This window comes from Leptodactylus fuscus, chromosome 2, assembly GCF_031893055.1.
Source record: "Leptodactylus fuscus isolate aLepFus1 chromosome 2, aLepFus1.hap2, whole genome shotgun sequence".
Taxonomy (NCBI): Eukaryota; Metazoa; Chordata; class Amphibia; order Anura; family Leptodactylidae; genus Leptodactylus; species Leptodactylus fuscus.
This window is the reverse complement of record NC_134266.1, coordinates 199,109,854-199,175,985: the sequence shown is the minus strand read 5'-3', so window position 1 is coordinate 199,175,985 and position 66,132 is coordinate 199,109,854. Positions and strand designations below refer to the sequence as shown.

General features: G+C 42.0%; 1 pseudogene; it reads left to right on the top strand.

Annotated features, from left to right (window-relative positions):
* The first annotated feature begins 9,333 nt into the window (after positions 1–9,333).
* Positions 9,334–35,302, top strand: LOC142194109 (SLC35A4 upstream open reading frame protein-like; annotated as a pseudogene).
* The last annotated feature ends 30,830 nt before the right edge of the window (positions 35,303–66,132 follow it).

The window sequence follows — 66,132 nt, the reverse complement described above, 5'->3', positions numbered from 1 at the left end:
TTTTTCAATGCCCCCGGTGTCGTAGTTCCTGTCCCACCTCCCCTGCGCTGTTATTGGTGCAAAAAAGGCGCCAGGGAAGGTGGGAGGGGAATTGAATTTTGGCGCACTTTACCACGCGGTGTTCGATTCGATTCGAACATGGCGAACACCCTGATATCCGATCGAACATGTGTTCGATAGAACACTGTTCGCTCATCTCTAGTTATTAAATATTTTACCAATTTTTTTTGCTTAAATTTTTTTTTTCCCTATTTTCCTCCTCTAAAACCTTAGTGCGTCTTATGGTCCGAAAAATACGGTAAGTATACTATAAAAATGATTAAAAAAACTTGCAAGTTGCAGCATCTGTATCTACTAGGCAGTTTCAGTGCCATGCAGAAACCCTGCAGGCTGACAATCAATGGGAAACATTTATCTCCTGTTTACTTTTATCAACCATTTCTAGATTTAGTGTTCCCTAAAATGTAAACTCTAATTGTTAGTACTTAATGGCCTTTTTGTTTGTTTATGCATTTTTCAGCCATTACTGTAACTACCGGAAGACAGGTATTATGTAGAAATAGAGCAATGCATGACATGAATTCTAGGGCATCTTACAGTTAGAGATGAGCGAACAGTGTTCTATCGAACACATGTTCGATCGGATATCAGGCTGTTCGATGTGTTCGATTCGAATCGAACATCACGTGGCAAACTCCAAAAAAATTCGATTCCCCTCCCACCTTCCCTGGCGCTTTTTTTGCACCAATAACAGCGCAGGGGAGGTGGGACAGGAACTACGACACCGGAGGCATCGAAAAAAATCGGAAAAAGTCATTGGCTGCCGAAATCAGGTGACCTCCATTTTAGACGAATAGTGGATTTCAAATCCGGGTCATATGAGAATGTGAACTTTGTGACTATGAGACAGGGATAGCTGTACAGGCAGGGATAGCTAGGGATAACCTTTATTTAGGGGGGAATGTTATTAAAAATAACTTTGGGGCTCTATCGGGTATGTAATTGTGATTTTTGTGACATAAACTTTTTCCAATAAGAATGCATTGGACAGCGCTGATTGGCCAGAGTACGGAACTCGACCAATCAGCGCTGGCTCTGCTGGAGGAGGCGGAGTCTAAGATCGCTCCACACCAGTCTCCATTCAGGTCCAACCTTAGACTCCGCCTCCTCCGGCAGAGCCAGCGCTGATTGGCCGAAGGCTGGCCAATGCATTCCTATGCGAATGCAGAGACTTAGCAGTGCTGAGCCAGTTCTGCTCAACTACACATCTGATGCAAACTCGGCTCTGCTACATCTGATGCACACTCGGCTCTGCTACATCAGATGTAGCAATCTGATGTAGCAGAGCCGAGGGTGCACTAGAACCCCTGTGCAAACTCAGCTCACGCTAATAGAATGCATTGGCCAGCGCTGATTGGCCAATGCATTCTATTAGCCCGATGAAGTAGAGCTGAATGTGTGTGCTAAGCACACACATTCAGCTCTACTTCATCGGGCTAATAGAATGCATTGGCCAGCGCTGATTGGCCAGAGTACGGAATTCGACCAATCAGCACTGGCTCTGCTGGAGGAGGCGGAGTCTAAGATCGCTCCACACCAGACTCCATTCAGGTCCGACCTTAGACTCCACCTCCTCCGGCAGAGCCAGCGCTGATTGGCCAAAGGCTGGCCAATGCATTCCTATTCGAATGCAGAGACTTAGCAGTGCTGAGCCAGTTCTGCTCAACTACACATCTGATGTAGCAGAGCCGAGTTTGCATCAGATGTGTAGTTGAGCAGAACTGGCTCAGCACTGCTAAGTCTCTGCATTCGCATAGGAATGCATTGGCCAGCCTTTGGCCAATCAGCGCTGGCTCTGCCGGAGGAGGCAGAGTCTAAGGTCGGACCTGAATGGAGACTGGTGTGGAGCGATCTTAGACTCCGCCTCCTCCAGCAGAGCCAGTGCTGATTGGTCGAATTCCGTACTCTGGCCAATCAGCGCTGGCCAATGCATTTCTATGGGGAAAAGTTAGCTTGCGAAAATCGCAAGCTGACAAGGATTTCCATGAAATAAAGTGACTTTTATGCCCCCAGACATGCTTCCCCTGCTGTCCCAGTGTCATTCCAGGGTGTTGGTATCATTTCCTGGGGTGTCATAGTGGACTTGGTGACCCTCCAGACACGGATTTGGGTTTCCCCCTTAACGAGTATATGTTCCCCATAGACTATAATGGGGTTCGAAACCCGTTCGAACACACGAACAGTGAGCGGCTGTTCGAATCGAATTTCGAACCTCGAACATTTTAGTGTTCGCTCATCTCTACTTACAGTTAAACCCAAAGGTTAGGTACGGCTTTCCCTTCTGTACTTACATTGTTTCATTTAACAGCTATTAAATAGTCTTATTGTAGAGCGCTGTGAATTATTTATGTGATATTAGTTATGCTGTTGCACATCTGCTAATATTATCATAGCAGCACAGATGTGTCTGTAATGTGCATATCTCTAACTAGAATTTTAGGACTTTACTTAGTCACAATCCTGCTTACAGGTAAGGTTTTACAGAAGCACTGGCGGTCATAGAGAAATAAAAGGTTTCTAAAATAGACATCTTCTCTTGTTATGGCACGACTTTATTTTCTTGACAGTAATGTTCCCTCTTCACATATGTTAAAAGTGTTGAGCTGGCAGCTGGAACGGTTATTTTAGTAACATTTGTATTGCAGTCAGTTGCTGTAAAGCAAAGTCATTGCTCTTAAGGGTATTTTTTTTTTCAAAGGAAGTTAGAAAAACACTAATTATAAACAAATGTTAAAACTTGCAACATATTAAGCAATATAGTCTGTGGACCTTAATGGCACACCGTGTTGTATCAGACTTAGCACAGATGCTACATTAAAATACAATTTTCCATTAAATATTATCTTTTTAGGCAAAAATTTGTACCACAAAATAATTTCATTTAAACACCTTTGACACAACAGTTGTATAGTTGTACCTCTTATCTTCAACCTTCCTTGTTTGCGCTATTGGCTCCTTTCAGTTCTGCCAATCTTAAATTACAAGTTCAGCCCTTATTGGAAATAGTATAGAGAGCTTCTCCCATGTAAAGGGAGTCTACCGCCACCCAAATCACCCATCTAACCCATCTAACTCATGTATCAGCTGTGGAAGGGCAGTTAGTGACATAGTGATGTTGAGCAAACCTTTCTTATGTCAAAGTGTAATCTTGCTGTGAAAATCAACTTTGAATTCATAGAGAGTGAAACTTCCTTCAGTAGACGCTTCTATAAGGGTGATTCTCCGAAGGAAAAAAATACAAACTGTATAGAATACACAATATACAGAAGACTCAACCCCCCCACCCCCAAATAATGATAAAAGAGCCAGAAATTATGCATTTTATGTTTCCATGTATTACACAGAATCAGGTAAAACATCAACATATCACACAGAACATACGTAAACTGGGGCTAATAAAATAGCCATTGTACTATATACAAGTCACTACAAGCCACAAATGTACCTTTTCATTTTCCCCTGGTGAAGTGCACATTTCCTAGTCCAAGATAACCCCATCATTCTTGGCCCCCAGCATGGCTATCCTCTCATTCTTAGCTGCCTAGGCACACTTTTTTTGGTCGGCAGTTAATTCGGCCAGAGGGAATTGAGAACAATTTGTATCTTCAGCAAGTGACTTTCCCAGTCAGTACTAAAGTTGACATATAATGGGGCTTAAGAACCCTATCCATCAACCTCTGGAAGTTTGCTGGAGCTCGATGTAAACCAAAAGGCATAGTCACATACATACTGAAAGAGACTATCTAGGGCAGTGATGGTGAACATTTTAGAGACCATGTGACCAAAGTGCATCCCAAAACCCTCTAAATTATTGCAAAGTGCCAACATGGCAATTTAATCTTAATATTGTGCGGATCCACAATTGCGGACAGTTAAAAAATACAGTCATGTGAATGGGGCTTTACCGAGCTCTTAATCATACAAACAACTTTGTACTGAAAGGTAGACATCTGCATTTAATACTTTTGAACAATTAATGTTCACTATTTACATTGCACAGATCTGTTTTATAGTGACCGTGCAATGTTATTACAGCCTGTACTAATATCACATTCTGCTATAAAACAAATACTGTGTGATATACATAGTGAAGGACCCCCCACACAGTACAATCTGACTCACAGTGGCTCCCATGCAGTACTATCTGCTCCATAGTGGTCCACAGGCTGTACAATATGCTCCACAGTGGCCCACACTCAGTACAATGTGCTTAAAAGTGGCCCCCAGACAGTATTATATGCTCCACAGTGAGCCCCCAGACAGTATTATATGCTCCAGAGTGGTCCCCCACACAGTATTATATGCTCCACAGTGGGCCCCACACAATATTTTATGCTCCACAGTAGGCCCCCCACACAGTATTATATTCTCCACAGTAGGCCCTCCATAGAGTATTACATGCACCACAGTAGGCCCCCACACAGTATTATATGTTCCACAGTAGGTTTCCCACACAGTATTATCTGCAGCTTACCTAGTATGCAGTCCTACAAAGAGTGTCCTTCTTCTTCTCACTGCAGGTGCTGCCTCCAGTTCTTCCAAAGACCCCCCCCCCCGGTTTTTAGTAAAAATCGGTAAAAAGGATATGCTAGTGAGGCTCACAGAACACCCTGGGCATTCACAAAGACCAGCGAGCACCCCCCACGTCATACCTCAGTAGTGCCCCTCCGTGGCTTGGGCTCCATCATGCCCTCCTCCACACTTGCTGTACTGCTTTCATCTCCTGTTGTCTTGCTCCTGGCGCTTCAAATCCCGTGCATGCACAGTAACGCTCCATTCTGAGTGCTTCTGCGCATAACCGAGCGCCATTTTCTTGTAGCTACCTATAGAACTCAGCATACTGCTCAGTATGCTGTTCTATAGCAAGCTACACCATAATGGTGCTTGGACGCACAGTACTTTTCAGGCATATGCTATTCAGGCATATGCTTAGCTCAAAATACGTTTTCTGAATGATAGAGCCCCTTTAAAGGTTACTTACCAGAATACATTTTACAATAACTATTTAGAGTACGTAGGCATTGTAAAATATGGTAATATAATACAGTATGTCCGTAATGGAATACGATTACTTAAAGCCAAAGGCCCAAAGTATGTTAATGTATTAGGTCTCCTTTAAGCTAAAGTGCACAACAGAGGTTATCATGCCCTTGGTTAGGGACACAGAATGAAGATCCCATTATGGACTATTCTATACAAATTTGTAGAATAACTTATTATATAAATATAATCTATGTAGAATGTAAAACCATATCCTATCTGAATAATAAGCATTTAACATAGTTTTACTGAAATGCACCATTCTCCATTATTATTCAATTGGCCGATAAATGGTAATATAAATGATGCAATGCAATATTAAAGTGGCCGAATATTGAAGTGATAAAGCACCATGAATAATTAATGTTCCCTGATATACTGGCCCTGAAGTATTCTTCCTTTCAAGGTTAATCTCATTCTAACATAGCAGAGTTGTGACCAGAATGCCACCAGCCCGAGAATGTGATTTGACTACTCTACTTGGTGTGACTTGCCTCCAGTAGACAATTACTATGCAAATTGTGCTTCTGTCTTCAGGTTTTCTTGTCTTTTTGATGCAGCATATTTCCCATATGTGAGAGAATGAGAGAGCGTTTGCTACTTTAGGTGATACAGAAAGCGGAATGTATTTATTTTAGTACAATTGTGCATTTCGTTACTCAGTAAAATAAAAAAAAAAAATCTTTGTATAATTCAGTTTATGAGAGTTTCTTACCCAAAACTAATATTACAAAGCTACTTTATGATTCCTAACAAATCAAGAGGAAGAGTTATCTGTACCTGCATCATTGTGTAAGCCGAGTAATGTACTGGATGGCAGCATGTTGGGCTGAAGAGGAAGAGCCCGGAGTGAGAAGAATATTAATTCATATCGACCATAGGCAATTATTTATTGAATGAACCCAAGAGATAACAACCAATTAATAAAATAAAATAAATAAATTGTCAGTCAGTATGCTGTCAGCGGGTGGACTAACGGATGTCAGGGGACCCATGCAACTGCTTGGGCTGGGAAGGTAAATCTGCAACTGGCTGCTAGTATGTAAATATCCCAAAGGTAACCCTTCAACCACAGACAGTATTATAACATGGCTAACTGGCAGGTCTAGCTTTACTATAATCTGAGCAAGTCCAACAAGTTCTACACACTGTAAGTTAACAAAACTATTTGTGTCACCTAGTATATATATATATATATATATATATATATATATATATATATATATATATAGATTGTGGGGAATCGCTCAGATAGATGCTTGTAGCAGTGCAGGAAGCAGGGACACAAACACTGGTTTGCACACAAGTTCAGGCTTTATTCACATGTAACTCATACACTGCTTTTGCAAAGTCACAGGATAAACAAAACAAAATCCTTCTCGGCTGAGAAAACTAACTTAAACGTAAGGAAACCTTTCCCTGACTATACAGGAGACTGGCTACCAGTCTCCCATCTTGGCAACAACAATGGGTGGCACAATACCTGCTTTGGAGGTCCGGTCTGGACAGTGGCACCACACTGCTAGTCTTCACACTCAGACTGTTATTAGGGCCTGATTAGTCAGCTGACCTCCCTGGTGTGAGTCTTTACCAAACACCCTTTAGCTGCCTGGCTGGGACATACCTGTCTTCCCAGACCACACCCTTCACTCTCTCACTATATATATATATATACACTCACCGGCCACTTTATTAGGTACACCATGCTAGTAACGGGTTGGACCACCTTTTGCCTTCAGAACTGCCTCAATTCTTCGTGGCATAGATTCAACAAGGAGCTGGAAGCATTCCTCAGAGATTTTGGTCCATATTGACATGATGGCATCACACAGTTGCAGTCGCAGATTTGTCGGCTGCACATCCATGATGCGAATCTCCCGTTCCACCATATCCCAAAGATGCTCTATTGGATTGAGATCTGGTGACTGTGGAGGCCATTGGAGTACAGTGAACTCATTGTCATGTTCAAGAAACCAGTCTGAGATGATTCCAGCTTTATGACATGGCGCATTATCCTGCTGAAAGTAGCCATCAGATGTTGGGTACTTTGTGCTCATAAAGGGATGGACATGGTCAGCAACAATACTCAGGTAGGCTTTGGCGTTGCAACGATGCTCAATTGGTACCAAGGGGCCCAAAGAGTGCCAAGAAAATATTCCCCACACCATGACACCACTACCACCAGCCTGAACCGTTGATACAAGGCAGGATGGATCCATGCTTTCATGTTGTTGACGCCAAATTCTGACCCTACCATCCGAATGTCGCAGCAGAAATCGAGACTCATCAGACCAGGCAACGTTTTTCCAATCTTCAATTGTCCAATTTCGATGAGCTTGTGCAAATTGTAGCCTCAGTTTCCTGTTCTTAGCTGAAAGGAGTGGCACCCGGTGTGGTCTTCTGCTGCTGTAGCCCATCTGCCTCAAAGTTCGACGTACTGTGCGTTCAGAGATGCTCTTCTGGCTACCTTGGTTGTAACGGGTGGCTATTTGAGTCACTGTTGCCTTTCTATCAGCTGGAACCAGTCTGGCCATTCTCCTCTGACCTCTGGCATCAACAACGCATTTCCGCCCACAGAACTGCCGCTCACTGGATGTTTTTTCTTTTTCGGACCATTCTCTGTAAACCCTAGAGATGGTTGTGCGTGAAAATCCCAGTAGATCAGCAGTTTCTGACATACTCAGACCAGCCCTTCTGGCACCAACAACCATGCCACGTTCAAAGGCACTCAAATCACCTTTCTTCCCCATACTGATACTCGGTTTGAACTGCAGGAGATTGTCTTGACCATGTCTACATGCCTAAATGCACTGAGTTGCCGCCATGTGATTGGCTGATTAGAAATTAAGTGTTAACGAGCAGTTGGACAGGTGTACCTAATAAAGTGGCCGGTGAGTGTATATATATATATATATATATATATATATATATATATATATGTATGTCTGTATAGGCTATGATATACGAATTTACTGTACATGCTACAGTTGTAGGTTATGCCTCTATGTATGTAACACCTTCACCCCGGAATCAGTTGACTTACCTAGTAGACATGGATCATAGATAAAACCTGTTAATTCCTATCAATGCCAGAGCCAGACACTATAGCATCAATCTAGTAATCATGTTTTGGCCTTGGCACAAAAGATGTAGGAAGAATGCGTGTTGTGGCAGATAAAAATACCACCCACAGGATTTAGTATGGAAAACTTAAGTTATAATAAGAAATACCTGCTACTAGAATTTAGAATTATCTATAACATTAATATGACTGATGATATGACCTAAGTAAGAAAAGCAGATGAGTTTCGATACCATTACTAGAAGGTGCCCTCCATAGTTGGCATTTAGTGTATGGTCATCAGGAAGGGATGAGGGTTCTAAGAAAGTGGCACAATGCAACAAGACTATTTTTTTTACCCTTCCCTGATATTTGGTTTTGGCCCTAGATACACTGTATTCTAATTCTATACCCCATATACATGAATACAGCAATTTTTTCAGCCTGGACTGTATTTTCACCTGTCTCTGATTTTACATCAAGCTAGACAAGTTTTTCTTTTCTTTTTTTTTGTAAGAAAAAAAAGAAAGTATGGCTAATAAGAAAGCTGTTATGGAAGTATACAGTAAGCATACAGAGATCTTCAGAAAAGAACAACTTTTGCTAATGCTGGATCTAACCCTGGTCACTGACTAATCCCAAATGTAGCAACACTGTAAAATGAATTATTCCATTTTAGCAAATGTGTCTGTTGTCTTCATAAAGAGACTCGGCAACGAATACCCATTAGATATTTTTACTTCTTTTTTTTTTTTGCTAAGACATACAGTTTTAGAAATGAATCTACAGTCATTACTGCCGGAACTATGGAAGCAAGCTCATCATTTTTATGTTAATAACGTTAGCACTGGACAACAAGGCAATAAGCGGCCTTGATGAAGAATGACTTGTGCTTGCCTGGGCTGGTTGCAGGGAGTATCGCTTTGCTTCTCTTTTGCTTTGTAAGATTTTTGTCTTTCCTGAAGCCTAATTCATCCCACTTATTGTATATTTCAGTAGAGATGTAAAGAGCGCCTGTTACACTAATGCATACTCTAAACTAATTGCAGTGTGTACGGCGTTCTATTTAGGGAAGCACCAAGAAAAATGATTGCGTTGCATGTGTTCAGCAAGCCTGTTACTTGAAATCTATATTCATTTCCTGGCTACATAGTTTACAAATTAGAAAGATAATGTGCAGATTTATTCATTCTGGTGTATCGTATGCCAGTCTTAATAAAGGACCCAACTGGCACAAAGACCTAGACATGTATGAAGATGCTGCAGCCTTCATGTATCAGTATCTACAGCAAATAGGAAATGGTGTAGATTTCCATTACAACCAACCACAGAAAACTAGTGTGAGTTATAATGAATATGTCGGACCAAGGTGCCCACACCCTGCCCTGATCCATGCCCCGCCCCTATCCGTGCTTCACCCATATTTACACAATGGGACGATCGAGCCTGCTGCACATTTTTGGTCCATGAAAGGGAATTGCATCTAATGTGCTCCACAATATTTTCCCTCTACATGACAAAATTGGTGTAGAGGGATTGATAAATTCCCCCACAATACAAAGAATGTAATTTTCTTGCTATAGCTGTGATAGTATTTAGAAAGGAACATAAAACTTGCAATGTGTATTGACATTGATATGCGCCATTACTCTCCCTGGTTCACTGTTGTCTGGTTCCTTTAAAAAGGCTGTGCAGTAAACGGGGATGCCTGCACTTCTTGTTTTTCCTCGGGGCACTCCTTGTAGGAGAGGGGACCTCTCGATACTGAGCCGTGTGGATGTTGTGCAGGAGGCCCTGATGGTGATGCAGGCAATGACTCAGGAGTCCAGGCAGTTCTAGGGGTAAACTAAATAACTAGGGTTGAGCGATCGGCATCAGAAAAGATCGGATTCCGATCGGCGATCGAGTAAATTTCACGATCGCGATCGGAATTCCAACCCAATCTTTTCCAGCGGGATCAAGATCGGAGGTTATCTCAAGATCGGCACAACCCCAAAAGTGACTTTTCCCATAGAAAAGCATTGACTAGGGTTGAGGATCGGGATCGGAAAAGATTGGATTCCGATCGGCAATCGAGTAAATTTCACGATCGAGATCGGGATCGAGATCGGCTGGAAAATGATCGGAAATTGGATTTTAAAATCGATCTTGAAATCTCAAGATGGCTCAACCCTACAAATAACTTTTTTTGAATAACGCCAACAGATGCTCCAGCAGCTTTGCAGGATGGTTACAGCATACAGTTCAGTGCACAAAGTCCAAGACTTAAAGAGGACCTTTCACCATATCCGGGCACAGGCAGTGTTATACACTGCCAGAAAGCTGACAGTGCGCTGAGTTCAGCGCACTGTCGGCTTTCCCGATCTGTGCCCGGTGTGAAGAGCTTACGGCCCGGTACCGTAGCTCTTCTATGGTCAGAAGGGCGTTTCTGACCATTAGCCAGAGACGTCCTTCTGCCTCGCGGCGCCTATCACGCTGTGCTGTGGAGCGGGGAGGAACGCCCCCTCCCTCTGCTCACACAGCTCGTCCATGTAAGGATTGGAGTCAGGGTCAGGCAGTGCAAAGTGACACAGCTGGGAAAGCAACACTGTGCAACTAATGACAAAAGGGGTCGTAGGCCCTGCGGCTATGACTATGCTGTAGTATCTGAGATGAGGCAGACCAATGCACTTCCTAATTGAAGTGCGCCTACCACGACTCCTTACGCTTCTATCCCGGCGGCTAGGATAAGGGAAGAGGAGGCCCTGAAAGTCCTAGGGACTGGAGTCACGGGGGTCACACCTAAACAGAAAGCACAGTGTAACTGCAATGCAAAACAAAAGACTAAACAGCATGGAACCAGGGAGGACCACAAGTCCCAGCAAGACACAGAAGAGAAGGCGAGGTCAGACGAGCAAGAGGTCAAGCCAGGAGATGTAACAAAATGGTACCGAATCAAAAGACAAGGGATAGCCAAAAATACAAGCCAGGTATATAACCAAGGAACAGACCGAATACAAACAGACAGGGAAACAGACTGAGCAGGGGGACCAGGAAACCCAAAGTGAATGGCTGGCAAGAATCCATGCCTGGGTGGGGTTTAACCCCTTAAGGACCAGGCCATTTTTTGGTTTCGCATTTTCGTTTTTCCCTCCTCACATTTCAAGAGCCATAACTTTTTTCATTTTTCAGTTCACAGAGTCACATGATGGCTTATTGTTTGCGGGACAAATTGTACTTTGTAATGGCACCATTCAATATGCTGTGCAATGTACTGGGAAGCTGGAAAAAAATTCAGAATGAGGTGCAATTGGAGAAAAAATGCATTTGCGCCATTTTCTTATGGGTTTAATTTTTACAGCGTTCACTGTTTGGTACAAATGACATGTTACCTGTGTTCTACGTGTCAGTACGAACGCGGTGATACCAAATTTATATAGTATTTGAAATGTTTTGATACTTTTAAAAAAAATGATAAACTTTGCAAAATAGAAAACAAAATTTGTGTCATCATGTTCTAACACCTGTAACTTTTTCATATTTCCATGTATGGAGCTGGTTGTGGTGTCTTTTTATGCGGGACAAGATGACGTTTCTATTGATACCATTTGGGGAAAGATCTGATGGTTTGATCACTTTTTATTCAATTTTTTATAAGAGGCAAAGTGTTGAAAAAAATGCTTTTTGGCTGTTTTTATTTTTTTTGCCGCTACGTTGTTCGCAGTACGGGATAAATGTTTTAATATTCTAATAGTTCGGGCATTTTGGAGCGCGGGGATACCTAATATGTTTATGTTTAATGTTCTTTAATTACTTTTATAGCTAATCTAGGGAAAGGGGGGTGATTTGAACTTTTATATTTTTTTTATTTTTTTTAATACTTTTAAAAACTTTTTTTTTCTTCTGTTACATTTATGATCAGACCCCTTAGGTACCTTGAAACCTAGGGGGTCTGATCGCCCATACTATTCACTGCAATACTACAGTATTGCAGTGAATAGGAAAATCGCAGCACTTCTATTAGACGATGCCTCTGGCCTCTGGCATCGTCTAATAGATCTTGTGCAGAGACAAGCCTGGAAGCCTTCAATAGGCTTCCGGCTGTCATAGCAACCGATCACCGCCCTCATGTGACGTTCAGGAGGGCGGCGATCGGCGAAACATGGCAGCGCCCATGCCGCCTGCGCTGTTTACACACTGCGGTCACGTTTGACCGCAGTGTGTAAAGGGTTAACAGCAGCGATCGGCTCGGGCACCGACCGCTGCTGTTATTGGCAGGTCCTGGCTGTATGATACAGCCGGCATCTGCCGTGTATGGAGCGAGCTCAGCGTGTGAGCTCGCTCCACACATCCCCATGCGACCCATGACGTACAGTTACGTCAAGGGTCGCTAAGGGGTTAAATAGCAGCAGAGAACACACCTGATGGCTAATGACATGGAGACTGAAGGCAAGGAAAAGATTAACCCTTAATGACCTAAGCACACCCAATAGAACTCTTAAAACGTCTCCCAGGGAGACGCCGCGCAGCAAGGAGACCGCGGCGACTCCGTATCCTGACAGTCCATAGACGAGTATTATCAGGAGAGGGAGGGGGGAGTTCCTCCCGGCTCCACAGCACAGCGTGATAGGCGCCGCGAGGCAGAAGGACGTCTCTGGCTAATGGTCAGAAACGCCCTTCTGACCATAGAAGAGCTACGGTACCGGGCCGTAAGCTCTTCACACCGGGCACAGATCGGGAAAGCCGACAGTGCGCCGAGCTTTCTGGCAGCATATAACACTGCCTGTGCCCGAATATGGTTAAAGGTCCTCTTTAAAGACTTTAACCACGGTAATATAGACACTGTGCAGTACTTGACATACTGTTCTCCTCTCCTCCTCTCGTACCACTCCCTAACTCAGCAGATAGGGGACTGTAAGGGGCTGTGGGTCCTAAGCTTCCAAGGTACCCCTGTAGCTCCTAATGGCATGGACAACAATGTCTCTCAGAAACTCCCAAAGTTCTCTCACTAGCTCTGGGGTAGCCTCCGGTTGTACCTTTGAATAAGATGAATTTTATCTTTAGCTTCTAGGATGAGTTCTCCTGCTGTCTTACTCAGCAAGGTGTCTGATGCTGGAGCTAAACTACTATACTACTGAACCACTGGACTTTACTACTAACTGCTGACCCCCTAAATTGCTGGACTAGCTTTCCTACAGCTGCTAGAGAATATAAACCCTTTCCTTAAACCCCGCCATACAACGTGTGATTGGTCATGAGGTAGTATGCATCCTTCAAACAACAAGAAGGTGCAAAGATAAGTGCGTATGTACAGTAATATGGTGGATACAATGTGCTTCACCATTGACACATACACAGACAAGACACACAAGACAACCCCGGGGTATATGTAACAAACACAAAACATATAGCAGCATTGCTCTGGGATACTGCACTTACAGCAGGCAGGCAAAGCTATAATACATATTATATTATTTACCTTGTTCTCCATTCTAATACCTACTGTGCAGTATGTTAATTCCATGGCTACTGTATGTTAATAGCATAACTTGCTTACAGTAAGTGACTACTACATTTATTGTAGTGATTTAAAACTCACTCTCATACATGTCAGTAGACAGTGAGTTGGAGACTGCACCTTGGTGTAAGGCGAGGGTCGAGAGGTTGGACTCAAGGGACACACTTAAAAAAGCCAGCAGCATGAAATCACGCATTTATAGGGTGGACTGATTTATTTATATTACTATTTTAATCTGAAATAGGTCAGGATTGTCATCATAGAATATATGCAGTACTAGGTTCACACGCCATTCTGTACCTGCAGGGCTCATACCCAAGGGTGGATTAAGAGTAAGACTACCACAGGCCCTGGGCTGTATAACAATTGTGGGCCCTACAATGATTATTTTTAAGACTAGGGATAAAACTTTGGCTGCAACTCTTGTTGCACAATCAAAGATTGCTGTGCTGTCCTGCAACTCTGTCACTAATCTGAATGGATTCATATTTCATAGTCGCAAAAATATGAAACACTGTAGAATTATTTTTTTCAACTGCAAATCACATTTTTATCATCCTTGAGGTCACAATGCAACTCTATTCACTCACATTAGTGATAGAGTCAAAGGCGCCATCACATTCTTCAGGTCTGTGACAGAAGTTGCAGCCAAAGTCACCTTATAGATCCAGCTTAAATGGGCTCATTATCATCTGAATGAGTATTCATAGGAATGCTTATTATCAATCAGTTCCGAGAGTTAGGTTCAATTTACACATTGCGAATTCAATGCATACAACATGACACAGATAAGTGTAGCTGAAGGCAGTTTTTTTTTTTAATGCCACTGGTGTATAGGAGAGGGTACTTCATTGTAAAGATCAACAGGGTCATACCAGGAGTATGTACAGTTATCACCACACTATGTTGCTGTCCTCTGCTTATGAGAAATGTTCCAGGTACATGTAAAATTCTACTACCTTCACCAGCCACTTCTACATGGGATGTACTTGTTAGACTAAGGTCCCACTGGGCAGAAATGCAGCGCTAAAGAGCTGCAGGAAGAACTACAGCGTGAACGCATTGCGGTTCTTCCTACAACACTTTCAACAGAAAGTTCACAGAGTTTTCCACCGCGCACTTTCTGTTACAATTATATCTAGAGGAAAGTCGCCGTAGATATACTTGACATGTTGTGATTTTCAAAACTGCGTCAGCTTTGGAAATCACAGCGTGTCTGCGCTGTGATTTTTTCCGCAAAGTGGGCATGGGATTCGCATGAATCCCATCCACTTTGCAAGTACATTAAAACGCTTCCGCCACGGCCAAATCGCGGCTTTTCCAGCCAGCGGGGCCCTGGCCTTAGGCTAAAGCCCAACGTTGCAGAAACGCAGCGTTTTTTTGTGGCAGATTTTGTTGCAATTTTTTTGAGCCAAAACCAGGAGTGGATTAAGCATAAGGAAGAAGTATAAGAACTTCCTATATATTTCCCATTTCTTTTGTGGCCTATCTTGGCTTTGGCTCAAAAAAACACGACAAAATCTGCAACAAAAAAAGCTGCATTTCCGAAACATGGGACCTTAGCCTTAAGGAGATATTTGGTTTCCCACAAGACCCAGCCTGTCACTTAAGAAGGCCATATTATAATCTGTCACTGCTCATAAAGATATAAAGTTCATAGTACATTAAACATAACAAAGACCTTTGAGTACTACTTAGCATATTCATTGAGAAATGTGTTTTTCTTTTAGCATTAGTTGTTAAACTACAGTTAAAACCACAGAGCTTTTGTCTTTCATGCTCCATATCTCACCATCCACTACAGCTTCAGTCGTGACACTACTATATAGACAATCATCTGGGCTATCTCATACAGAAATCTGATTTGCAACTATTTAACGTATGATTAGTTATGCAGATTCTTAGCATGTAACTGCATTGTTACTGTTTTGCTTCTAAAAATCTCATTTTTAATTTTTATTGTTATTTTGTAAAACCATCTTTGATTTTCAATACTGCCGGAATCCGTCTGGGCACTCTCTGAATCAGATCCAAGCTTATCTCAGCTGAAATCTGATCACAGGTCTTTACTACACGTTCCCAATGTTAGTGCTTACTGGTTGACTCACTTGGGCATGAACAAAATACTCATAAGTATTCAATTTTATTGAGGTCTAAGGAGTGTTGGGTCCAATCCAGCACTTCTACTTCATTGTCATTGAATCATTTTTTTCGCTAATCTTGACATATGCTTTGGATCATTGTCCTGCTGGAACACTATGTCGTCCTTTTCACACCTATAGTACTTGCAAGTACGAAGTAATTTATCTTGCAGGATGCTCACATATAGCTCAGCATTGAAATGGTCTAATTTGGGTCCAAACCTTCTAACTATAATCTTCTGAATCTCTTATAGTGTAAGGCTGTAAAAAAATATATGTCCACCCAGTTCAACCCATTATACTGTGGTGTTGATCTAGATCAGTGGTTCTCAACCTTACTAATGACGTGAACCATTAATACAGTTCCTCATGCTGTGTTGACCCCCAAACATAAAATTATTTTGGTTGCTACTTGATAACTGTAATTTTGCTACTGTAGAGTCTACAGACACATATTGAGGTCACAGTCTGACACCTAATCCTTCACTGCTGTAAAACACTAATTGTTGTGAGTCCTCTCCACTATCACCTGAGGCCATCTATTACTAAACTATAGTAACTTCTACTAACAATACTGAATGTGGTGCTGTCTCCTTTTCATGGTCTTCCTCTAATTTTGTTCTACTGTCAGTTCATCCACTGCTACCCCTCACATAATGCAGCATGCCCCAACACACAATCATCATCTCCTACTTCAACGCCTCCATTCCATCTGTCACCCACATCGCTACCACTTCTCAGTCTGTCACCCTCATCGCTACCACCCCTCAGTCTATCACCATCATTGCTACCAGCTCTTGTATGTAATCCTCTTAGCTCCCAGCTGACTACAGGATGCTCCTTTCAACGGTCATATATATCTGCAGACAGCACTGACACCTTCTCAGTAGGGTGCTGTCTCCTGCTCACTGTACACTGGGGCTGATACACAATGTCCTCTAATGACCGATCTAGGAGTTCCCTATTGTGATCTCCCCAAGTCCAGTCCCTGTCTCTAGGATCCCCTATGTCTTGCAGTCACCTATCTCATGTCCGGACCCCTCGCTGTCCCATCATTGTCTCATCCCAGCTGCTGTCTCTTCAACCCTGTGCGTCCCAGTTATCAAGACTGTTCCCCCAGACCCTGCTGCCCGTGATCCCATTACTGCCACCAAGTTTGTGTCTTACCTTTGGGGTCATGATTACCTCCTGCCGAACCACTCCTCTGTCCCCAAAATCATCATAAACAAGAGTTATCCCTTGTTTGTGTATAAAGACCAGAGCCTGCCCAGTCTGCATAGGCTGACCTACCCTCCGTCCACCTCCAGAAAAGTCGCCATGTTGTGGAGGGACAAAATAAACATGGAACTGCAACTACAGACTAGAGAGCAGTTCTCCAGTATCTAGTGACTCAGACCTGCCTAGTGACGGATAGAGGAGCTGTTTCTTGGGTTCCTATGAACATTGCAAATATGTGTTTTCTGATGATTTTAGGCAAACCCAGTAATAACTTCAGTGTAAAGAACAAGGAGTACTGGAATGATATTATAAGATAAGATAAGATAATCCTTTAATAGTCCCACAATGGGGAAATTTCAGTGATAGTTTCATAGATGGTACAGTAGTATATAACAAGAGAGAAAAACACATACAAGCTCATGGCAGATAGAGAAATCCTAGGAATCATAGCAACAAAAAAAGAAAGAAACACAGACACACTGCAGGATCATTTAGTTCTCTGTGCGGAGTGATGTTAATAATACAGCTGAATGTGGTTGGAGGACATGAGGAGGGGGGTCACAGCATGAAGATATAACAGGCAAAAAACGTTTTGGTGGGGACATATGCAGCTATCATGATAACATGTGGCAGTTCCTTTGGTAGGTGGTGAGATCTCATGCTCACAGCTGATAGTTCGGTATCTTGCATCAGCACTATTGTCCATTAACCACAAAAAAATACCCCAAATATCCTTCATCACAAGCCCTCTTCCTCCTTTCTTCTTACCACTGTGTTCTGCTGCCCAGAGAGGTCTGAAGCCATCCAGGTAGACATGGTGCTGCTCTCTTGCCAAGCTTCCATAAACACATGGGGTAGGTGGGTAATGGTAGGTTCCCAGGTTGTAACAGAGTCCCACGTATCCACAGTAAAAGAAAGAAATACCAGTCAGCTGTAGCATCTTCACACATCAGCAATAGATGCCAAAAATCATCTCCTTGAAAAGAAGAAGTCCACACTTCCATATAGGTTTCTCCTCCATGCCACATGGTGTCCATGCTGTCCTTAGCTCCTGGGGGGATGGTAACAGGCACATGTGCACAGGAAAGACTCCAGGTCTTGAGTCATTGTCCATGCTTAACAATAGAAACAAAAGGAAAAAAATACTCCACAGGATCTTCCATTCGATTTATAGTTGCTAATGCATAGTGCTAGTTTGCTTAGTTACAGGATTCTTGAAGATACAGAGAAAAAGAGTGAAAAAGGAAAGATAAAGGTTGCTACCATCTTGGAGCACTGTATCAAGGCAGCCAGCCACACAAGGCGGCGCCAGGAAGTATATGACGCATTATGGCCCCCATAGTGTCTTGATCTGAACATCACTGAGTCTGTCTGTGATTACATGAAGAGACAGAAGTATTTGAGCAGGCCTACATCCACAAAAGAAATGGGGTTAGTTCTCCAACATTTTTGAAACAGCCTTACTATCAAGGTCCTTCTTGATCTGTGCACAAGAGTACCTAGGAGAATTTATGCTCTTTTCAAGACAAAGGATGGTCACATCAAATATTGATTGGATTTAGATTTCTCTTTTGTTCATTCACTTAATTTTGTTAATTGACAAAGATAAACTATTAACACTTCTATTTTTTAAAACATTCTTACCTTGCAGCATTTTTTCCACACATACTTAAATCTACTGGAAAAATCCTGTACAATTCATGTTTAAAGACATAGAAGATGAGTTGGTTTGTGAAAAGAGTCTTCAGGTCTTACAGGGCTGACAGTAACAACCAGAAGAACACCCATAAAATTATTGGTTTGTCAGCTATTATAAAGATCAGCAATTTGTATGATTATATAGACACTGTCTGAACAACTTCAGAATAAAGTGGAAAGAGAATGGAAACTAAAAGAGTCAAAAACTTTGTGAAAATCAGACATTGGTGCAACAAAGGCTTATTCACATATGTCAAATATGTCTTGCCACTTACAGATAACATGAGAGTCATGCTCAATTTTGGTCTGTTTTCAGGACCACAAATATTCATTTAAAGCCAGTAAGTCTGTGAAAAAGCACGGACTACAAGCAGTCCAGTCTTCTAGACTCATAGACATGGAAAATTTTTTTAAAAAAATACTGATTTATTTAATGGCATTCTATCATTAGAATCCCTTTTTTTTTTTTTTTTTTTAACTAAGTACACGTCAGAGTAGTCCTGTGCTGTCTGAAAACTCTCCAGTGATGTCACTGTCTTTTTCTTTGGACCGATTTCTTCGCCAGGTCATTGGGCGCATCTTCAGCCAAAAGAACCAACTGCGCATGTCTATCAGCCATTTTCCTGTGGTCTCTTACATGAGCACCCGTTTGGCCACAGGAAAATGGCTGACGGACGTTCACAGTTGGTGCTTTTGGCTGAAGATATGGCCGATGACCCGGCGAAGAGACGGTTTGGAAAAGAAGGCAGAGACGTCGCTGGAGAGTTTTCAGATGCCCCCCTGTGTTGTTTGAGCAAAAGGCAACATCCCCTGTGCTGTCTGAAAACTCATTTACATATGGAAGAAATAAGAAATTTCTCAGGAACAGCGGCGTGGATCAGAAAAAGAAAGGGAAGAGGAGAATAGCCTTTCTTAAGGCTATTCCGACATGTACTTAGTTAAAAAAGGGATTCTAAGGATAGAATCCCTTTAACCCCTTATTGACATCCACCGTACTAGTACCGCGGATGCCAGGTGTTTAACTATGGTGGCCGTTAATGTAATGCATTGCATTAGTAATCAGAACCCCTTGGGTTCAAGACCCCTAGGGGGTCTAATAAATGCAAAAAAAATTAAATATATAAAAAAAGTTAAAAAAAAATCTAAAATTTTTTAAAAAGTATTAAAAATTCAAATCTTCTCCTATTCCCTGGAGCACATATAAAAGTACTTAAATACTATGAAACATATACACATTAGATATCCCTGTGTCTGAAAATACCCACTCTACATAATCTACATAAATATTTTTCCCATATGGTAAATGCCGTAGTGGGAAAAAAAGTCAAAAGTGCCAAAAATTTGAATAAAAAGGTGATGTAAGTAATAGCAGTTCCCCAAAATGGTATAACTAGTACACCCCACCCTGCAAAAAAAAGACACCTTATACATCTCCGTACACAGAAGTATAAAAATTTTTACATGTGTCAGAATATGGCGACTTTTAGAAAAAAATTGGCAATGTCAATAAAACCATATCAATTTAGTATCCTTGGAATCGTACGGAAAAATAGAATACAGATGACGTCATTCTGGCTGCACAGTGAATGCTGTAAGAAAATAGCACAAATGCACTTTTTCTTCAACTCTACCCCATTATGAATTTTTTTCCAGCTTCCCAGTACATTGTACAGAATAATTAATACTAGCATCATGAAGAAAAATTGGTTCTGGAAACATTAAGACCTCATATGGCTCTGAAAGCAAAAAAATAAAAAAGTTATGGGGTTTGGAAGGGGAAAGTCAAAAACGAAAATCTAAAAATGCCCACGGTAGGAAGGGGTTAAAGGACAGGATCAACCATGGATAGCAGACAACAAGAACATGAGCAGTATCACTAAAAAGGGACATGTGAATCAGCCATAAGTTGGCATAGGCAAAAACTACAAACAAAGAAAATAAAGATACAATTGGTTAACTGGTACAGAAATGATAGGGTCTTACAGGATGTTATCCCTTATCATAATAATTTTGCACCCATTATTATCTGTTTGTGGCATGGAAAGAAGCACAATATTATTCAAGTCTTGACACCATTGACTGACATTACATATACAAACTGGTTAGCTTCAGAGCAAACATCTTTTTATTTCTAGTAAGGTGAGTTATTTCATACATGATAGCATTATATCCCAATAAAATCAACATCACATATCCAGGATTGCTACTAGATAAGCAAAACACAGGGCACAATTACACAACACTAAGCTATATCTAGATCCAAGTCTTACAACATTTGTCATGTAACGTATGCTACATTATTTATGGTGTTCCAAATTTGTTTATGAGGACTTTTTTGCTTTCTTCATAAGTTCATTGACTCCCGTATGATTTATGTGGTGTCTGCCTAACTACTTTTCCCCATCCATTTTATTATAAGCTCGGAAACTTTAGTACATCTTCTTAAATCAACCCGTAAGTAAGATCAGGGGTCATAGTCCATTCTACCAAATGAGAAAATTAAGTGTGGCAATTTCTGATTGTTCCAGTAATTGCTTAATTGGAAAACTCTAATTAACACTGCCTGGGATATAAATCAATTTAGATAATTTTATTGTAGACAAATTTCTATTCATCTTGCTAAAATAATTCTCCATCCTTGTCATATATTTGCTTGAAGTGAAGGAGACTGCTACGATCTAAGGTATAACTGATCTAGTATCTTATTGATATGCTATTTTTAGTTTTATGTTTCCTAGGACAATGTATTCCATAAAAAGTCTAACCCGAAGGAATAGTTGATTAAACATAAATAAACAATGATATAAGTGAAGGGCGTCTAAATGTAACTATGCCTACAGGAAGTGTCTCTTGGCAGCTTGCAGACAGTAATCAATTTTATTATGAAGGAGAATAGACTCAGTGTACCATACTAATATCCCAATTTGCTTTTTACACGTACACACATACTGTACATGCAAACCTGGCTGCAAAACAAGTTATTGTATTAAGTTGTGGGGCAGTGCTAATATGGGTGCAACACTCTAGACTTACATAGGTGTGTGAATTGTACTCTCTATATAATATAAACTAGAGACATATGACCTTTTTCTGTCCCAGGGTCACATTGTTCTGTAGTACTTAAAGAGAATGCAATGAAGCTTCTTCTGCAGTGTGCATACTGATAACAGATCTTGCTCAAATGTTACTGGTGCTATTACAGTGCCTTCCAAAAGTATTCACATCCCTGGCATAGTTACAGTAACATACCGATAGGCTTCCACTTCATAGATGAATGTCTGGGAACCTTCAATTTTTACTAAAGTCAATGGTTGATGCATAAATTGTGTTTGAATCAAACTCCATAGACCAAAAATACTGTACAAACTGGGATGGAAGAAGTAAGTGACACTTCATGGTTTACTAGTAATGGGGACTATATTAGAAAAGATTTTTTGGATGTGTGGACCAAACTGTGTTGTATGTGGGATGATTTTGGATATACTTTATCTTTTATAGTCTGTAGTCATATAGAGAAATAGAATGAGTTGATGAGGATCTGTAATAACTTGAAAGCACTTAAATGGAAGCTAAGTAGCAGTAACCTGATTCAACAACTACACAGAGAATAAAGGAGTAATTGTTCTTGTTTTCCTTTGATTGGCCTTATGAAGTCTTATGTATTTAGAAATTCATTGTTATAACTACCTGATAGTAATTGTTGGTTGTTTTTGTATCCTGATACTCCTGGAAAATGAATTTGTCAAAGTATTATTTTTTGATATTTACTACTTTCCTATGGGCTTGGTCACTCTCCTACGATAGGCTGATCTGTAACACAAATTTGGGAGGGTTAGATTTACCAGATGCCTACTATGATAATCAATCTGCTGAGCTTAAATAATGGATTCAATTTCAATTCCAACAACACTCGCTTTTACGAATGAAAGTTTGTCCCCATGTCTTCATGCCTAACTTTGGGGGCCACCTGATTGGAAAAATACCCCTTGCTCCCCATTTACTTAGAATTATATGATTCATTGCTACTACTACACCCTACTGGGACACCTTCCTACATACGCTTATGAGAAAGAGAACTAGGTATCTCCCTCTGTAGTTCAGACATTTCCTTCGCTTCACTCCAGATCACATGATTTTTCTAAATGTATAAAAATATACTCCTACAAAGTATTCACTAAGGGGTACAACACTTAAAAGTCTTATTGGTCCGGTTTTAACTGGCTTATGTTGGAGATGTTGTAGAGAAAGAGGCACTTTAGGTCACATTTTATCGTATTCATAACTTTTGGCTATAGAGTGAATCCCAAATTAACAAAACATGTGGTTTTTCTGTAACCTTAACCCCTTCCTGAGTTTTATTATGGCTGCTTCTCCCCTCCTGGTCATGCGCGAAGAAAGACCTACCCACTCATCTTTTCCAAGCCGCTTAACTGAACTGGTTGAGCAAAGAACTGACGACTGTTAAAAATGTGGTTTTCCAAATTAGATCAGATCTTCCATATAAAAGAATTGGACGATTAGGGATGCACGTCTCATTTTGGGCGCCTATTTACTCAATCCAACTTCTGCTATTCTGTCCTCTGCCTATTCTTGTTCACAACAAACATCCTCAAGCGGAGATTCCCTCTAACCAGTCTCACTAACACTTGATCTACTTTGTTAATAGCAGTGTAGTTCTCAGATTCCAACCCAACACTTTTCCTTTTAGCATTGTCCACTGAGACACTGGTGCCCTGTGCTCTTCACAGATGAAAGCAGGTTCACACTGAGCATCTCCACGGCATCTCCAGACTCTGTCACCTCTGTCACATCTGCTCAGCATGAACCTGCTTTCATCTGTGAAGAGCACAGGCCACCAGTGGCGAAGCTGCCAATCCTGGTGTTCTGTGGCAAATGCCAAGCATCCTGCACGGTGTTGGGCTGTGAGCACAACCCCCATCTGTGGACGTCGGGCCCTCATACCATCCTCATAGAGTCGATTTCTAACCGCTTGTGCAGACACATGCACATTTGTGGCCTGCTGGAGGTCATTTTGCAGGGCTCTGGCAGTGTTCCTCATTGAATAAAGGCGGAGGTAGTGGGTTGCTGCTGCTGGGTTGTTGCCCTCCCACAGCCCCCTCCACACCTCCTGGTATAGTGGCCTGTCTCCTGGTAGCACCTCTAGCGTGTCACGTTGCACCACAGACTGTCCAGGAGTTTGCAGATGTTTTAGTCCAGGTCTGGGAGGAGATCCCTCAGGAGACCATCCGCAACCTCATCAGGAGCATGCCCAGGCGTTGTAGGGAGGTCAAACAGGCACATGGAGGCCACACACACTACTGAGCCTTACTTTGACATGTTTTAAGGACATTGCATCAAAGTTAACTGTAGTGTTTTTTTCCACTTTAATTTTGGGGGGTGACTCCAACTCTAGGTTAATAAATTTGATTTCCATTGATGATGTTTGTGTGATTTTGTTGTCATCACATTCAACTTTGTGCAGAGCAAAGTATTCAACAAGAATATTCCATTCATTCAGATCTAGGATGTGTTATTGGAGTGTTCCCTTTACTTTTTTGAGAAGTGTGCGTGTGTATATATATATATATATATATATATATATATATATATATATATATATATATATATACAGTGCCGCACCTCCCATGAGGCGAACTGAAGCGACCGCTTCAGGCGGCGCTATGCCAGGGCCACGGGAGGGCGGCATTTTTGCTGACCTAAGCCAGTCCAGGACAAGCTGTCCTGGACTGGCTTAGGGTCACCGTCACTGAGCGGTGGATTGGGGAGGCTGCTGGAGCCATGGTTCACCCCTGTATATATATATATATATATATATATATATATATATATATATATATATATATATATATATATATATATATATATATATTTGTACCATATATATACTGTATAAGCTATTACATGAACAATATGCATTTTATATCTATAAATTCATCTAATATTATACCTGTATTTTCCTCTTACATGCATCTATAAGTCTAACACTGTGCTAAGATGTTGCTCCACTTTCTATGCTACTGGAGTGATTTTTTAAACAGTCACAATTGCTAAATCTGGAGTTCAGACAGTTATATTCCATTTCCATCCATATTTTAAAAGTGAGTGAGTGATCTAAAAATACAGAGTTTCATTACATTTTTCATAAATAAGTGCAAAATATTGCAATATATATTTCCTTACGTAGTTCTAGAGTGCATGGTTGATAAATTCCCACTATAGTGTATCAATTTTGCCTGAAATGTTCATTAAAATTCTGGAATCTCACAAAAGTGATTCATATTAAAAGTAAAATAGAAAAATGTAGAAAAATTAGGAAGGGCACTCACCCACATCCAGGCTCGTCTTCATAAAATACTCTTTTATTGAAGTAACAATGTAGTTTAAAAACAAGTAGTGCAGGGAGGGAAAGAAGCATATAGGCAAGTAGGCAACAGCCGTTTCGCGCAGCTATGTGCGCTTTCTCAAGCCTCAGAATGCAAGGCTTGAGAAAGCGCACATAGCTGCGCGAAACGGCTGTTGCCTACTTGCCTATATGCTTCTTTCCCTCCCTGCACTACTTGTTTTTAAACTACATTGTTACTTCAATAAAAGAGTATTTTATGAAGACGAGCCTGGATGTGGGTGAGTGCCCTTCCTAATTTTTCTACATTTTTCTACTTTGCTCATAATGCTTTTTTGGTCGTTGAGCACCCCCACGGCGCTCTATACATAGAGTTGTGATCCTCACGTTTACCTTCTATTTATTGGGACTTTAATTGATGTTTTCCTCAGTGCCATCCTATATTTTTCTTCTTTTTTTGTTTAAAAGTAAAATACCTTGCATCCCGAACATGTCACACTTTGCCTGACATATGACATGAATAGTCCCAAACCTTATACTGGCAAAGTATCTTGAAAATCAATGATAATGTTTATTTGAATGTCATTGTCAGAGCTACTGCAGCATCCAGTCATCTGAAGATAACCAAGATAAATCTTGTTGCCAGAACACAAGCAATCCATAGCAAGCATCTCCATTGCAGTAGCGATCTCTTTTAGAAACACAGTTTATGCGTAGAGATGAGCGAACAGTGTTCTATCGAACACATGTTCGATCGGATATCAGGGTGTTCGCCATGTTCGAATCGAATCGAACACCACGTGGTAAAGTGCGCCAAAATTCGATTCCCCTCCCACCTTCCCTGGCGCCTTTTTTGCACCAATAACAGCGCAGGGGAGGTGGGACAGGAACTACGACACTGGGGGCATTGAAAAAAATTGGAAAAAGTCATTGGCTGCCGAAATCAGGTGACCTCCATTTTAGACGAATAGTGGATTTCAAATCCGGGTCATATGAGAATGTGAACTTTGTGACTATGAGACAGGGATAGCTGTACAGGCAGGGATAGCTAGGGATAACCTTTATTTAGGGGGGAATGTTATTAAAAATAACTTTTTGGGGCTCTATCGGGTGTGTAATTGTGATTTTTGTGAGATAAACTTTTTCCCATAGGGATGCATTGGCCAGCGCTGATTGGCCGAATTCCGTACTCTGGCCAATCAGTGCTGGCCAATGCATTCTATTAGCTTGATGAAGCAGAGTGTGCACAAGGGTTCAAGCGCACCCTCGGCTCTGATGTAGCAGAGCCGAGGCTGCACAAGGGTTCAAGCGCACCCTCGGCTCTGATGTAGGAGAGCCGAGGGTGCACTTGAACCCTTGTGCACCCTCAGCTCTGCTACATCAGAGCCGAGGGTGCGCTTGAACCCTTGTGCACACTCTGCTTCATCAAGCTAATAGAATGCATTGGCCAGCGCTGATTGGCCAATGTATTCTATTAGCCTGATGAAGTAGAGCTGAATGTGTGTGCTAAGCACACACATTCAGCTCTACTTCATCGGGCTAATAGAATGCATTGGCCAGCGCTGATTGGCCAGAGTACGGAACTCGACCAATCAGCGCTGGCTCTGCTGGAGGAGGCGGAGTCTAAGATCGCTCCACACCAGTCTCCATTCAGGTCCGACCTTAGACTCCGCCTCCTCCGGCAGAGCCAGCGCTGATTGGCCGAAGGCTGGCCAATGCATTCCTATGCGAATGCAGAGACTTAGCAGTGCTGAGTCAGTTTTGCTCAACTACACATCTGATGCACACTCGGCACTGCTACATCAGATGTAGCAATCTGATGTAGCAGAGCCGAGGGTGCACTAGAACCCCTGTGCAAACTCAGTTCACGCTAATAGAATGCATTGGCCAGCGCTGATTGGCCAATGCATTCTATTAGCCCGATGAAGTAGAGCTGAATGTGTGTGCTAAGCACACACATTCAGCACTGCTTCATCAAGCCAATACAATGCATTAGCCAGTGCTGATTGGCCAGAGTACGGAATTCGGCCAATCAGCGCTGGCTCTGCTGGAGGAGGCGGAGTCTAAGGTCGGACCTGAATGGAGACTGGTGTGGAGCGATCTTAGACTCCGCCTCCTCCAGCAGAGCCAGCGCTGATTGGTCGAGTTCCGTACTCTGGCCAATCAGCGCTGGCCAATGCATTCTATTAGCCCGATGAAGTAGAGCTGAATGTGTGTGCTTAGCACACACATTCAGCTCTACTTCATCAGGCTAATAGAATACATTGGCCAATCAGCGCTGGCCAATGCATTCTATTAGCTTGATGAAGCAGAGTGTGCACAAGGGTTCAAGCGCACCCTCGGCTCTGATGTAGCAGAGCTGAGGGTGCACAAGGGTTCAAGTGCACCCTCGGCTCTCCTACATCAGAGCCGAGGGTGCGCTTGAACCCTTGTGCACACTCTGCTTCATCAAGCTAATAGAATGCATTGGCCAGCACTGATTGGCCAGAGTACGGAATTCGGCCAATCAGCGCTGGCCAATGCATTCTATTAGCCCGATGAAGTAGAGCTGAATGTGTGTGCTAAGCACACACATTCAGCACTGCTTCATCACGCCAATACAATGCATTAGCCAGTGCTGATTGGCCAGAGTACGGAATTCGGCCAATCAGCGCTGGCTCTGCTGGAGGAGGCGGAGTCTAAGATCGCTCCACACCAGTCTCCATTCAGGTCCGACCTTAGACTCCGCCTCCTCCAGCAGAGCCAGCGCTGATTGGTCGAGTTCCGTACTCTGGCCAATCAGCGCTGGCCAATGCATTCTATTAGCCCGATGAAGTAGAGCTGAATGTGTGTGCTTAGCACACACATTCAGCTCTACTTCATCGGGCTAATAGAATGCATTGGCCAGCGCTGATTGGCCGAATTCCGTACTCTGGCCAATCAGCACTGGCTAATGCATTGTATTGGCTTGATGAAGCAGTGCTGAATGTGTGTGCTTAGCACACACATTCAGCTCTACTTCATCGGGCTAATAGAATGCATTGGCCAATCAGCGCTGGCCAATGCATTCTATTAGCGTGAACTGAGTTTGCACAGGGGTTCTAGTGCACCCTCGGCTCTGCTACATCAGATTGCTACATCTGATGTAGCAGTGCCGAGTGTGCATCAGATGTGTAGTTGAGCAAAACTGACTCAGCACTGCTAAGTCTGCATTCGCATAGGAATGCATTGGCCAGCCTTCGGCCAATCAGCGCTGGCTCTGCCGGAGGAGGCGGAGTCTAAGGTCGGACCTGAATGGAGACTGGTGTGGAGCGACCTTAGACTCCGCCTCCTCCAGCAGAGCCAGCGCTGATTGGCCGAATTCCGTACTCTGGCCAATCAGCACTGGCTAATGCATTGTATTGGCTTGATGAAGCAGTGCTGAATGTGTGTGCTTAGCACACACATTCAGCTCTACTTCATCGGGCTAATAGAATGCATTGGCCAATCAGCGCTGGCCAATGCATTCTATTAGCGTGAACTGAGTTTGCACAGGGGTTCTAGTGCACCCTCGGCTCTGCTACATCAGATTGCTACATCTGATGTAGCAGTGCCGAGTGTGCATCAGATGTGTAGTTGAGCAAAACTGACTCAGCACTGCTAAGTCTGCATTCGCATAGGAATGCATTGGCCAGCCTTCGGCCAATCAGCGCTGGCTCTGCCGGAGGAGGCGGAGTCTAAGGTCGGACCTGAATGGAGACTGGTGTGGAGCTATCTTAGACTCCGCCTCCTCCAGCAGAGCCAGCGCTGATTGGTCGAGTTCCGTACTCTGGCCAATCAGCACTGGCCAATGCATTTCTATGGGGAAAAGTTAGCTTGCGAAAATCGCAAACTGACAGGGATTTCCATGAAATAAAGTGACTTTTATGCCCCCAGACATGCTTCCCCTGCTGTCCCAGTGTCATTCCAGGGTGTTGGTATCATTTCCTGGGGTGTCATAGTGGACTTGGTGACCCTCCAGACACGAATTTGGGTTTCCCCCTTAACGAGTTTATGTTCCCCATAGACTATAATGGGGTTCGAAACCCATTCGAACACTCGAACAGTGAGCGGCTGTTCGAATCGAATTTCGAACCTCGAACATTTTAGTGTTCGCTCATCTCTATTTATGCGGCCTCTTGTTTCATTTATATTTCATGAAAAGAAATAAATGGAGAAATATTTAGCATAATACATCACTTATATTAAAGATGTCCCTAGCATCTCACAGGAAACAACATTTAAAATGAAAAAAAAAACATGAAGCACATAGGATTTATGGAATGAAAAATAAGGTACGGCAGCTCTTCTTACAATTAGCGTGCATGTTATAAGGAAATAAAGCAAAGAAATCTATTTAAGCACTGAACTCTGGAACAATTCTCAAAAGAAAATCAGATGTATTACATAATCATGATATATTACAGGAATAGAATGTCTTTCTTAGAAGCACTAATGAAGTAATGGAACAAGGGTAAACAGGTCAATATGATATTATCATGGAACAGGAAATGAAAGGACTGTACGTAATCGAGTGGAATAAACCCCAAAATATAAACGTGTTAGTTTTGCCATCTTTATTAAGCAACTTGTATAGTCTTACCCTTACATGATCTTGCTGTTGACTGCTGACAAAATAATACTGCTCTTGATCTGTTATATGTGGATTTTGCTGACAGTTATTGACCATAAGACAGTGAGCAGCTTGAACTCGCCTTCTAGAAAAGTCAATAATGTCACTGTAATCAATAACACAATCATCAATATACAGAAGATCTTAAAGATCCTGGGCCCCAATCCAAAATCTGCCCCATATACTGTGCTCTTGTTTGTGCTGGTAACTTCTTATGTGGCAGAAAGGCCTTTGAGCCCTCAGAAGCAACTGTTAGCTAGTGGGAGCTGAAAGGTGGTAGCTAGAACCAGAAAAATTTTGGGGCTTCATGTTTAGTCATGATGTATAAATTATCACTATTCTATTACTTCATATTCACTGAAAATTTACTTAAAGTAATCTTCTGGTATACTACATAGACCTACCAGAAAATCCCATTGTTAAAGTTTATGGACTTGGATCACCACCAACAATTTGTTAACACCACTACATAGATTTCCAGCACGGGCAATCTCCAACACACCATTCTAAATACACTGCATTTGTATTGTGTTTGGGTTCCTATACAACTCTGTAGCCCTTTTGATGTGAAAATCAGTGGCGGCCTAAGCTCACTAACTGTTGTGATATGTGGACATGGATTTATTAAGACAGGTTTGATTCACCATTTAAAGTGGATTTTTAAATAAGCTTAGAATTCTGAGATTTAAAGATTGAGATATTGAGTTCTAGAAATATTTAATATAACAATAACTGTTCAAATAAAATGCATCAGTTTTTATGGTAACACAACACCCCATTCTTGTGTAGCTTCCATTAGCAGCCAATGTTATTATTGTCATTGGTCTGACACTTCAGTATGACATGTAATGTAGATTGTGGAGATGAGGGGAGGTTTAATAATAACAATAATCTTAACTGCTAGACATAGGGTTGAGCAATCGGGATCAGAAAAGATCAGATTCCGATCGGCAATCGAGTAAATTTCATGATCGCGATCTTTTTAGACGGGATCGAGGTTGAAGGTTATTTCCCACAATGCTTTGCTACTGGCCAAGCATTGTAGGAAACGCTAACAATGTTAGATAGGTCCCATAGGAATGAATGGACTCAGCCGGCACACAGCCTGTGTCGGCGTCCGGCCACTTAACCCCCTGCGCACCGGGTGCATCCATTCATTCTAATGGGAGACTAGCTAACATCTCTAGTAGCTAACACTTACCTGCACAGATCACTGGTCCAGTCCTAAGCAACAAGCCCCGCCTTCTTCCTAGGTCTGTAACACTAACCTGGGAGGCGGGGGCAGTGAGGCAAGAAGAGGAAGCGAGAACAGCGGGGACCAGACCAGCGGCAGTGATCTGTGCAGGTAAGTGGACACCAGGGGGGACTAAGTAGCCAGAGGATTTTTTTGAATCACTACACAGTGTGGAGTCTAACAATTAAAGTGTTCAATTTTTAGACTCCATGCTGTGTAGTGAATAGGATCGTTTTTAAAATCCGATCTTCATTTATTTAAAAAAATCCCATTGACTTGCATTGGGATCAGAATTGGGATCAAGATCGGGTTCAAATGGAAAATGATCGGAAATCATATTTTAAAAACGATCTTGAAATCTCAAGATTGGCTCAACCCTAGCTAGACATCATTAGACAAATAGACAAGAAACAGAACTGAATTTTTGTTGAAGTTTGCTAGATAAAGGGAACCTGTTGCATTGAACATTTGTATGATCTGCAGACAACATTGGAAAGAGCAAAGGAATTAAAGGGGCTCTATCATTGGGAAAAGTAATTTTTAGCTATATACTTGCATAGCCTTTAGGAAGGCTATTTCACACCTACCTTTTGTATGTAAATTGCCTCAGTAGTTTTTGAATAAGTCTGTTTTTAGTCATATGCTAATTAGCCTTCTCTGTGCACCTGGGAGTGTCTGTGATCACAGTCTGCTGTTCTCTATGTGTATGACAGAAGAGAGGTGAATCATCAGCACAGCAGCCTCTGCTGTACATACACATAGAGAATAGCAGAGAGGAGTGCACAGTGAGACTTCTGGTGCACAGAGAAGGCTAATTAGCATATGAATAAAAACTGACTTATTCAAAACTACTGAGGCAATTTACATACAAAAGGTAGGTGTGGAATAGCCTTTCTAAAGGCTATGCAAATATGTGCTTAACTAAAAATGACTTTTCCCAATGATAGAGTCCCTTTAAGCAATTTTGTATTGTTACAGTGTTGAGGGAAAAAATTCATTATAAACTACTTGCTATTGACATCTCTAATAGGTTGTATGCAGGTATGAAGCTGACGTGTATAATACACTGCAGTACAGAAATAATGTAGTGTATTACACTAGTGATCACTGTAAGGGATGCATCTATCATACATGCTTTAGTCCCTATAAATATATAGAAAAGAAAAATGAAAGACATAACAATTTTCTTTGTTATTAATGCTTTATTGTATAAACATATAAAAGGAAAAAAGTACACGTAATTGGTATGGATACAGAATGAGATCTAGATAATATACTTGTTCATAAGAGACAGTACAATATCTTGCATCCCTGTAGACCAATATCTGTGTACTCTGCATAACTTACAATCTAATAGTTAATGCTTTGTGTAAATTAATAAGATGCACGGTAAAAGCCCGCTATGTAAAACGACTGATAACATTTAGAAAACAACAAAAGATTCTTTACTGTGAGTTAAAATTGCTTTTTTTTTTTAAGAAGTACAGAAACTGCTGTGTTGTTTCCTAGTCCATTAATTGCCAATGTGATGTTTTATGCCAGGAAAATATTGCTCTCAGTACTAATAAGTTAATGCTGGAATATGCTCCAAGTTAAATTATAGTGTGGGTGTAGATATGTGAGATGTTTTTCCCTACTGATTTTCTATATTTAATCCACACCAAACTGGGATAACAGTAATTGAATAGAACACTTTGAAGTTTTAATTAAATAGCTATAAAATGTTAAATATGGAATTACATTCTAATTTAATTGTATGGGGGAGGGGAAGGGGCAAATAAATATATTCTCTCCTTACACATGAGCACACCCAAGCTGACAATCACTATAGCCTGTCACATTTCAGACGGACTGTTCCATTAAAGGGATTGCCACAATATCACAATTCCTGTTCATGCGCACTTTTCACGTAAGAGAATTGTTATGTAATCAACCATTTGTTGGAATAGGATGGGACAACCTTCTTTAATGATGATAATAGGTCACTAAGGGTGATCATGTAATTGAATAATAACATGCCTATTTCTATTTTCTATAATTCCAAAACTTTAGTTTCATTATGTTATATTAATTGATAACTCTCATTCACATTTTTCAGAGCTAGATATATATCAAGAATAATGGCATATTATTTAAAGCAGATTTTCCTTTAAAAATATTTTTTCCATTTTTATCACTTAAATAATCTTTAACTATTCTAGATTTCATGCTAGCTATAACAGCAGGTATGATGTTGTACTGATGGAAGTCGAGGTAAAACAGGTTATTAACATTCTGCATCGTGAACACAAATAAATAATTTTTTGTGAAAATATTAAATGTTACAATAATTCTTAGCTATAGAACAACAATAAAACAAATAAGATATAAACAACATAGTATATTGTAACTTAATAACAACTTGACGTAATACAATATTGTATAATAACATATATACACTCACCGGCCACTTTATTAGGTACACCTGTCCAACTGCTCGTTAACACTTAATTTCTAATCAGCCAATCACATGGCGGCAACTCAGTGCATTTAGGCATGTAGACATGGTCAAGACAATCTCCTGCAGTTCAAACCGAGCATCAGTATGGGGAAGAAAGGTGATTTGAGTGCCTTTGAACGTGGCATGGTTGTTATTGCCAGAAGGGCTGGTCTGAGTATGTCAGAAACTGCTGATCTACTGGGATTTTCACGCACAACCATCTCTAGGGTTTACAGAGAATGGTCCGAAAAAGAAAAAACAGCCAGTGAGCGGCAGTTCTGTGGACGGAAATGCGTTGTTGATGCCAGAGGTCAGAGGAGAATGGCCAGACTGGTTCGAGCTGATAGAAAGGCAACAGTGACTCAAATAGCCACCCGTTACAACCAAGGTAGCCAGAAGAGCATCTCTGAACGCACAGTACGTCGAACTTTGAGGCAGATGGGCTACAGCAGCAGAAGACCACACCGGGTGCCACTCCTTTCAGCTAAGAACAGGAAACTGAGGCTACAATTTGCACAAGCTCATCGAAATTGGACAATTGAAGATTGGAAAAACGTTGCCTGGTCTGATGAGTCTCGATTTCTGCTGCGACATTCGGATGGTAGGGTCAGAATTTGGCGTCAACAACATGAAAGCATGGATCCATCCTGCCTTGTATCAACGGTTCAGGCTGGTGGTGGTGGTGTCATGGTGTGGGGAATATTTTCTTGGCACTCTTTGGGCCCCTTGGTACCAATTGAGCATCGTTGCAACGCCAAAGCCTACCTGAGTATTGTTGCTGACCATGTCCATCCCTTTATGAGCACAATGTACCCAACATCTGATGGCTACTTTCAGCAGGATAATGCGCCATGTCATAAAGCTGGAATCATCTCAGACTGGTTTCTTGAACATGACAATGAGTTCACTGTACTCCAATGGCCTCCACAGTCACCAGATCTCAATCCAATAGAGCATCTTTGGGATGTGGTGGAACGGGAGATTCGCATCATGGATGTGCAGCCGACAAATCTGCGGCAACTGTGTGATGCCATCATGTCAATATGGACCAAAATCTCTGAGGAATGCTTCCAGCACCTTGTTGAATCTATGCCATGAAGAATTGAGGCAGTTCTGAAGGCAAAAGGGGGTCCAACCCGTTACTAGCATGGTGTACCTAATAAAGTGGCCGGTGAGTGTATGTTACAGGCAAAGTATGAAATCAGGCATTATATAGAATGCCTAGGCATTCTATATAATGCCTGAAACTAGCAGACAATGTATGAAATAACGAATCATTCCATACATTGCCTAGGCATTCTATATAATGCCAGAGGAGAATCAGGCAAAGTATGAAATAGCTCTAGGCACTTCGTTCCCAAAGTATGAAATAGCTCTAGGCACTTCGTTCCCAAAGTATGAAATAGCTCTAGGTGCTTCAGTCAAAAGCCACTAAGCAACTTCATTCCCTGCACTGCTTCAATGTGTCTGTCACAGAGATACTGAGGGCTCCCCAAAACTAAAGGATCTTGCTTTTCTCAAAAATCAGTTAGAAATCCTGCAACGTAAATTGGAGAACGAAGTACAGGCTGGAGTTTCTCAGGAAGGCACTCTTCTGAGCTCTCCATTTCTCAAGGGATTCTTAGCTGGCTACATTGTTTCCAAACTCAGGGCTTCTGCTTTCCTTGGCTTTGTGGTAGGAACTTGTACAGGAATTTACGCTGCCCAAGCCTATGAAGTACCCAATGTGGAAAAGACGATCAAGGACTAGCTTAGGTCTTTAAGAAAAGGGCCAGATTAGACTGGAAAGAAAGTGCTGACACTCCATATATCGCTCCCTCAATGCTTTAAGTGCTTTATTGGAACTCTTCAAAATACTGGGTAAACACTTGCAATGTGTGCAACTGGATCTGCATTCCTATACACTTGAAAATGGGTCGTGTGACCCGAAACGCGTCGTCTGTGAATCTCAATAAAAATACAGTTCTCCAAAAATCCTACGGGTAAAGCACAGTCCTTGTTGATGGTCCTTGACTTCATATCCTCACACCTTGGTGATTGGACGTTGCAGCTCATACTACCCCCTGGGAGGAACCCCCTAGTAAACGGTTCCAAAACCTATATGGTGGTTGTGATCCTTCACAACCCGGACAGGTGAGAATAACTATTAAACTGGATTTTATTCTCACTTTACTCACTTACACTTACTTACTACTTACTTACTTATATACAGCGTGGTGCTGTCCCTCTCTTTTTTTCTTTTACATGTTTGCATTAAAAATGGCATGAAATATAATTCAAAATGTCAATCGAGCCTACCATGTGGCAACAAGTAGGTTCATTTCAATTTCTTTGTTTAATAAAGTTGTTTTTGTCCTTTAATAAAGTTGTTTTTGTTTTGTCCAACTTTCATTGTCATTCGATTTCTCTTTTCATACTTTGCCTAAATAGCATTAGGCATTATATAGAATTCATACTTTGCCTGAAAACGCCAGGCATTCTATACAATGCCTGCATTTCGTACTTTGCCTGTAACATATACATAATTTAGTCAATAATTTGATTGGCTGGTCCAACCTCATTCACATTGTATACACATCAATAAATAACACCATCTTATTTTACTAACACACACCACAATAGTAATAGTTAAAAAGGCCTTTCACCACCTCCAACAAGTCCAGCTATTGACATAAATTAATAGGCGCTGCTCCTCTAATTCTGTTTTTTCTATACCCCCACTGCTCCTTAGTAATCAATGCTGTTAGTGTTTGTGCCTTATATGATATCAGGCAGCAGCAGGCAAGGGGTGTGATTCTGAGCTCTGACACTGGCTGCCTCCGATTGGAGCTCTGAATCACACCCCTACCCCCACTTCTGGCTGACACCGCCCTTCTGACATTACAGAACCTAAATAGCACATCAGGCACCAAAACTAATTGCATGTGTTACTTGCGAATTGTGGAGTCTAGAGAGAAAATTTCAACTGCAGCAACTATTTTTGTGTCTTTTTCAGCAGCATTTTCCTTCACCCTTCACCTGCCCCTCTCTCTAAACTTCTATGTAAAAATAACTCAGCCTGAGTGTAAAAGTAAATATATTTCTCTAATAAGATTTATTATAAAGTTTCTTATATTCGAATATCTATTGATTTCTGAAAAGCTGTTGAAGCTATGCATTAAAGGATCAATAATGCACGCTTCTACACTCCTACCATGGACAACCCCTTTCCTCAGAATTTCTGCATTTCAGTTTATCCTTCTCACACAGAGTTTACCATAGATACAGGGTCAAGTCCCAAAGTGTCAAGAGAATGCTGATGGAATTCAAAAGTGAAAGCCAACCTCTAAATCCTTGTGCAATCCTTGAGTACCGGTGACTTCTGGAAATGAGTTTACAGGAGCCTCCGAGTCGTGCTATTTCACATTCTTAGACTCCTTCAGTGAGCTATCTTCAAAACCAGGGCATGGTAAGTGGGATAATGTGCATATGGGGTGTGAAGATACTTTACTTACCCTCTTATCCCCCATTCCTAGAAGAAAGACCAAAACTATACAGGAGAGTAACAATGAAGGAGCCCTCACTTTGCAGAGTTTTACCACCATGTCTTGTAGTAAATAATCTTCCTCTTGACTAGGTTCAATTTGTTCCCTCATAACTGCTGGAAGAAAACACTTCAATTCAAAGTCTAGAGATGCTCTGGCAAGATACACACACTGTCCTGATATATAGATGTAGCAACCATTAACAATACAGTTTTGTTTGTTATCGTTTGAATTATGTTATCAAGTTTCAGAGTTATATCATCAAGTTTCTCTGTTATGTTTTCAGAGAAGCAGGCTGCTCCAGTTGTATTGTAATGAGATATAAGTTACATTATCGGCACAGCGCACCATGATACCATGCCTTGACTGTCTTCTTAACAATCACTATATATATTTCTGCAAAGGGAGCAAGTTACTTTTGATCAGGATCAGCCAGAGATTCTTACATTTACCCTGGTTGATCTTGGACCTAGATGCTTCTAAGTATCAGCCATTTCAATTTCCCTTGTAAGGAAGGCTCTGTATTAGAGATGAGTGAACACTAAAGTGTCCGAGGTTCGAAATCTGATTCGAACAGCCGCACACTGTTCGGCTGTTCGAACGGATTTCGAACCCCATTATAGTCTAGGGGGGGAAATGCTCGTTTCAGGGGTAGGCAACATTCGATAAAATCATACTTACCAAGTCCACGAGTGACGGTCGGGCTGGATTCTGCTTGAAGTCTTCTCCCGGCGCAGGGTCCCCGCGTTCTCTTCCAGGTGGAATTCACTCTGCCTAGGCATCCGGCCTAGGCAGAGCCGACTGCGCATGCACGTGCGGCTCTGCCCAGGCCCGCCGCCTGAGCAGAGCCGACCGCGCATGCGCTTGTATGCGCGTGCATGCCCACACATGCGCAGTCGGCCCTGCCTAGGCACCCGGAAGAATACGCGGGGACGCAGCGCGGAGAAGACTTCAGAAAGGTAAGAGAAGAACCAGCGTTGATTTGCAGAATGTATAGCATTCTGCCAATCAACGCTGGTTCTGCATCGAACATTAAACTTTGAACAGCTAGTAGTGTTCGATCGAGTATTTCGAATACCGTAGTATTCGATCGAACACCTACTCGATTGAACACTACTCACTCATCTCTACTCTGTATGCATCTCCACTGCCAGTCTCTGTATTGTTTTTTTTTTTTTTTTTTTTACTACTAATGTCCATTCCTTTAGGTTGGCATTAACAACATACCCTAGTATTCTCTCAATACACACAATACAGGGAGAAAGGTTGCGCCTTGAATATGGCAACATTTAAAAAGAACAAACTCATTGCAGGAAATTTACTAAGCTAAATTTGTCAGAATTTAGGCTTAATTTGCACTAAAAAGTTTTCATACATGTTTTGCATGACTATTATTAAGTGTTTAAGACACTATATTGGATAAGGGGATGTATATTACAGATAACGGACATGATTTAATATGCACCAATGAGTACCAAACTATTAATAGGGGATGTGAAGTTAATCAAAAGTGTTTATAGATGCACCAAATATACAGTCTAGTCTAAGGTTACTATTTCTAAATTTTAGAAAGGATTTCATTATGTACTTACATTTCATTAATAAAATGGAACAAAGAGCTAAGGAGGAAAAGGATGGAGACAATCGACTCTTGTATCAGGCCAGACAGCTGTATGGAGCTGGTTTTGTGTAATCAGTGTGTACCAATGTAATAATACACCAATAAACTAGATTTCATTTACAGCCCTGTATAACTAGCCCAATTTCAAATCAGAGCAAACATTATATAAAGATATCATTTACCTAAAGGACATCATTGTGAAATATCACATCGCTTTATAAATGTAGCCAGTCACATATCCCTTATCATAACCCACGTCTGTCCTTGCAGAGTCCAGATCTCCTTCCTGCAATAAAATAATAAGGAAATTAGCAAAGGACCTAAAAAAGGATATTATGTCTGACAAATATGTGTTATTGTCTCCTATTGCTGCATTGTGTATTTCTAACTTTTAAAATATAAAAAATTGAGAGTCTTCAGTAGTTGATACCTTTTTTTAATGGCTAACTAAAAATGATGACAGATTGTAAGCTTTTGAGGCTCTAGGCCTCTTCCTCAGGCATACTGCACTATGCCTTATGCCTGAGGAAGAGGCCTAGAGCCTCGAAAGCTTACAATCTGTCATCATTTTTAGTTAGCCATTAAAAAAGGTATCAACTACTGAAGACTCTCAATTTTTTTATATTTCATATCCACTGGCTAACACAGTACAAGATTTTTAACTTTTAAAACTAATTTAGGCCCCCGGGACCTCAAGGTTACTCGCCCAAATTTAGTATGAAAGATCCTGAGTGTATCTGAAGTATGTTTTACAACAAAAAAATATTCCTATGACAAGCACATTCTGTTGTTCCATTGACCATTTGTATAAGGTTTATTCATGTTTCTGTTATGCTTAACTCAATCTCATATATTACCACTAGTCAGTACAAAATCAATATAAGAGTTTATCAGCATAAAGTAGTATCTGAAACAGGAGTGACATACTGCACTATGCAAAACATTTAGGCAGAAGTGAAAAAATGCTGCAAAGAAAAAAATATTTAAAAAATCTGAATGAACAAAACAGAAATCTAAATGAAATTGGTATTTGAAGAAGATCTGTGGTTAGTTCTCCAAGATGTTTGGAACAACCACTCTTCCGTGTATACTTAGAAGAATTGGAGTCCGAGAGCAGTCGTGAGGAGCTTTTATAGCACTATCAACACTAATATCTTTAAAAACATTCTATCTTCAAAGCATTAATTTCTATTCCTGCCTAAAACTTCTGCACAGTACTGTATATGGTTTAAATGATAAAGCCAATGACGGGACAAATCATACCTTCACTATGGTAGACGTTGGCAGACAGAACCACATAGTCCCAGTTACCTGAAGAAAGGTAGTCACATAATCCAATAGCTGTAGGAGTCAGATAGGTGGCTGCCTTCACGTAGCTATAGATGGTGCATACATATGAAATGAAAGTTACATTCTCATCGCCAAAACGTATATTATGGCTGATATGGAGCCTTCACGGAAAGGAGGCCCAGGTCTGGTTAGAGTCATCCTATTCACTACTAGGTGGTAATAACCTGTGTACAGGGTCGTAACTACCATAGAGGCAGCGGAGGCGGCTGCCACAGGGCCCGGGCCATTAGGGGGCCCGGTGACAGCCGCTACCGCTGCGTTTTTTGTTTTGTTTTTTTAAATTGGCCATTACGGGCCCTATTTACTTGCCCATCCTGAACATTATACTGTGTGCAGGGGCCACTATGGGGGATAATACTGTGTGCAGGGGCCACTAATGGACATAATACTGTGTGCAGGGGCCACTAATGGACATAATACTGTGTGCAGGGGCCACTAATGGACATAATAGAGTGCGGAGGAGGGGGTCGGTTGAGGTCTTCGGCGTCGGTTGGGGGAGGGGGGACCATGTCAGAAGTTCGCCATGGGGCCCCGCCATTCCTAGTTACGCCACTGCCTGTGTAAGATTTTCTTCTGTAGATGAACTGCCATATTGGTATACTGGTGGTGAGGAGTAGGCCCTAGTGTCATAGATACAGCACATAGAGAGTGACCAAACCTGTCATCACAATGATGAATTCTTTTTGGCCTTTGCTATGGGGCTCCCTCTCTCTTGTACTGTATATACCTTTGGATATAATTATAGTCTTAATGAGAATATCTTGTATTACTATAGACGTATAAATTTGATTCTGTCTTTTTACTATGATTTTGTTCATACAAGGTAAAATGTAAGTATAATAAATGGTAGAATTCACAAGGCCTATATTTCTATATTTTGTAAGAGGACAATATATTCGTAGCTATTTTACAAGGGTTGGATAAAAGGAGCCTGCAGAGATTTATTTACTAGACTTCACATTTCCATGTAAACCACAAGTGATTGGAATTATTTCTGTTTACTGCATAAATCTCAATTTTTGCATTTGTTATTTATGATGCTGTAGAGAAAGAGATAAGTTGAGATAGTAGAAGTACAGAGCGCCTGTCACTGGCAGCCATAACAACCTCTTGTGACCATATCTGATTGTGGATTTAAATGTCCCATCATCAAAAGCTTCAAGATGTCAGCATGTTGTAAAACCAATGCCGGGGAAATAAGATAAAACTTTTCGCAGTGCAGCATATTTAAATAAAACATTCATTTTAGGGATTTTCACTGGAATGTACAACTTTATCAATGTCTTTCTGGCATCTATAATATTTTATGGCCACAAACAGTTCAGAAATGATATGCTCTCTTTAAACCTTTATATAGATTTGCTTCCTTTCATGTTTCCATGAAATTTAACACCATGGCAGGATATTTTTTAACCCATTTATGCACCCTGGGATGTATTTAGATTTAATTATTTAGCTGGGTTATAGCCAGTCATAAGTTGTTATAGGGGAAGGTGTGTGATATCACACTCAACCTGTGGACAAAGCAAATATGTCTTTCAATCCTGGACAATCTCTCTAACTACAATAAGGCTGCTGTACTGTATTACACCATGGTTGTACACAAGATGATTGCATATATGTTCTTCAAGATACGTTTCATATACAATGTGTGCCATTACTTTGTGAATATACAGTGAGGTGACTCCACATCTGCCACATGTGAATACTTGTGAAAATTCATTCATTTCTTGTTCTTCAAGTACTCTAGTAGTATACTGAAAATATACAGGGGAATTCAATCATCTTAATAAGATGTGCCCTGCCGACATAGGATAGAGGCAGATTTCTCCAACAGTGAAAAGTATTTTTCATGGCTTTAATGTATGTAGTAGCGCTGGAGTTATATAAGCCCATTGGCTATTTGGTGATTCAGACCCCTAGGTTGAAGATGGTATGCTAACTGGCCATCAGAATGAGTATGATTTTGTCCATTGTGGTTTCAATCTACCCCCTAGAAGCATAGCCTCCGTTTTATCTAAGATTAATGCATATCCTGACAGCAGGATCTAACATTTTAATATAGTCCTAGTGAGTGTTAGGGATGCAGGGCCGCACCTCTAATGACGTGAGGTGAAGCAAGCGGCACTCGGGAGGGTGCAGCAGCCATGGCAATTTGATTTTTTTTTTTTACTTTTTTTTCTAAACTAGTGCAGGAGAGGGCCACTCTGAAAACAACCCGGCGGCCCTCTCCTGCCCTGGTTTAGACCTCTGTTTCTCAGCGCTGCGCTGCGCTGATATGCAGAGGTCTTATTGCCGGGTAAAGAGGAGGCGGCGGCAGCGGCAGGAGCAGTGGCGAAGTCGGTAAGTAACATACTTTTTTTTAAAAAATAGGCCGCTACCTGCTGGGGTATCCCCAGCAGGTAGTGGCCTATTTACCTACCTCCCTGGCCCTGCTCACTGCCGCCCCTGCTTCCCCTTCTACTATAGGTTGCAGATGGCGGCTGTGAGCAGACCGGGCCCAGGCCGCGATCCCACTACCGCTATTATTATACTTGGGGGTCTTTCACGTCACGTGGTCTGGGATATTACCATACAAGCCCAAAGCCTGTGCTAGCAGTACCATACAGGCCCGAAACCTGTGCTAGTAGAAACAGTCTGTTACTGCTAGCACAGACTTAAGACCTGTATGGTACTGCTTGCACAGGCTTTGGGCCTGTATGGTAATATCCCAGACCAGGTGACATCTGGGACATTACCATACAGGCTCGAAGCCTGATAGTATTAACATCGGAACCCAGAGAGATGAGTAACAATGTTTATTATGTTCCCTCACCACCCCTGAAGCTCCAATTATTATAGTCTGATCTGATCTAAAAAGACGCCCAAGTATAATAATCGTTCATGGGTGTGCAACTGTGGGGCATAATAGTTGGGTGGGCAACTGGGGGGCATAATAGAGCTTCCAGGGTCCACTGTGTATATATATATATATATATATATATATATATATATATATATATATATATATATATATATATATATATATATATATATATATATATATATTTATTTATATATAGGGTTTGTGTGCGTGAAGAAGTGAGGAATTAAAGATGTCTGTGTTGCAAACTTTACAGAGTCAAGTTACAGCTGGAAGAAGTGGTCATGGCGGTCCAAAGGGAAGAGATGGGAAATGTGGGAAAACGTCTCCTGTAAGTATTACTGCACAAAATATTACTGCATTACTTGTATTCACTGTGATGTTACCACTAGCACAATTTCCCGCCCCACACTGCCAGAGGCGGACGATCAAAAGATGAACACATCCCCCCACCCAACCCCGGGTATTAATGACATAATGGAAATCAATCCAAATGATTACTAGAGAAATATTTGCCACTCTTGTGATACAAGAATATTTGATCAAGGAAATTTATGTAATATTTTTTCACGACTTGACTGAGAGATTATATCACTAGTAAAAAATGGACAATGAAGGTTGACCTATGGCAAGTGGGCAGCTACAAATATTTTATACATAACAGGACAATTATTGTATGAGGGTAGCACAAGCACATCTAACAGATGATCAAGGAATTCTGGTGTGTTGATTTTAGGAAATGCTACAGTCACAAGTACAATTTGCATAATTTTTGTACACCACGCAACATGATCACTTTAAGACTAGATGCGCTCACTTGCCTGTGTCCTCATACCGAGCGCCTGGCTTTATTTTATCAATCAACTTCTTTCTATTATCTTTACTGTACATTTTTACGACGGTCAAGTTTTATTGCTGCAGGTTCCCAGTGGAAATGTCTTGAGGACAAGAATATAAAAGAAAACAGGCTTTTTCTAACTTTCAGCAAAGCATAATCCTTGTCCATGAAGTAAAATCAATTATGTTCATTTTATATTCCTCAGCTTACACATAGAAAACCCAGACAAGGTCTTACAGATTGCTACATAAAGAAGATTACATTTTGTGGTAACAGCATCAGCACTAATAAATGTATGTGCAATCACTGATGAATGGCCTTGTAATGTACAATTCATACCTAATGTATATCTAGAATTTTACACATAAAAAAACACAAACCCTGATTGGGTTTCATTATGACTCTGTTCATGTTTAAGCCTCTTGTCAGAGGTACAGTATTCTATGCTATATATCCCTGATGGAAGGCTTTTATATATGCCACTGAATAGGCATGTAGTATTGCACCTTTAGGCTACCATGTGAAAAAATTGTATCCATAATTCTCCTACATGAAAAACCTAGCTGAGTAAGCTTTTATATACAGGTTAAGAAAACAGAATACCCATGTATGAAAAACAAGGCGATAGCCTAAATACACCCTTTTTGGTCTCCACGGGACTGGATATGTACGGATCAAACATGATATGAACGGATCCTAAATGTATATATTATGTAAAAATGTGTTGGTATTTCATTACTCTAACATGCAAATTATCTTCCATTACAAGAAAGGTTTTATTCACACATCTAATGGCTACCATAGGCGCCTAATGTTACCCAGTGATGCGGAATGGGGTATTTTGGATTCTGTCAAGTTTTCCTTCATTTTAACAGGAGAATATAGTTATTATTATTATTATTATTATTATTATTATTATTTATTTATATAGCACCATTAATTCCATGGTGCTTTACATTTCGGGGTTACATACAATACACACTGGCACAGTGGGGTAGAGGGCCCTGCCCGCGAGGGCTTACAATCTATGAGGAGAAGGGGGGTAGAGACAGAAGGAGAGGGGGAGACTGTACAGATGGGGGTGCGGTGATAGTGTTATTGGAGGTTGTAGGCCTTCCTGAATAGGTGAGTCTTCAGGGCCTTCTTGAAGCCTGTGATTGTGGGGTTCAGTCTTATGTGTCGTGGTAAGGAGTTCCAGAGTATGGGGGATGCACGGGAGAAGTCTTGGAGACGGTTGTGTGAGGAGCGGATGAGGGCAGAGCGGAGTAGGAGGTCGTTGGAGGATCTGAGGTTACGTGTGGGCAGGTAGCGGGAGATGAGGTTGGAGATATATGGAGGGGACAGGTTGTGGATGGCTTTGTATGTTAGTGTTAGTAGCTTGAACTCAATTCGCTGGGCTATAGGTAGCCAGTGGAGGGACTGGCAGAGGGGAGCAGCCGATGAAGATCGGGGTGTGAGGTGGATTAAGCGAGCAGCGCAGTTTAAGGTGGACTGGAGGGGGGTGAGGGTGTTTGCTGGGAGTCCATGGAGAAGGGTGTTGCAGTAGTCTAGGCGGGAGATTATGAGGGCCTGGACAAGCATCTTGATAGTTTCCTGGGTGAGGAAGGGGCGAATTCGGTGGATGTTCTTGAGCTGGAGGCGGCAGGAGGTGTTGAGGGCTTGAATATGTGGCTTGAAGGATAGGTCAGAGTCCAGGGTTACCCCAAGGCATCGGGCCTGTGGGACAGGGGTAATTGTGGTTCCATTAACTGTGATAGATGGGTCAGGTGGAGGGGCCATACAGGATGGGCTGAAGATGATAAACTCTGTTTTCTCCATGTTGAGTTTGAGAAAGCGGGAGGAGAGGAAGGAGGCTACGGCCGCTAAACAATCTGGAACTCTGGCCAGCAGGGAGGTAATGTCTGGTCCAGAGATGTAGATTTGGGTGTCATCGGCATAGCAGTGGTACTGAAAGCCATGAGATTCTATGAGTTGGCCCAGGCCAAGGGTGTAGATGGAGAACAGGAGGGGTCCTAGGACGGAGCCCTGGGGGACACCTACAGATAGAGGGCGTGGTGAGGAGGTGGTGTGCGAGTGGGAGACGCTGAATGTGCGGTCGGTGAGGTATGAGGAGATCCAGGAATGGGCCAGGTCTGTGATACCAAGGGATGAGAGAATTTCTAACAGGAGGGAGTGGTCAACTGTGTCAAAGGCAAAGGAGAGGTCGAGGAGGAGGAGGACAGAGTGGTGGCGCTTGGCTTTGGCGGTTAGCAGGTCATTGGTGACTTTTGTTAGGGCAGTTTCAGTGGAGTGCCGGGGTCTGAAGCCTGACTGAAGTCTGTCAAGGAGCAGGTTGGACGAGAGATAGGAGGAGAGTTCGGAGTGGACATGCTGCTCAAGAAGTTTTGAGGCGTACGGGAGCAGTGAGATGGGACGATAGTTGGCAGGAGAGGACGGGTCGAGGGACGGTTTCTTAAGTATAGGAGTGACAGTGGCGTGCTTGAAGGCTGAGGGGAAGGATCCATTGGTTAGGGATAGATTGAAAAGATGGGTTAGGGCTGGAGTAATGACTTCAGCGAGTTTGGGGATGAGGTGTGACTGGATCGGGTCGAGCACGCAGGAGGTGAGGTGGGATTTGGATATTAGGGAGGACAGTTTTTCGTCAGTTATGGAGGAGAAACAGGTCAGGGATGAGGAACAGTAAGTAGTTGGGTAGAGGGGTTGTCGGGGGAGTAGGGTGAGACTGTCTCTGATGGTGTCAATTTTAGTTTTAAAGTAAGCGGCAAAGTCGTCAGCTGAGATAAGTGATGTTGGAGGGGGGCGGGAGGATGGAGAAGGGAGTTGAAGGTGGAGAAGAGCTGTTTGGGGTTGCGAGAGAGTGCAGATATGAGTGTGGTGAAGTAGACCTGCTTTGCACAGGTGAGTGCATTCTTAAATGAGAGAACTGCTTCTTTGTACCTGAGGAAATCCTCCTGGGAGTGGCTTTTCTTCCAGAGGCGTTCTGCAACCCGCGAGGCACGTCTCAGTCTCAGTTGTGTAATTGGTCCTTTTTATGAGTTATGAGAATTTGGTCATAACTGCACTTTAAACATAAATATTACAATTACATAATATCCTCAATGATGATAGGAAAGACCAGGAGCAAAGAGTGATTAAAAGGACCCTCCAAGAACCTCCCACCAGAGCATCTCCCTGGAGAATCTTCTTACAGAGGCAAAAAAAAAAAAAAAATCTCTTCCTTTCAATGATCTCTGGGCATGTTGAGTAATGGTTGCAGGGTTCACCCTCCTTGTGTTAGGAATTTCAGTAGGTATTCTGGTCACTGTGGCACTGTTCACTGATGTTGCCTTGAAGTTACCATACCAACATTTGAAGCTTTCTCCGGCTTTCAGACTTCTGAGGCACTGAATTAATTAGCAGCAGAGGAGGGATATTTAAAGGCTGTTCTGAAATCCCCATGTGCCTGCTATTAGTTAGATGCTACTTACTAGTGTATGTCTGACCTCAGCCTGTTCCATGGATATTCACCCTCAGATTTGTCCTCAGTTTGGACACATTCTGCTCTTCTGGTTTGACATGCTGTGTGCATAACGATTTGCTTCTATTTCTTACACAAAACTTCTTCAGTGATAACCTGGGACACATTTCAGCTCAAGACCAACCAGGTTCACAGTGGGCCCTAGTGAAGACGTATGGATAGCCTTATTCCTATTCCCCCAGTGATGTGTGAGATTTAGGTAGCTTGTTCTACTGCTCTGTGTTATTATCCAGTTTCTGCAACTTTTGCCTTATAGGTAATTTCATAACACCTTGCTCTTCTGTTCACCATAAATCAGTGTACCCTTATGGTTCTTACTGTGACTTATGTATTACTCTCCTGCAGTCCTCGGGGCCTGAAGCTGAACCTGGGGAAAAAGGAAAAGAACCATTATTATGACATCTGTACCCTGCTGGGCTGTTGATATAGTATGATGCAGTGGGCTATTTCATGGATATGCAGCATTCTATTATAAAACAACTAAAACAGCATAGAGTGTCATGGAGTACTGTGTTAATATTGCAGTGTACCATTTATCATACTATATCTGAGATACTAAAAAAAATCTCAAAAAAAGAACTATAAAGGTAAAAGCAAAATAGTCTAATGGAGTATTTTACCACCTTCCCACCATAACAATATTTGTTTTTGCATTTGTGATTTTACTGACCATCTTTCAAGAACTTTCACTTCCACTGCCAGAGCGAGATTGGAGAAAAAAGGACGAGACAGTATGCGGTAAGGAGGAGGGCAGACAGAGAACAAGCACTGGAGGGGGCAGAATGAAAGGTATGATGCAGGGGGGTGCTCGGAGGCCCAGGGTGCTCTATGGGTCACTTACATAAAATTATTAACAAGTATTACAATGGAAAGGTGGGGAGAATCTAAAAAGAGAAGGTAGTAGTAAAATAGCCTTTTTAAAGGCTATTCAGGCATGTCTATCTCAAAACCACTGACGCCAATGAGAGACCCCCTTTAAAAGGTACTGCCCACAGCCTCCTGCCAGTGTCCTCCCAATCCTAACAGTGTCCTCCTCCTACCAGTGTCCTTCCCGCCATTGCAGCAGCAGGATGCTGCAAATTCATCCAGGCTATCCAGGCATGTCTTCATCTCAAAAACACTGACACCAATGATAGACTCGTTTAACATATTTCTTTTCCAGTCTCTACAGAGGTTAAGGGTCAAACTCCAGGTAGAATCTTGATGATGGAAATGGAGACTGATTCTCATTTTCTAATATATGAAATGCTTGCAAACAAAGCATATTCATATCATTGTCCTATCCTAACTTGACAAATAATAATGGTTTGCAGCTTAAAGTATCTGTAGTAACAGAGTTAATTCATATTCTCTTTAATACTAGTTTACTGTCAACAAGATTAAAATCAATACAGATTTCAATAAACACTTATTTTTAGGGAATCTGTCGCTTTTCATTATTAAAGCTCTTTAATACTTAAATACACATTTCAATAAATAATGCTTGTTTTTTGCCTAGATGAAACAAACACAGACATGTCACAAAGGAGCTAATCAACAAAGGGCTCATCATTAAAAGCTGAGAAGACTCTCCGTGCAAGTCGCGAGAAAATTGCAGAAAGTATGGGAGTGATTGGAGATGGAAGATAATTGAGTGCTGGGCTATGAATAGCTATGTTTGTCTACATTGAAAATTCAGATTCATGAATGTGCGATGTTCAGCCGCTTCCATTCATGGTCTCATGACGCTGATTAAACCCATTGATGCACGTTTGCTGCAAGATCATTTCTTGAGTGCTCAGAACTGCTTCATAACAACATCATTTTCTTACAGTTATTTCCTCAGGGGCAGGAGAAAGCAAACGATATTCACTTTTACCAGTTCTAACAAGATGAAAAAATTGCCACATAATTAGACCTTACTGTATATTGAGGCAATTGTCACATCGAGAAGAGAGCTGGTTAACGTAAGCTATATGCCTAATACATGGCGAATTGTAAAGCATGATGATTAAGCTTGGATTGCATTAAAAATGTATGCTATACCTTGTATAATTGATAAAATGGCTGGTCATTCAGTAGAATAATAGAGCATAATAAAAGAGCAGCAACGTGCATATCAAGAGGATCCTTGTGGGCAGCCCTGGTTACTGAGCACAAATCTTCTTTCATTGCATTGGGCTATACGAAGGATATTCTTAATTGTATAATGGAAATGTGCTATCACTACCTTATATGAGTCCCAGAGTACTTTCATTGCCAGGTGAGCTAAGAAAATCTAAATTCTATTAGTGACAATATTGTCAATGGCAGCAACACTACAATAATGTTTGCTCTGCCATTTTTAGTCATAAAATGTAACACAAGTGTTGGATGGATGAGCTCTTTTGGCGCTGAAGACACATTTTGTCATTGGATACAAGTGCATGTCTGAAAGATAGGGGTTAATATACAGTATGCTTTTTAGAGTCTGCTTTATATACTTTTTGAATATTTGGGCTTTGCTGTTAGTTTTATGATCTACTTTATTCCCAGTTACCCTATTTGAATGAAAGCTGCAAAGCATTTTAAGGATTAATCACTGGGTACGACAATAGTACTAGTCATAGTCCTCCAAAAAGAGTGTCAGAGTCAGTGCCAAGCAGACTGCCACCGTAAGAGTCATAACAATAGTGCTTCATTGAGTACTGGTTACAGACAGTACACTCATGAGTATTAACTACAGTAATCCAACGTTTGCCAGTCATGACAAATGGAATACATTCCTTGATGTGTAATATTTTAAATAGTTAAAATAAAGTAGTGATTATGTTCTCCCCGTGTTTGCATGGATTTCCATCCCATATTCCAAAAAAGACATAATGATAGGGGAAAATGTACATTGTGAGCTCTATGTGGGGCTCACAATCTGCATTAAAAAAAATAAAAAAAAATAAAATAAAGTAGTGATTTTAATTGTAAGTCTCTGATCTTTAAAGTGATCCTATTATTAAAACTCAATTTTTTGCCCCTAACACGTAGGAATAGCCTTAAGAAAGGCTATTCTTCTCTTACCTGTAGATATCTTCTCCACGCCACCATTCGGTATAAATCCTGGTTTTTGTCAGTATGCAAATGAGTTCTCTCGCAGCACTGGGGGCAGGCCCCAGCACTCAAACAGCACTGGTAGCGTCCCCAATGCTGCGAGAGAACTCTCCAGCGCAGCTTCCATCTTCTTCAGGAACGGCCTCTATTCGCGTCTTCTTCCGGCGCTGGCTTCAAACTTCTAGGCCTCGGGCAGCCGACTTGCTGCTATGTAAGCGGCCATTTTCTTGTGGCCAGCAGGCATGCGCAGTCGGCTTTGCCCTAGGCCCGAGACCTAGAAGTTTGAAGTCAGCGCCGGAAGAAGATGCGAAGAGAGGCCGTTCCTGAAGAAGATGGAGGCGGTTCTGGAGAGTTGTCTCGCAACATTGGGGACGCCTCCAGTGCTGTTTGAGCATACACTGCCGGTCCAGAGCATACACTGCCGGTCCAGAGCATACACTGCCGGTCCAAATGCTTACACTATGGATTGGCTAGTCTAGTTCATGCCAAAATATTTCTGACAAAATTTTGGAGAAAAACATTGCAATTAAAACTATATCCCTTTCATATAGGCTATTCTCCCTTGTCAAGCTAAAACATTTTGTGCCAGGAATACATCAATTTGTGGAACATTTTACCCCTCTTTACTTTCTCTTATTAATCTCTCCATATATCAAATTGCACTATAAAATCCACTGAATACTTAATATTTCAGCCTTCCATAGTTTTTTTCTAACAATATAAATGGTCTTCCTCTCTACAACTATATGTAGGATAAAAAGATGACATCTAAAGCTAGCGGAAATAAAATCAGAGTCTTTTGTTCAGATTTAGCTCCATGGTTTAGATAAATGTAATGGTTCTACAATACTGACATTATACAGTGAAGAAAAATGTATTGTTAGGATTTCAACAAAAGCCCTGAGTTTTTCACACTTTCTAATAAAGTTTATAATAATACAAAATGAGATATATTTTACTAGATAGCTAATGAGGAAAGTAAAGGCTGACCCTGAAGACATCTAGATAATCGCCAGCAGGGGTGCAACTTGAGGGGTGCAGAGGGTGCAGTCATATTGGGCTCAGGAGCCTTAGGGGGCCCATAAGCACTGGCATCAGTATTGAGATTGCAGCTTCCATCTGGCCCATAAGCCAAGGAGACTCACAGATTATCCTAACCACACTTAGGTTGATTAAACTCCTTAGCCCCTGTAACCATCACTATCAAGCATTCACTATAGGGATGAGGTAGGGGGCTCCGGACAAAAGATTGCATCGGGGCCCACTAGACTTTAGTTAGACCACTGATTCCCATCTTAGATTTTAGAATGATTTATTACCATTCATACAAGTTTTCTGGCATAAATGATGCCTGATTGCAAGATGCAAGACTTTAGTTACTCTACTGATCACCAGTGATTTACATTACCATTTATGGTGTATTATTCTAGGAGGAGTGAAATCCTACTGTATCGCGTGCCATATTATTACCCTATGGGTAGAGCCACACTATGTCCTGCTATCAGTAAGTAATATCACTTCCAACATCAATATAGCTAAACAACTCTGATTGTTACCAACATAAGGGAATTAAAGCAGTTTAGTCACTGATACATGTTTGGCACAACAAGGATCAACATAATCCATCTTGGCATTGAGCCCACACATAACTTATCCTGTAATACATCACAGATGGTTAGGTGAAAAACCTAGCACATGCAATCACAACACTGAATCTTAGATGAGTGATAAACATCTATAACTGTGGCAATATACCATTATATAAACTATATTGACTGGTTCTTATACAGCTATGACTATATTATGTTATATTGTAATTGTCTATCTTGCCCAAATGGTGCAGTGGGCGCTGTTAAAAAAAAAATAAAAAAAAAAAAAAATATATATATATATATATATATATATATATATATACAGTTAGGGCCAGAAATATTTGGACAGTGACACAATTTTCACGAGTTGGGCTCTGCATGCCACCACATTGGTTTTGAAATGAAACCTCTACAACAGAATTCAAGTGCAGATTGTAACGTTTAATTTGAAGGGTTGAACAAAAATATCTGATAGAAAATGTAGGAATTGTACACATTTCTTTACAAACACTCCACATTTTAGGAGCTCAAAAGTAATTGGACAAATAAACATAACCCAAACAAAATATTTTTATTTTCAAAATTTTGTTGCGAATCCTTTGGAGGCAATCACTGCCTTAAGTCTGGAACCCATGGACATCACCAAACGCTGGGTTTCCTCCTTCTTAATGCTTTGCCAGGCCTTTACAGCCGCAGCCTTCAGGTCTTGCTTGTTTGTGGGTCTTTCCGCCTTAAGTCTGGATTTGAGCAAGTGAAATGCATGCTCAATTGGGTTAAGATCTGGTGATTGACTTGGCCATTGCAGAATGTTCCACTTTTTTGCACTCATGAACTCCTGGGTAGCTTTGGCTGTATGCTTGGGGTCATTGTCCATCTGTACAATGAAGCGCCGTCCGATCAACTTGGCAGCATTTGGCTGAATCTGGGCTGAAAGTATATCCCGGTACACTTCAGAATTCATCCGGCTACTCTTGTCTGCTGTTATGTCATCAATAAACACAAGTGACCCAGTGCCATTGAAAGCCATGCATGCCCATGCCATTACGTTGCCTCCACCATGTTTTACAGAGGATGTGGTGTGCCTTGGATCATGTGCCGTTCCCTTTCTTCTCCAAACTTTTTTCTTCCCATCATTCTGGTACAGGTTGATCTTTGTCTCATCTGTCCATAGAATACTTTTCCAGAACTGAGCTGGCTTCTTGAGGTGTTTTTCAGCAAATTTAACTCTGGCCTGTCTATTTTTGGAATTGATGAATGGTTTGCATCTAGATGTGAACCCTTTGTATTTACTTTCATGGAGTCTTCTCTTTACTGTTGACTTAGAGACAGATACACCTACTTCACTGAGAGTGTTCTGGACTTCAGTTGATGTTGTGAACGGGTTCTTCTTGACCAAAGAAAGTATGCGGCGATCATCCACCACTGTTGTCATCCGTGGACACCCAGGCCTTTTTGAGTTCCCAAGCTCACCAGTCAATTCCTTTTTTCTTAGAATGTAGCCGACTGTTGATTTTGCTACTCTAAGCATGTCTGCTATCTCTCTGATGGATTTTTTCTTTTTTTTCAGCCTCAGTATGTTCTGCTTCACCTCAATTGAGAGTTCCTTTGACCGCATGTTGTCTGGTCACAGCAACAGCTTCCAAATGCAAAACCACACACCTGGAATCAACCCCAGACCTTTTAACTACTTCATTGATTAAAGGTTTACGAGGGAGACGCCTTCAGAGTTAATTGCAGCCCTTAGAGTCCATTGTCCAATTACTTTTGGTCCCTTGAAAAAGAGGAGGCTATGCATTACAGAGCTATGATTCCTAAACCCTTTCTCCGATTTGGATGTGGAAACTCTCATATTGCAGCTGGGAGTGTGCACTTTCAGCCCATATTATATATATAATTGTATTTCTGAACATGTTTTAGTAAACAGCTAAAATAACAAAACTTGTGTCACTGTCCAAATATTTCTGGCCCTAACTGTATATATATATATTTAAATTATTAGATATAATAATTTATATATTATTTATATATATTGTTTTTACATATTACTATATTTTAGATATTAATTGATATATTTAATATTCTCACAACTGTTTCTCATAGAATTATTTGGAAAAACTGATCTCCCAAGACTGGATCTAATTCCATCCTATCTCTTCTATGATTCCACTCAATAAATAATCTTATAAATATATGACTATGCACGGAAAAAATCTCTAATCATTTTTCTATTAGTTACAGTACATGTCTTCTTATTAAACAGAATGTAACCTGTGAGTAATATTTCAGTATGCGGCTGCTCTACCAGATATTTTAACATTTTTAATATCAATATTGTACCTACACATTAAATTGTGGATCTGTTTATGGACATAAGTTGATACAGCGCAGTTCACACAGTCTAGCTAAACAAAGGAAGTTTATATTACAAAGAGGGTATTTAAAAACAGCTTTAGAAGGCATCTGGGATTTTTAAATGTAAACTTTTAGAGATTTATGAAAGTTTCTGAATATTTATAATTTTTCATATGAAGTGTAAAGTGTTTTTAGTACAGAATAAAATAAATCTACTCACCTTCCTGAAGAAGGAAGAAAGATAAAATTTCAAAATATGACAGAATAAAAAATCTGATTCACAAGGTATTGGCATCACGAAGGTAGCTCCATCCAAAATGGAGCCTCTCTCTTTGGATCAAGTGTTTTTACCTTCTTTAATAGGGGCCACTCCACTGATTGTGGCACAATTGGATATTTTTCTCTAGCCCTTACCATTTATTTCTGTTACTTTCAGCAAAATATGATGGCTATTCCCAGGTGGGCAAAGAACTGGAACTAACTATATGTTTTGTGGACTAGAAAACAACAGACATTGTACATCCTAGTGTGTTTCCATGTGCCATCTGTGTCCAATCTGTGTGTCATTCAGTTTTATTGCGGATGCTGTCTTTATTTTATCACCTAGCAATGTATCTGTGAACAGCAGACAGTACACAGATCCTTAGACTTGAATGGCTGAGGCAAGTGGAGAAATGAGAAAAAAATAGAGCATGCGTTTAAGTGTCTCTCCGCTCTTGAAAAACAATGGACATGTAAAAGGACCCATTCACTATAATGGGCCCATATGCTGTCGGATTTTTTCATGGATAGCACACAGATGGAAAAGTAGTTAGTGTAATAAGTAGTTAATGTGAAAGTGTCCTTAAGCAGGGGTATGAAGTAGGAACTCCAAGAATACCACTGAAGATCAATGCCTGTGGAGTATTTGCACATTCAGACTAAAGCCCCACATTGAGGAACGTAGCTAAAAAATGCTGCAGAAAAAAATCACAGTGGAAACACATCATGTTTTTTTTTTTGGCAGTGTTTTTCGTTGCATTTTTGTTGCATTTTTCTCTGCAGACTTTCTTTCCTTATTATACCTATAGGGAAAATGTGACCATTTCCACAGGTATAATTAACATGCAGAGTTTTTTTTTTTTGCAAGGTGTGGATGGGATTAGCCAGAATCTCATTCACTTTGCTGGTACTGTAAAACACAGTGATTTTTTTTTTCTGCTGCATTTCCGCAGTAGAAAAAAACGCTGCAGTTCCACAACTTGGGGGTTTAGCAAAATCCTCATGTTGTGGAAACGCAGCTTTTTTGTTGCAGATTTTGTTACTGTTTTTTGAGCCAAACCCAGGAGTGGATTGGGCAAAAAGTAGAAGTATAAGAACTTCCTATAAATCTTCCATATCCTTTTGTAGCCATTTTTGGCTTTGACTCAAAAAACTGCAACAACATCGGCAACAAAAAAGTTGTATTTCCGCAATGTGGGGCTTCAGCCTTTTTTGAGCAGCAGTTTTTTGAGCCAACGCCAAAAGTGGATCGAGCAGAAGGGAGAAGTATAAGAGCTTTCTATATCTTTCCCATCCCTTTTGTAGACATTCTTGGCTTTGGCTCAAAAAGCCGTAACAAAATCTGCAACAAAAAAAAGCTGTATTTCCACAACGTGAGGCCTTAGCCTAAAGCTAAGGCCCCACAGGCCGGAACCACCATACTAAAGTGCAGCGGGAAACACCATGTCTTGAACATATTGAGGGTTCTTCCCGCAGGCTTTGAACAGAAAGTTCACGGAGTTATCCTACCACGGACTTTCTGTTACAATTATATCTATTTTTTTCCGCAAGGTGGGCATGGGATTCACATGTATCCCATCCACTTTGCAAGTACTGTACAACACCGCAATTTTTGCACGGCGTTCCCAACCCGTGGAGCTCCGGCCTTAGATTTTAGGTGCAGAATTCCTTATAGAACCTTGAGGCTAAGGCTCCACATTGGCAAAACGCAGCTTTATTTTGTTGCAGATTTTGTTGCTTTTTTTGAGCCAAAGCCAAGGATGGCTACAAAAGGAATGGGAAGTATATAGGAAGTTCTTATACTTCTACCTTCTGCTCAATCCACTCCTGCCTTTGGTTAAAAAAATAACGCAACAAAATTTTCAACAAAAAAGCTGTATTTCTGGAACGTGGGGCCTTTTCTGGATTTATGTATGCTAATTGATATTTGCATGTATGATTTGAAACTTGACTTGAAAAATGTACAATACATTTAATTTTGTTTGTCTCCTCTCTGTTGACATGTACATTATTTTATCCACAAATATGAAGCATGCTTAAATATAGCTACATAAACTATCAGAGGCAAAATGTCACTATCTTAGTATTGTCAATGACCTACATAAAATTATCTCCGTCCTTAGTTAGTATACTGTAAAGATAAATTAGTTTTTTAAGAGTTTGCAAAATCCAGATTAGCTTCAAGCACTTCAAATTGATTGAAATTCAATTGGAGAAAATCTAAAGAGCAACTGGTGGCAGATGAATCAGATGTGAAAAGCTTGTTAATAGATATGAAGGCTAGTCAAAAGAACAAGTTATTAACTACTCAGCAGGAAAACATTATTCTCTTTATTTCAGGACAAGGTGAAAACTAAATACCTGCAGAGTGAGGACATATACACCACTGTCATGTCTGCATGCCTACTGTTTATATTATATACCCTTGTGTATTATATTATATACCCTTTCTAGGATGCTGCCACATTGGGTTCTGAACGTGGCCATACAGTAAATACAACACCAAATAATGTCAGGCAAGTTTTTATTACTATTTAATTTTTATATTACAGTTTTGACTTAAGTGATGGCCGCAGTCACCTTCAGAACCACAGCAGCGCTCCTCCACTGCACTCAGATTAAACCACCTAGTGCAGGAAGAAGACGGAGTACATTTCATGACCATCCATGTTTACCAGGCCTGGTAAACCGTGAGCCGCTGCTCTCCTTATCATGTTGATGATCATTATTCAGGAAAGACAAGGAAACTGTCCCCTTGTTTATGCATCTAAGGGTGGATTCACACTTGCGCCCGGTCTCCACTTTCGGGTTTCCGTCTTCTGCCGAGAGAAACTGGACAGAAGATGGAAACCCAGCACTCAGTTTTCAAAACCATTCACTTGAATGGGTTTGCAAAGTGACCGTCCGTGAGCATCTTCTGCCTCTCCATGGAGAAACCATTTTTTTTTTTAACCAGACACAAAGTCGGGCATGCAGAAGACGGAAACCCTAAAACAGAGACTTGGCTCAGGTATGACCCCCGCCCTTACATGGATGACATGTTCCTGTATCTCAGAAATGTCTTATACATAGAGTGTGTTTCTGGAATAATTGTCATGAACCAGACTTTAAATGGGCTTAAGCATGGTGTATCACATGGTCAGAGCTTGTAGGTCATTATTCAACCCATTTATAGCTCTCTAAGGCAAACACAGCAGAATTTATCTCAAAATGACAGTGACATGTATGTCTATGGGAAAATGGACAGTAGGCAATGGATACAAGCTGCTAGTTTACCCCTTCTCACTCAGTGCCATACTATTAGGTTGCGTATAATGCTCAGGAGCTGTTACTTTGGCTGTGTTTGTATTTCTTCTTATAGTGACATTTATTTATTATTAGAGATGAGCGAGTAGTATTCGATTGAGTAGGTATTCGATCGAATACTACGGTATTCGAAATACTCGTACTCGATCGAGTACCACTCGCTATTTGAATGTAAAAGTTCAATGCAGAACCAGCATTGATTGGCCGAATGCTATACAGTCGGCCAATCAACGCTGGTTCTTCTCCTACCTTTAGAAGTCTTCTCCGTGCAGCTTCCCTGCGGCATGTTTCGGCTCTTCATTTACTCTGCCAGGCATCGGGCCTGAGCAGAGCCGACTGCGCATGTCCACTTGTAGTGTGGGCATGCGCAGTCGGCTCTGCCCAGGCCCGATGCCTGGCAGAGTGAATTCAGAGCCGGAAGATACCGCGGGGACGCTGCACGGAGAAGACTTCTCGGAGGATCCAGCCCGACCCTCACTCGTGGACTTGGTAAGTATAATTTGATCGAATGTTGCCTACCCCTGAAATGAGCATTTTCCCCCCATAGACTATAACAGGGTTCGATATTCGATTCATTTCGTTTTCTGACATAAATGATGCCAGAAAGCTTTGACAGCCATGTCTATTTCAGTGTATGCTCTCAGTTTACTGGAGGGTGATTTATAAGGAGGCTTGCATGTTAGGCTTATCCTCTGGCTACACAGAGATTATCGAGATTGGCCTACAAAACACCGATGTTGATAACACTGCAGGAATTTGAGAATTGGGGGAAAACAAATCTAAATATCTTGATGTATGAAAGAATATATTTCTACATACGTATTTGCTGTAAGACTATTTTATTGGGGCTTTTTTTCTTAAAAAATAAAGATGTAATTACATTACTGAAGATTTGCATTATTATGCATTATGCCACAACTATGCCTTAGGACATTAACAACAAGGTAAATTACTTTGCAAGCTCTTATGGATGTACAAAGAATTCTATGCTGTGCTGTAAGCTAATTAAATATGCTACAAAAATTATGATTTCTACTCAATTCTTTAAGATAAAAATCTTCTCTGAAAAATTAATTCTTTATGGAGATTCAATAGTAAATGAGAGAAACATAAGGCAATTCCATCATAATATTTTCACTTATATAGATACATGAATTCTGGCAAATGTTCATGTTACTTCAGGTTTAAAAATATATCAATTTGTGAAGAAGGTTCTCACTTTCCATGAGGTCTCACTATTTAAAGTCAAGCCCTAAGACTAATAAAACATGAACTGACATACATGTAGGCGTTAATAAGAGTATGTGAGTCAGACAGCACTTACACAGGGGTAAAAGAATATATAAAATTTTTGCTTTCACAAATCCATTAATACTGGCTAAAATAAGTACATTTAACTCACATACTTACAGTATATACAGTTGTACTAAAAAGTTTGCATACCCCGGCAGATTTTTTGTTTTTTCGCCTTCTTTCAGAGAATATGAATGATTATACAAAAACTTTTTCTCGACTAATGGTTAGTGGTTGGTTGAAGCCATTTATGTCAAACTTCTGTTTTTTTTTCTTTTTAAATCATAATGACAACCAAAAGCATCAAAATGACCCTTTTCAAAAGTTCACATACCCCGGTGATTTTGACCTGATGCCCAGAAGTTGACATAGTTGTCCACAGATCTACAGGTAGTTGAACTGTATAAAACAGGAAAGGGATACAAAAAGATATCCAGTGTTCAGACTGTGATTAACAAATGGTTAAAAAAAAGAAAAAAACACAGTCAGGTAGACCAACAAGTGATTATGAAGATAATCTTGTTTCCCTTAGTCCTAACAGCGGCACAATGTGGGGTATTTCTGCCCCTGTGTGCTGGTAGGACAGGCGGATTTTTAATTAGCCAATCAAAAAGCGTGGCTGGCCCTATAAGAGGGCACAAGAACCTCCCCTCTGCGTGTCAATACAAAAGTACCTCCATATTTATACACAGTTTTATACATAAGATATGATTCCCAGGGTGGGAAATCTTGTGCCGCTGTTAGGACTAAGGGAAACAAGATTATCTTCATAATCACTTGTTCCCTGTCGTCCGTACCAGCGGCACAATGTGGGGATATAGCAAGTAGGCCCCAAGATGGGTGGGATTATTCCATGACTGAGCTTAAAATGGTCTGGGCAAAGGCAGAGGAATCTGCCACCCGGTCCTTCAGGCGGTAATGCCGAATGAAGGTGGACTCAGATGCCCAGGAAGCAGCTGCACATATTTGATCTAAAGACAACGCACTCCTCTCAGCTCGAGAGGTGGACACTGCCCTGGTTGAGTGGGCATGAAGAAAAGATGGGGCCGGCAGCCCTTGGGCGGTATAGGCGACCTTTATAGTCTCGGAAACCCAGCGGGATATCGTAGCTTTGGCGGCTTTGGCGCCCTTGTTTTTCCCCGTATAGCTAATTAGCAGGTTTTCGGCCTGCCTAAAAGGGCGAGTGCGCTGCAGGTAAATTTGCAGGCATCTGACTACATCCAGCTTGTGCCATCTTTCCTCTTCAGGTGAAGAGGGGGAAGGACAAAATACTGAAAGGGAAATTGTTTGGTTCCTATTAACAGCGGATGGTATCTTGGGACGAAACCCTGGGAGGAACCTAAGCTGCACATGGTCCGAAAAGAAAATAGTATATGGCTCTTCAGCAGATAAGGCCTGTAGCTCACTAACTCTTTTGGCAGTTGTAACTGCCAATAGCAGTGCCATTTTGCCGGTCAGTAACTTAAGGGAGACATCCTCCAGGGGTTCGAATGGTTGGTCACAAAGAGCGTTCAGGACCGGAATAAGGTCCCATTGGTGGACAGGGGTGTTCACCACCGGTCTCAGCCTAGTTGCTCCTTTAATAAAGGTGCTCACTAAAGGATCCTGAGACAAACGCCTCCCCAGATAGGCGGACAGGGCCGCTACGTGAAGGAAGTCCAGGATCGCCTCCGTCGGGGGATCAGTGGAGTCCACTTGATGCTGCAGACACCAGGCATTAAAGATGTTACCAATTCGACGGTAATTCCTGTTAGTCGAATCCGCTCTGGCGCTGGATAGGGTCTTCAAGACGGCTTGTGACAGTCCTCTATTCCTCAATAGGGACTGGTCAACCTCCAGGCTGTCAGGTTGAGTCTCCTCAGATCCTGGCATCTCAGCTCTCCTTGGGTTACCAGGTCTGGGAGAGGGGGAAGCCTCCAATATATGCCCTGACTCATTTGTATGAGCTGAGCAAACCAAGCCCTTTTTGGCCATAACGGGATTATGGCTATTCCCGAGGCTTGGTCCTGTCTTATTTTGATCAATACCTTCGGTATGATTGGAATTGGAGGGAATATGTAAAACAGCCTGAACCTCCATGGGATGGACAGGGCATCCACTGCCAAGGGATTGTCCTCCTGGTATAGAGAGCAGAAGGTCCCTACCTTGGCATTGAGTCGGGTAGCCATTAGATCGACCTCCGGGAGACCCCATCTCTGGACGATCTGTTGGAATACGTCTGGATTGAGAGACCATTCTCCTGATACGGTAATACCCTGACTCAGATGATCCGCTACTATGTTCAGGGAGCCCTTTATGTGAACAGCGGATAACTGGACCAGATTCTTCTCTGCCCAGGTGAATATGAGATTCGTCTCTCTCAGTAAGGTTGGTGACCTGGTGCCCCCTTGTTTGTTTATGTAGACTACCACCGTCATGTTGTCTGACCTGATCTTGACAGACTTGCCTTTCAATTCCGGGGCAAAGTGTACTAGGGCCAGGTACACTGCTCTGAGTTCCTTGAGATTGGATGACCCCAGCTCCGGACATCTCCATCGTCCTTGTACAGTCTTGTCCTGGCAATGGGCTCCCCATCCCCACTGGGATGCATCTGTTGTCAACAGGGTCCACAATGTCGGGACCGTGGACCTTCCGTCTTTCAGGTGTATCCACCATCTGAGGGAAAGACGGGTAGCGGGAGAAAAGCAGATCTTCTTGTGCAGTCCCCGTGGAGACCTGTTCCAGGTTCTCAACACTTCCATCTGCAGGGGACGCAAATGCCATAAAGCCCAAGGGACTGCTCTGGCCGAGGATGACATTAGGCCGAGGACTCTCATGGCGGTGCGAATAGTTACCCGCCGGGTGTGTAATAGAAAACGTGCACTGGCCTGGATCCTTTCCTTCCTTGGGCTGGAGAGGAAGATCTGCATCGCTTCTGAATCCACTATGAACCCGAGGAATTTCCTCCGTGTGGATGGAACGATTTCGGACTTCTCCCAGTTGATGATCCATCCTAACTCTTGTAGGAAGCTGATGGCAAGGTTGAGCTGCTGGAGGAGAGCAGCAGGAGACTGAGCTTTTAGTAGCCAGTCGTCTAGGTAAGGAACGATGAAGAGACCCTGCAATCTGAGGGCCGCGGCGACCAGAGCGATCACCTTGGTAAATACCAGGGGGGCGGATGTGATGCCGAATGGCAGAACTGTGAATTGAAAGTGCTCCCTGTGGCCGGCCATAGAAACGGCAATCCTGAGGAATTTCCTGTGGGAGTGAGCAATAGAGACATGAAGGTAGGCGTCCTTCAGGTCGAGGGTGACCATCACATCTCCTGGCTGGAGAAAAGCAGTCACGGAATCCACGGTTTCCATACGAAATGACCTCTTCCTGATAAAGCGATTGAGGTACCTCAGGTCTATTATCATTCTCCAGCCCCCGGTGACTTTGGGGACCAGAAAGACGGGGGAGTAAACTCCCCGACCGAGGTCTGAGGCTGGGACCTTCTCTAGGGCGCCTTTCACAACATACTCGGCGACCGAGGCCTCTAGACTGGCCTGTTGAGAAGGTGGAAGGGTTCTGGTGGCAACGAACCGATCTGGAGGTGGAAGCTGAAAATTGATAAGATACCCGTGCTGTATAATTCTTAACACCCATGGATCTTGAATATGGGTGACCCATGCTCTGAAGAAAGCGGAAAGACGTCCTCCCACAGGAAGGGGGGCCACAGGGAGCTGCCCCGCGTCAAAACTCCGGCTTCCTCTTGGTGTCTTCCCTGGAAGCACCTCGTCCAGTTCCCCTAGGGCGATATCTGGAACGCCTTTGCTGAGCCGGGCGTCTATAGTTGGAGGCCGAACCTCTGCCTCTAGAGGGGGCACGTCTGCCCCTGGAAGCTTGAGGTAAGGACTTCCCCTTACCTTCTGCTAATCCCTCCATGATGGTATCCAAGCCTCGGCCAAACACTCTTCCTGGCTCAAAGGGGAGAGCACAGAGAGCAGCCTTGGATGCGAAGTCTGCACGCCAAGGCTTTAGCCACAGGGGTCTACGGGCCGCAGTAGACAACGCCATCGATTTGGCTGAAATTTTTAATTGATGGCGGGAAGACTCCGCCAAAAAATCTGCAGCCCTATGAACATTCTTCATGGAAGCCAAGATGTCATCCCTGTCCACGCCGGAATCAATATCCCGCTCCAAGGTAGCTAGGCGGCTACGTAGAAAATCGCCCACAGTGGTAGAGGCTATGGCTACTGAAGCTTGGGCAGAGGAAGCAGAGTAAACCTTCTTCAATGTGGCGTCAGCCCTACGATCCAGAGGATCCTGAAGATTTGATCCATCTTCAAGGGGCACCAGGGTTCTACGAGACAACTTCGCCACGGCTAGATCCACCTTCGGGGGAGGCCCCCAGGAATCCCATTGAGCCGAATCCATAGGGAACAAGGTCTTAAAGATCCTGGAAAGGGAGTGTCCCTTCTCTGGCTGTTTCCACTGCTGCCCCATAAGGTCGGTCAGCGTGGCGTCCGCATGGAAGGCAATATGTCCCCCAGAGGCAGACGTGGAGGCTTCCCCGTCAACATCTCAGCCCACTGTAGACCGGATGGACTTCAGCAGCCTGCCTGTTTGTTCATAGTGGAACACAGGTCTGCTGGAAACTACTGAGTCGTCCTCGGAGGAATCATCCTCTGCCACCCGTAGATGTTCCAGGGGAGAGAGGGACGAGAAACGATGCTCAGTGCATGGTCTCTTGGTGAGCTGAGACAAGGTAGACTGTATGCCTTTAAGGGAATCATCCTGCAAAAAAATAAAAGGAGAGTACAAGCAAGGGAATTACATTTACCCGAGCGATGCCCAAACTCACCATCTCCTTGACCCAGGCCATCATATCTCTGGGAGAGGGCTCCTCTGGTGGAGGGCCTCTGCAACCGCGACAACGGGCCCATTCGTAGCCTAAAAATAATAGGCGGGTTATAGGACCAGTGGTACCCCAGAGAGGATGACCCTTTAAGCCGCTACCTACCATCAGGGAGCGGTGTGTCACAGTCAAAACAGGAAAGATGCTTCCTTTTAGCAGTAGCTTTCCTCCTAAAATCCCCCGGAGGGGTAGTAGAGGATGACATATCCTACAGAGAGAACAGACCATGCAAACCTTTGTACCAAGACATGTCAAGAATAAAAAGGGTAGATCTTACCAGGTCAGAAGACCGGATAGCAAGGTGACATCCAACAAGTTGGTAGAAACAGCAGTAGAAGCAACAGGAGCTTTAGGGTTACACAATACCCAGCCTTCAGCGCCACTAGGAAGCTGAAGGTAACTGCTAGCCGGCCGGCCTGACCTTTAACCCGGCCGGCCGGAAATGGGCGGAGCTACAGCTCCAAAAGTCTAACCCAAACAGGGTTAGAAAGGCAAGATTCCCCCCCCTCAGCAAGCCCCAACAAGGGCACCTACCTCAGCCTCCTAAGGCCAATTCCTGGCCCAAAACGCGGCCAGAGCCCTGCCGGAGCCTGGAGACCGCCGGCGCCAGTACTAGCAATGGCGCCGCCGTACTTCCAGCTTCCCAACCGGAAGTGCGCACCCGGCCAGCGGTCGCCGCGAAACATCGCCGGGAACTCTTAGTTCCGGCTGCCGCTCCATAGCTAATACAGCCACCGCATCAGCGAAGTGGCCGGAGGACGGGGATGCAGCGTAAGATGAAACAAACAGGTTCACCGGCAGCAGCAGAAGGCAGCCTAGGAGAAGAGAAGGTAGGAAGGAGGATGGAGGAAGGAGGGGGGGAGGGGGGGGGGTAAGCCACTTACAGGCTAATAACATTAATTCCCTCAACAGGGCCAGAAGATAGACCTTCAATCAAGAAGGGCCCTGGAGTAAGAAGCTAAGAAAAGTGCTCAAAGGGTAAGTAACCCTATTGAGCCCAATAAGAGGACACAAGTCCTCCACCTGTCCTCTGTCCACACAGGACAGAAAAAAACACGCAGAGGGGAGGTTCTTGTGCCCTCTTTTAGGGCCAGCCACGCTTTTTGATTGGCTAATTAAAAATCCGCCTGTCCTACCAGCACACAGGGGCAGAAATACCCCACATTGTGCCGCTGGTACGGACGACAGGGAACCAAAATTTCAGCCACAACTGCCGGGAAAATTGTTCAGGATGCAAAGAAAAACTCACACGTAACATCAGCTGAAGTATGTAAACTCTTTAGCACAACTGTAGTTGAAAAAAATAGATGCAGGTCTATTAACAATAACCCTTAACCCTGCAGTATTGATCTAGAGGGAAGGTAAAAACTTTTATAAGGAAGATGTTAAGTGTGCCATGTATGGCTTGGTTCACACATCATTTGCACTACATTCGGGGTTTCCATTCCCGAATCCACTTGAAAAATATGGTGAAAAAAAGTAATGCAAGAAGGACTTTTCTCTCCACCTTCGCATTTTTCAGTTTTTTCCATAGTTTATGGGGTCCGTAAGAAACCGCTTTTTAAACAGGCTAGCTTTCTGTCAGGTCTCCAAGCAGACCCGAAGAGCAGAAAGCCAAACGCTAGTGTGAACTGAGCATTAGAGAAAAAAAATAGCTAATTTCAAATGCAGCATTCAAAATAAATCCCTAGGATATCAAATCATCTCCAGTAATTTAGCAAATAACTTTTGTAAAAGGCCACAAGAAAATGGCCTCTTACACAGTATTGTGGTGGTCATTTTCTCGTGGCCTGTGGGCATGCGCAGTCTGCTCTGACATATAAACTTCTAATAGGTGTTTTTACTACTTATCTTATCCCCTCTGTGCAATAATCTCTGCAGAGGTAACAGAACATGCTTAGATAGTTCTTCCATATAAGCCAATAAGGCCTGCGTCATTGTGTCTATGATTCATGTCCATCTCCAAGAGACAGGAAGTCAAACTATTTTAGGTTTAATGGCAAGAATTGAATTTTTTGTAAAATATAGATAATAACATGGATAATTAAAAATGTCACCAACAATTTTAAAAAAAATAGGTTGAATATAAAAACACGATTTAAATCATTATTTCCTGGTGACACTTTCCCTTTAAGGCCTTCCTGGAAAGAAAAAGGTGTTGATGGAGAACATTCAAATGCAGTCTTTTTTTCTTAATTCTCTCTGTTGTAGTCAGTATTTAGAGTTAAGCACCTGGGATTCAAGCTCTTTTCTG